The sequence below is a fragment of the Talpa occidentalis genome, unplaced genomic scaffold (assembly GCF_014898055.3).
Source record: "Talpa occidentalis isolate TD23 unplaced genomic scaffold, MPIMG_talOcc4v2.1, whole genome shotgun sequence".
NCBI lineage: Eukaryota > Metazoa > Chordata > Mammalia > Eulipotyphla > Talpidae > Talpa > Talpa occidentalis.
This window is the reverse complement of record NW_026555331.1, coordinates 60,270,777-60,342,865: the sequence shown is the minus strand read 5'-3', so window position 1 is coordinate 60,342,865 and position 72,089 is coordinate 60,270,777.

Sequence of the window (72,089 nt, the reverse complement as noted above, 5' to 3'; positions counted from 1 at the left end):
CAAAGCCTTAAGGGGTTACCTCAAAAGAAGACGAAAGGAACACAAAGTGAAAGAGTCTTGAGCTTATTTTTGCTGATCGGATGGCTGTTTCTATGGAAACCGAAATGGAGGCTGGGACAGGCTGTGGTCAGAGGCCTGGTTCCTGTCAGCATCTTGTACTTTCCATATTCCCAAATTCCATACTGTGACTCCGGGAGTTTATGACCTCAGTGGGGATCAACTACAAAGAAAAGAGCTTCACAAGCTTGAGAATTTCGGAATTTACCCCAAACAAGAAGCTCACAGAATTGAGGTTGACTCTGGCATTTGGGAGGGCTCAAACTTACTAAACCTTCTAATTTCCTTAACTACTTGAAGCATTCCAAATTTGCTGTAACATGGTAAACATTACTCCCAATATTTATTTGTGTGGTTGCTAAGGTGCTATTTTCCACACACTGCTAAAGTTCACTGCTTATTAAAGGAACTGCTTATTCTCCATCAATTATACTCTGCCATGAGTTTATAGGTAACATTCTGCTGGCTTTTAGAATGAGAGCAGGTGAGTAATTGCTGATTGAATTTGAAACAGTATATAAATATAACTCCTCAAAGTGAGAAAGAGCACAAAGTGCTATTTATTTGCCATTCAAAGGCTTTTGCCTCTTTGTTCTAATAATTACTGTTGAATTCACTGTATTTTATACTCTTCATTGGCTCATATATTCATTCAGCAAACTTCAGCAAGCACCTGCTGTGTATCAAACCTCAGGTGCTGGATTGTGGGATTCCAGACAGAAGACACAGTGCTCCCCTCAAGCAAGGTATAGTCTAGAGTATTTGTAGGACAAGGTAGAGATTACAATACAGTATGATAAGCAATGTGGTAGGAGATGCCCAGGGCACAGTAAGAGACAGGAGAGGAGTCATAGTCTGTGTGTATGTGTGTGTGTGTGTATGTGTATTTGTGTGTGTCACATGTATGCTCACATGCCCAATGCTCTATGGGTGTTTGGAAGTACCTAGTTGGAAAGTTGGCTTCCTGGTGGAGAAGATACCTAAAATAAATCTTGAGGGATAAATAGAAACCACACTATGAAAGGGGAAGGGGCTATATCCTAGGTCAGTGGGATAACAAGAGCAAATGGCGTTCCTAGAACTGCAGGTTATTTTGTTAATGAAACCTACAGTTACTTGGGGTTTGGTAATGGATGAATCAGGAGAAATTGGCAGTACTCTTGTGTTTCATGCTGAGAGGTTTATTTGTTGAAAGAAGGAAGGAAGAAAGGACAGAAGGAAGGAAGGAGAGGAGGAGGGAGGGAGAGAGGAAGGAAGGAAAGGATAGAAGGGCCAGAAAAAGGGAGTACTGAAGAACAGGAAAGGATCTATGATTTATTTGCTTGTGTCTGATCATTTTCATAAGCGTATTACCTCTTGTACTATTTAACATCTGAACTTAGTTTTCTCGTTTATGAAAAAGAACTATCCCTCCTTCATGCGTAAGTTGTAAGGGTCTTGTGAGATACCTGATAAGGAGCTTAGCACAGTTCCTGGCACATTATTAGCATTCAGTAAAAGGTGGTTATTACTATTAGGATGAGAGTGGTGATGGATTGCAAGGGGCGACATCTCAACAGTAAAATGGCGATCATGAAAATTCCAGGGAGACATGATGGCAGCCTGACATGGGATGGAGAGACAGCAATTGATATGAGAGGTCTCTGGGGAAGCACAAACGTCAGGGCCGGGGGCTAACCATGTGCGGTGGTAAGAGAGAGGGGAGTAAGAGTAACTGACAGGTTGCTGGTTGGTTGCATGGTGGCCCCTACACTGGGGGCCAGGACATGGGGGAGCTGCAGGCAGTGTCCCCAAAGTGTAAGACCGTACAATGCCAAAACCCAAACCAGTCCTTGGTCTGCAGAGCTTGTTTTACAAAACTGGACTGCGATTGGGAACATATCAAGCAGTGCCTTTTGTAACAATTCCTGCTAATGACCTTTTCTCAATGTGTATGCCCACCTGCCTCCCCTCAGCCACACCTTGCCTTGCTGCGACTGTCCTGGGCCTGCTTCTCCAGCTTCCTGACCACTGGTAAGAATCAGGCCTCGCTAAACCTTCTGCCGTCAGCTCAATTTGTCACATGACCTTCCATGCAAGTGACCTTTAATCCTCCTTACACACCAGACCCAGCGTCACTGCATATAAACCTGCTGAAGGGGGGAAAAGAGTTATGAATCCTGCTTCTTTGTGTTGTAGCCAAAGCAATAAAATATATTCCCAATACTAATAGTGCAATTTAAATTTATTATCTTTGTGCTTTACAGTATCCATAGCAGTAAAATCCATTCCCAAGAGTATCATTACAATTTCCAACTACTTAAGGAATTATTTTTGTTTATGTTTTAAAGCCACAGCAATAAAATTTAATACTAACAATAACACTACAACTTTGTATGCCCTTAAAACTTGCTATAAATGATCATTGTAAAGAGAATGTCAGTAAACATGTAAATGCTTTTTCCAGGGGAAAGCAGTCTTTTTGGTTTGGCTCATGGTGAGCCCAGATTCTTAACAGTGTTGAGAAACATGTTTCTTTCCAATTAGTCAACAAATCTTGTTGATCCTGTCTCCTGAGTATTTCTTGAGTTGGCCCATTTCTGTCTGTCCGCGTGGCCCGTGAAGCCATGTGTCATTGCTGCAATCTAGGAGCTGTCCCCTCCTGCGTGTGAAGCTCTCACGGCCTCTCCTTGTCCTCTCTCCTGTCAGTCAATCAATTCCACGCAGTGCCCACGATGAACTTTGCAAAATAGAATTCATGCCAGTTTCCAGGAAAAAATGGGGGATAGAAAGCAAGTTATGATGCTCCAAAGAACCAATCAGCCAAATGCAGGATGTTGGACTCTGTGCAGGACAAATAACCTGTTTTCTCTCAAATCAATGACATATGGGAGAGGGACAAACAGAAGAGACTGCTGGAATCGAAGAGATGCAAGAACTGGAAATACAACTGCCAAATGTCACCTGTGGGCTTTGTGTGACTGCCGATTAGTAATTCCCACAAGCCAAATGTATAAAGACATTTTTTGAGAAAAACTGGGCAATATGACTATGGATTAGCTGTTAGATAATACTGAAGAAATACTTTCAATTTTGGCACATACTTATGTTTGTAATGCAAAGGCTTTATCAGTTAGAGGTGCATTCTTAGGTATTTACAAAGGAAGTGACATGATGTCTGGTCTTTGTTTTAAAACACTACAGCCCTTCTTTTCTCTAAAGTGGATGTTTTGTGGGGATAGATGAGCATCAAGTTGATGACTGGCGGAGCTAGGGGATGCATCCATGGGGGAATCTACTTTTATGAATGTCAGAAGAGTGACATGATTAAAGGTAAAAAATTCAAGAGACAGCGAAATAAGTCAGAAAGAAAAAGAAAAATACCGGATGGTCTCACTCAAAGCAGGAATCTAGAAAACTTAAATAAGGGACCAGGAAAAAGAATAACTATAAGAAAGAAAATATCAAAATCAACAAACAACTATGAACCAGAGACACTCTATGGGGGGTGGGGTGCAGGGAAAGGAAGGATTGGGGTCAAAATAAGGGGGTTGTAATTGTATGGGGAATATAAAAATAAAATTTAAATAAAAAAAAAGTTCAAGAGACTAGGCCAGATGATACATTTGTTCTTTTCAATAGTAGTTGATTTATTCAACAGATTTTTTTTCCACTATCTTCTTCAATTCAACTTCAATTTTTTCACTATCTTCTTCAATTCAAATTATAGTTGAACACCTACCTTTTGCAGAATTGAATAAGACACAGTTTCTGTTCCCCAGAAGTTTCCCATCTAGAAGGGGAGGAGAGACCTACATTTGTGAAAGGTGAATGGTAATAATAATAATGGTAATACAAAAGCTAAATTGGTAATATACAAAACAACCAAAAGCTAGGACAAAAGACTCAAAGTACAGAGCACTGTGTATATGTTAATTTTTGAATTATAAGAAGAAAAATTAGAATCTTCAGTTTTATTTGCTTGTATAGGTATAAAAAATCAGGAAGAAACATAGTTTCATAAGAAACTATGAAAGACTGCTGTTTAGGAGATGTGAACTGAAGGCCAGAAAAGATCTTTTCCTGAATACTTCTTTATACATTCTGTGCTTTGAAAACATGTGAATGTATTGCACATTGAAAATTTAATTAAATGAAAATAAGCTCGCAGCTCCATCCTTATGTCTCCATATCACTCCTCTATTTAAAGCCCTTTATGAAGTCCCTGTAGCCTTGGTTTGCAAGACACAGGTTTTTTTTTGTGGCTTTTCAGGGTCACCACAATTTGAGTTCTGTGTCCTCTTGCCTCCTGCCTGACATCTCTTGAGCTTTGAGCTTGTCATAAGGATTCTGCAGGCTTGCTCCTGGGCCAGATTGCCTGTAACAGGGATGCCAACATGCTCTCTGCTCTGTCTGGTTTGCTCTCCCTTCATTTTGACTTGGCCAGCTCCTGCTCATTCCTCAGGTTTCTTTGGAGAAGGCACTTTCTCAGGACAGCCTCCCCTCACCTCCTCACGCCCCCACCGAGGCCAGCCAGCAATGTGTGTGGGGTTCCTTTGCTGCTTGCTCATACAGAACCACATACTTCTCTTTTTTTGGAAAGGTAATGTGTCAAATTTATAAGTAATTATTTGACTTCACCTTTTTTACTCATCTCTAAACTCTATGAGAGTTTTAGATCTCATTTTCTCTTATGTTCCATCACCTATTTCCAAATTTTAGTAGGAGTTTAATATAGACTGTTTAAGTGAAGGGGGCCACAGTTACAGAAAATAGAGGATCAGTTTGCATGTGTCCCACAGACAGAATGCAGGAGAGGATAGAGTTTCCAGGAGAAGAGGCGAAGAGAAAGACTGCTAGAATGATCTGACAGGAAGTGGCATAAAAGAGCATAAAAGAAGTGAACAAAAGTGCTCTATGTGAAGCAGAGGGGTTCTTTGACTCAGTGTAATGAGGACAGACATACTTACTAGAGAGAGGAGAGCCATGGGGGGAAGTGGATAAAGGGAAATGACTTCAAGTTTATGAGGGATGAGAGGGGTTGTTAGCCAGGTGTCAGAGTCCATGTTTCTGGAGGCCTGCGAGCCTCTAGCAACTGCATGAAAACTTCATGTGTGGAAATCTTTATGTGTATTGTTTTTCCTGAGAGAACTGCATAGTTATTTTAGGATTCTAAGTCTGGAAATTGAGGATGGACTAAAGATCTCATCAGCCTTAGATAAAGCAGACTACTAAGAAGAACAGAGAAAGATATGACATCATGAGTGGGGGAAGGAGAACAGGGGAGAACCCAGAGGTGAATGTGGGAGCATTTCGCAGAAACAGCCCCTTGAGTGGGCGGGAATGGGGAGTGGAGTCAGGAAGGGTCGCTGGAGGTCATCGAAACCCTATGGAGGAACGCTGTCACTGCTTAGATTTGAAGCACATCATTTGTTTCATTTAGTCCCATTTTCACTGTTAAGGAGAAGGGTGGGTGAACTTTACAAAAATACCTTCTTGTCGACCTCATCAGGGTACAGCATCTGGAAAGTTGTGAGTTTTTTCCTTAATTTATGCAATTTCCACACAATTTTATGTAAAAGCCACCATAATCCCACTGAGTGGTGGGGGGTGCGAGGCCCTTAGCTCAGCTTGGTCCTTAGCCCCTCATTGACCTTCAGAAATTATGGAGATTTAGTGTCTTCCCAAACAGAAGAATCTTTTCCTGTCAAGTTTGTATGTGGTCACTTTGGAATGGCCTTTGCTTCTTGAATGTTCCAAGCATGGACTTCTACTCCAGGACCTTACACTCCAGAAGCAGATTTGTACTGTGGACACTCATGCTTGCCTGGGCTCATCCTGCTCTGCCTAAGACTAGTGGGTGACCCTCAGCCTACTTACCTCTGCGCCTCAGGTTTCTCATCTATAAAATGGGAGTATTAGTCCCGAGTTCTGGGGTGTTGCTGAGCATCAGGTTGTGCAACACAGGTGTAACGAGGAGAGGAGACCCTGCCCACAACAGCTGTTCAGTATTTATTTGGCTCCTCTTCTCTGGCTGCTGTGAAGTCTGGTGGAAGGGTCACTCCCTCCTCCCCTTCCCACGCCCCACCCCGAAGGGTAGGCAATAGATCAGCCTGGAGGCAGCCCCTTCCCCTTTCAGAGCCATCCGAACTGCCCCTCACTGCTCTCCCCGCTCAATATTGCTCCAGAGTGACCGGAGGGTGGCGGGTTTAAGGCAAGCCTTCTCATCTACAGGGCAGGAAACTTTTTTTTAAAGATTTATTTATTTATGCATACAGGAATTAGGGTACAGGCCAGAGATGTGGGGGGGGAGGGTGAGAGGATTCACCAGAGACAGAGTGGGGAGCAGAACAGGCAGATCCACTGAAATACACTGCTGAGGGGAGCAGTGCGTCAGAGAGGAGAGGTCTGCTGCGCCATGTGGGCAGCTCCCTGGCCTGGGATCGAACGCACGCTGCAGGGGCTGCAGCTAGCTTCATAGTGCTGTGTGCTTAACCCTTTGTGCCACCAGGGAGACCTAAGGCAGGGACATTTTTAACCAATGCTTTTCAGCTGTCAGGGGATGAGAAACTCCATTTTCTTTTCAAGGCTCTTGAGTCAAAGCCCATGTTTTTTTTTTTTATTCCTTCTCTGCCACCTCCTCATTTTGTGGTTGTGAATAAGTTACCTGCCATCACTGAGTCTTGCTTGGTGTCCTTGTTTCTAAACTGACTATCTAGGCTGCTGGGGAGGTGCACGCATCTTCTCAGGCTGCCGGACCGAGTACCACAGCCTGCAGCTTAACAGGAATTTATTTTCTCACGGCTCTGGAGCCTGGAAGTCTGAGATTCAGGTGTCAGCTGGGCTGATTCCTTCTGAGGCTTCTCTCCTTGGCTTGTAGATGGCAGCCTTCTCCCTTTGTTTTATATGGTCTTCCCTCAGTCTGGGTACCATCTGTGTCCTCACGATAGGGGCTAGGGAGGGAGAGCATACCTAGTGTAGGAATCTGCACGTACATACACAGCACGTACATACACATGCAAACACTATGCGGTTAATACTCTGTTTTCTTTGAACTAAAACTCTTGTTTTTTTTTTTTTAAGATTTACAAGAGCTGGGGTGTAGGCCAAAGGTACACGGGGTGAGAGGATTCACCAGAAACAGAGTGGGGAGCAGAACAGGTGGATCTACTGAAATACACTGCAGAGAGGAGCAGCATGTGAGACAGGAGAGGTCTGCTGTGCCTAAAACTCTTGTTTTGAACTGAGATTCCTTACCCAATGAGGCCTGAAGAAGTGTCAGACATTGATGCCATCAGGAAAATAGGATGTTTTCCCAGAGCCAGGAAAACAGGATCTGCCTGAGTCAAGATGACCAAGGAGGCAACAGCAAACTCTGGGGACATGACAAAGACCAGGGCACCAGCTGTGATAGGCTGTTGTGATGGGAGGTTCACTTATGGCTAACTCTCTTTAGTTCACTAGAAAAAGGCTAGCTCGAGATGAAATGTTAGAGCGGGCTTTTAGGTAAATAATGCCTGGTCTCTCAGATCATTGGTCTTGCGACAATAGATTCAATTCCTGTCTCTCTTCAATTGGCAGTGACAGGTAGCCTGGATCCAGCTTTTTCTGGTTACAATAATAACTTCTTCTGGATAGGACACCTATTTTTACCTAACCACCTCCTTCAAGACCTGATCTCCAAATAAGGTCACATTCTGAAATAGTGGGAGTTAGCATTTCAACAACATGAATTTGGGGGAACAGAGTCAGCCTGTAGGGGAAGGCTAAATGAGCAAGTGTGTGTTAAACTCGGCAGCCATTTGATGAGTGCTCCTTAAATATGTTGATGATGCAGGGGGCTGCGCTGTGTCTTGTGCAGACAAACCTGTGGTTCCTGAAGGGGGTAATGGGCCTGCTGCTATGACTGGCCTGAAATGGCAGTCAGGTCTCATGTTCTTCTATTTGGCAGCACGGCTTGCTTCTATCCATGCCTACCTGCCCCGTGCCACCCCCGGAATGGGGCAAATGAACGGAGAACTAGAAATCTGGTGTTTTGTGGTATTTTTTGGCTGCAATGCTATTATTGAATGGAAAATCAATGGGCTATATCTCCTTGGACCACACATTGTTAGGGAGGGCTGGAGGGGTCATCTCTAGAGTATGGATTTTGCTTTTAACGGTCACTAGAGTCACGAGCTGAGAGCTGACAGTTGGTATCTCATGAATCAAGGAAAATGTCCTGAGCTATTTGGGTTGCTGGAGAGATCTTTACAAAAAAGCTTTTCAGTATTTCCACTATTAAAGTAGCAAATAGTAAGAACAACTGTAAAAATGAAAAAGGAGGGAGAAAAAAGTTCTTGGTTCTGAAGGTGAGAAAAATGAAAAGCTCTCTTTTACTACCTCAGTTCCTTGGAAATTCTATACTGGGTCCACCTGGGTCCCCAGCCACCAATACTGGGGTTTTCTTCTCTTTTTTCTCCTCATCTTTTCCTAGGTTCCTGTGTCCCAAAAATGTCAGCACCATTTATGTATTTCTTTGAGTGGTGCTCCGGTGGCTTTCTGTCACTCAAAGTGTCCTCCTGGCCAGGGTTAATGACTGTGAGCAAGGACTTGGCGTTGGCCCCGCCCCTGCTTCCGGAGGGAAGCAGACAGCCGATTTGCAGCTCTGTGCAAATGGCCGCCACCTTTGACTCTCCAAGGCCTCTACATTCTGACCTTCTCTGCTCTTTTGGTTAATGACAATTATAAATGTTCAGGAAGCACACAACTGAGGCAAGAGGCCTCAGCTAATTGGGCAAAATGATTAAATGGAGGCAGACAATTTTTTAAACTCCACTATACAGCAGTGTATGTTATGAGAGCATAAGTAAGACATTTGAGGGGGCAGGGGGAGGAAAGATAAAGCTTAATGGAGGTTTTTTAAAGAGAACAACTTAGTTATAGATTTTGGGGGAAATTTTCTGTTCGCAATTTTGGGCTTCTTGATGGATGGATTTGCTTCAGGTGGGGGTCTTCAAAGACTCAGGTGTGAGTGGCAGGGTGAGGGCAGATTGCAGCTGCAGTACTGAGAGGCCAGATGGCTTGCAAGGAAGAAGCGAAAACTCAGGGAATTCTAATCATGAGGAGCCCTCGAAGAGCTTTCAGAAAGCGGGCAGGCATGCTGGGAATCCTGGGAGCCGTCGAAATTAACATCTAGCAATGATTCTGGGACATCCTTGTGTACAATACAGTGCAAAATGGTCTCAGTGTCTGGGGTGAATGTTCATAACAAACACACAAACTATCTAGCATATGGGTATGCCAATATGTACACATTATATATATATATATATATGAAATATATTATTTATATATGTAAGTATGTATCTATATTAGTCTATTCATCTATCTTATACATTTGTTAAATCTATGCCAATTATAATAAAGTCAAATGGTGGGGGAAGGGTGACCTACCACAAATTCCCCGTCCTCAATCCCTTGTCTACTTTCCATGTTGCTACTGGAAACAAATCCCTGGCTGCCCATCTGGGAAGGGACAAATTTCCTGAAAGAATGGACAATGCCCAGCCCAGCCCAGGCTGAGCACACTCTTTACTTTCCACGGAAGCTGTGCCACCAATGAAAGTTGAGGTTGTTACCTTACTCGAGTTGTAGCCATGCTCACTCTTCTTGAGCTCAGAGATGCTCATGACTTTGTCTCTTAAACAGTAGAGGATCACTCTAGCTAGCCAGGTGTCACTGCCACATGAAGAGGTTCTAATATCAACGCAGAGTTCATGAAAAGGAACATCAGTCTTGGGATTCTTATTAGCCCTCAGGGTGCTTCTGTGTGTGTGAGTGTGTGTGTGTAGAGATTGATGGGAAGGTTGGAAAAAGGTTGAAAGGCAAGCATCATCTTCATCTTTTTAAAGAAAACTGTGCTGCTGAGAGTTTGTGACTTCCTGATAGTCTCCCTTAAGAAAAAACCCACGTAGTAGATTGTTAATTGAGCATTCTCTTGGGGAGGAGAGAAGACCCCAGGAGAAAGGCTGGTCCTACCTCTTTGTTGATGATGCTCAGGGCTTTCTTTTGTCAGCAGTGATTTGAGAGGACAGGCAGAGGGAGCTTTTAGAGGCATCCTATCATGTGGGGAGGGATGGTTACTAGCCCAAGACACTACCTACTTCTTCCTGCCTATTGGTGTATCATCTTTAAGCTTGAACCTCCTCAGCCTTCTTTGACCTTGATTTCATAGCTGCTGAAGTTTCCTATGAAGACGTGAGCTCTTTCCTCTGGTGGTGGTGGTCCCTGCTGGGAGAGACCAGGGCAGGCATCACTTCATCTCAGTGGCACTTCTTGCCTATCTGGTTTGGCCACAGTCACACTGAGTGTCATAGATATGGATTAGGGGACAAAAGGAATTCCTGCCAGGGGGCTGTAGCAATTACATTCACTGCCCCAGGCCTTTGGCTAATTTGTATGTTTTAGAGCATTTGTACATTCCTGCCCTTGGGGTCTATTCTTGGTCTTGGAGGGGAATAAGTAAAAATGACCCTAAACGTTTTAGCTTAGAAAGAAAATATCCACAGCCAAGTAGGTTTTTTTTTTCTTTTTTCTTCTTTTTGTCCAGCTTTATTGTTACCTGAAGGGCAGATTTGTTGAGTGTCTCACAAGATGGCAGCTGAATTGGCACAGGTATTCTCTTGTGCTACCAGAGATTCTGCCTGCTGGGTTTTTCTTTCTTCCCTCACTCCCCCCACTTCCCCGTATCTACTTGCTCCCAGAGAGTGCTACAAAACACAGTGAGAATAGGAAGAAAACAGAGCTGATACTCCAGGACTTTATAGCACATGGTGAATTTTTGAACATAGGGGACATTGGTGTGACGGGCGAGTGTGAGATTGAGGGGACAGACAGGATATAGAGCAGAATGGGGGACAACTGATGACAGTATCCTACTCTAAAGAGAATGTGGACAGAAGATGACACGTGACTTCTAGCTGACTTTTAGCTCTGGGTGACATATGACTTCTAGCTGGCTTGTTCCTCAGCGCGGGGTCAAGTGCTTCTGGCTGTCAGTTACTGCGCAAAAGGAGCATGAAGAGAGGATGACGAGTAGGTGAAACACAGGGGCCCAATGAGATATATGAGAAGCCAGAAATCAGAAATGAGAATGTGAAGTAGCAGTTGATGAGGAAGTGAAATAGTGGGGCATGGTGGAAAGGTGATGTGATTTAGAGGCAGAAGACCCTGGTCTCGCCTGCCCTGTATGATCAGGGAAGTCTGAAGAAAGGGACTTACCTTCTTCAAGTATCCATTTGATCATCTCTAAAATGGAGTCAATGACAATCCCCACCCTCTCAACCTCACAATGAATATTGTGAGAATTAAAGGAAAACATTAAAATCTTGTAAGCAAAAACCCATGCTAATACACTACTTGACTGACTGTGACTAACAAATTTAAATGAATGAATAAATAAATAAATAGACAGAACATATAGGGGAGATAATTAATCAAAGTAAGTGGAAGCTAGCTAGGTGGAGATCTAAGAAAGTACCAAGTGGGGATGTTGGCAAAGGCATCAGGGTTCCTCAAAAATGCAAAATGTGTATACTCCAATGAAGGAGCAGCAATCCTCATGCTTGCATCAGCGACTGCTGCCGAATTGGAGCAGAGGCAGTGGAAGGGGCAGCAGCGAAGAAACCACAGGGTGGAGGCAGGTGAGCAAAATCAAACAACAGTGTCAGGCAAACTCAAGTTGGAAGTTGCCCTGATAAGTCAGATGCAGTACGCTGGTGTAGGCCAGAGCTCAAAGTGACCTCATGGCTTGAAATTTGGGGTCTACAAGATCTTTATTTAAATTTGCCATCTAAGAAAGGGACTTTTTTTTTTGTGGGAAAGTCTGTATTTATTTGCTTCAAATTCAACTACATGTAGGAAGGGAGTCCCATCTCTAGCTGAAGAGGAAGCAAGTCAAGCTTCTGTAATTCTGTGTCAGAAGAGGTAAAGGAAGGGTTTCTGGAAGGAGGAGACAACATTGTCTAGCCATTCAGGAAAGGAGCCAGTGAAAATGGAATGATTGTAGTTGATTTAAGGGGTGAAAGTTGAGCGGCAAAAGCCAAGGAAGGTTGAAAGAGCTTCTCTGGGCAGTCCTTTTGTTCATGGGCCAGACGGTGCTGCTGATGGGCTCAAGGAGAGTGGGAGGGTGCGGGGCCAGTGGAGGGATGATGGATTGCCAAGGAGCCTATGAAGAATGAGGCAAAGCAGCATGAAACCATTTGTTTGGGCTTTATAGATTTTCTAATAAAAACGTCAAGGTTTTTTCACACCATTTTGAAAATGTCATCACATGCAAAACAGTTCTCCTTGTGCCAGTGACAAAGGCTGCATTTCCAATGGTAAATTCCAGCCCAAGATGCAATAATAAACTTTGTCAGCTTTTCCTCCAAGTCAAACCAGGGGGCAGGTTTGGCCCAGGACTCTTCAGGATCACCCCATAACAGCAACGGTTGCCTCCCAAGAGAACCCGAACTTTCCTGATGGGGAAGTGTTTCGAGAGTATTAAGGACTAGTGTTAGCTTAGTGGGAACACCCCTAAGAGAAGGAAGTCCACTTCTGAGCCATGTTGGGTTACTGAAATGTGTGTCTTTGGGTATCTGAATCAAGCAAATTATTTCTGATGAGGCCATTAAAAATCTTCAATGGACTTTCTTGTCTCTAGACTATGTCTTTTGTTGTTTGCCTCACCCATTTATTATTACTACATTATTTTTACTACCACTACTGCTGCTGCTGCTATTATTTTGGGGGTAACTTTGTATGACAGACCAGTTCAGAAATAGCCTTTTCGGTTTTCATTTCCATAATATTTCTGTTTAGCCCAAGAAATTAAAAAAATTATCATTACAAAGGGAAACCCACATCAAAATGCTGATTATGATACTGTTAGGAGGAAAAGGATGTCCCAAAGCAAATTCCATATAGGCTTTGTGGACTCCACCCCCACCCCAGGTAAAAGCCAAAGACACTGGGAACTCCACATCCCATCACCACCAAAGGGAAGGTGGCTGGGACCTGAGGGTGGGGTTAAGCAGCCAGGTGGATACAAAAGGCAGACACGTGGGCTTTGGGGGCTCTCTCCATTTTTGGGCTCTCGGCCAGCTTGCAGCGTCCGGCCAGCTCTGAGAGTGACTTTGGGTTTCCAGGTCGTCGGATCGGGTAGGACGCATTAAAGACTTTATTTCCCTATTTTCTCCCTGAGTTGTACATTTTCCTTATTTCTTTTTCTCTTGTAAATAAACCTTTTATTAACCCTTTTGTGTGTGTCTGTAGTAGAGTATTCATAAGTCCCTTTAAAGCACGCGGGTGAGGACCCACAGCCAGGAACCCGTTAAATATCGGGGTTGCTCTATAACAATACCACCTATCCTTTCTTCAACTGAACTTCAAAATCCAGTGTGTGTGTATCACTGTTACCGCATACCTCAACTTGGGAGTTAAGTTTTATCAGATACATGTAATCTGTATTTAGTTTTCAAAAGATTAGCAGTTGTGAGAAAACATTCGCAAATCAAGCCATCCAGATGTGCTGTAAAATTTTCTAGTAACTGAATCAAATATCACTCTTTGGGCTGCATTTATACTAGATAAATTTGAATAAAATCCCATCCTTCCTACTATAGGGATGTGGGTCTAGAATACTCACTCCCTTTTGCCCTTTAAAGTAACTGCAAACTCCTCTGTCTGGCCCTCTGGACCCCTTATCTTCTGTTATCCCTTGGTAGGTACAAAAATGCAAAAATGCAAAATGTGGACTCTCCAATGAAGGAGCAGCAACCCTCACACTTGTGTCGGCAATAACCTATACACCAGTCAAACTCACCCACCCTTTGCCCACACTCCCGAACCTCCTTATTCTCTATTCCCTACACAATGCTCCTCCCTCAATTGCATTTTTCCTTCTTTACCTCTTTACCTCCTGACATCCTGCTGTTTCTTTTTATCTCAGAAGCCTCTTCTTTGATGAAATCTTTCCTGATTTTCTCAAATGTGATTCTTTACTGTAATCTCTCCTTTCTTTTTATCCTTCAAAGCATGTTGGTGTCTCTAATCAATCCACTATTATGTGTGTTCTAGTTTAATCCAAAATGCCACGCCGAAGTCGAAGTTGAAGACTATGTCTCACGCATTCTAGAGCCACCTAAGACCCAACTTCTGTGAACCTCGATTTCCATGATTTACAGTAAGACTGATCCTGCCTACCTGACAAGGTGCTTGGGTAGCCTCCCCTGCAGTGTATATTTAAAGACTTGGCCTGTGGTGGGAACTGGCCTCAGGCGGTGTCATCAGTGATAGTGGTGGCCCCCCAGGCAGCCTGGTTTAGCAGGTTGGGTGTGTCTCCTACTCCTTCCAGGACCCTTTCATCCTTCCATCTCTCTGGGTCTCTTTTTCAATCCCGAGAATTGGGGAAACAACCTTGTCCACTCCTGGAAGGGATGCAGAAGAGCAGGTGCAGTAGCAAAGGCAAAAGTGCTTTAAACCAGCTCTTTGGATAAAAGTCTCTAGAGAATCAGAGCAGGCGTGAGAGACAAAGACTCTAGGACCAGAGGGGGCTTTAAAAACGTGGGTTTTAGCTGAGATGGAGGGAGACAGATTTGCCAGCACAGGAGAGGGCTGGGAAGAGAGCCAGTCCCAGGGTGGAGGCTCAGCAGAAGGGAGGGCTCCAGGTGACCGCCAGGAAGCAACAAAGCGGCAACACAAGCAGGAAGCGAGACCGCTGGTGACAGGATGGAGCTCCGTGAGGCGGGAAGAGCCGGCCAGCACCTGGGTGGGGAGGGAAGGCTCGCGGCGCAGGGATCAGAAGTGAGACTGAAAACCACGCTTCAATACCCAATAATGCTCCCTCTTTCCGGTTTCTTAAAAATAGAACAGAAAGCTGCCTATTTTGTAACCCCTTCCCCCCAGCCCTGTTGGGAAGGGGTTTTTCAACTTCCCTCCTATCCACTTACACCCACCACATAATTAGTGAAATAGCACCTCATCCCCAGGCCTGCAGTTACCCTCTGCTGATTCCAGAGGCCTGGGAGGCAGTGCCTGCCTTATTATTTAGAAAACTGCCGGTGGGGCATCTCGCAGATGATTGACTCCCAATGAGAACAGGATCTGCATCTAAAATAATAGGAGGAGGTTGCAGATTGATTCATGGGGCCGAGCACCAAGCAGCCCAAACTCTATTCTTTCTTCCTAGTTCCATCTCTGATCTCCTGTCAGGCTCAAAATTGATAGAACAGCCTGAAGCTATTGAACAGAGTTATGTTGGCAATCACCTTTCTAATTCTTGCATATAGGTACCAATATGTCAAGAGGATCCAGGCAAGGGGACAACAGTGTGGCTTTATTTAGCGAGATGACAAGCAAACACTTGAATACCAAGAAGCTCACGAGCTTTACAGCAGCAAGAAAAAAAAAAAAATTTTTTTAAAAGCCCCTGCTTGTCTTGCACTCCAGTGGCCCCGTACGGTGCAGAAAGGAGATTGCTAACAAAAAGGTTATTCAGCGGTTCCCGGAATAAACCCATAGGTAACAAGTATGGACGGAGCAGATGTCAGGAGACTGAGCGCTATTTTGGAAAACTGCCGAGATATTTAGAAATAGCGCTTTCTTATTAACCCAAGCATAATGCAGAAAGTCCTTTAAAATAAAACTTCCCAGATGCCACCTGCATCTGACATGGCAATAGGATGAATGCCAGTGTGTCCACCGATACTGGAAATGCTCTTAAGAAACAGCCTCGAATGATTGTTCCAGCACAAACAAATCAGAAACTAATTTATGTATTCCTGCAGCTGCACCCCAGCCGAGGCAGTGAGGAGTCGACCAATTCACAGTTGACTAGTGCTGCTTCATTCTTTGCAGATTTTGGCATTTAACTGTAATTAAGATTTATTGTTCACTCGCTTGCAGGTCAGGGCAAGCATGACAATGTGGGTAACTTTTCTGTTTACTAGTAAAATGTCTGGTAGGAGGAAGCCTCAGACCTTCCACGCAGAACCTGACAGAAATAAATAGCACCTCTTCACTCCAGGACCAGCACATTACAGATTTTAATCAGACGCAAGGGTTCTCTTTAAGGGAGGGCCGGGAGAAATCGGAAAGAGCTAGTGAACTGTGCTGTTGCTTTTGCACCAGAAGGTTATGGGCTGGAAGCCAAATCAATTATTGCTGATCTTCTGGATTTGGGAAAGGGCTGTCTGCTTGTTGTGGGAGGGATGAGACCTTGATGCCCACAAAGGTTCTGTGGAGACAGGGACCTGCGGGTCTTCAGGGCCCCTCCTGGCGACTGAGAGGAGAATCATCCCTCATCTCTTTCCACCTTGAAGGATGCCCTTGGACCAGATCAGAACGCCCAAGGAGGAGGGAGGCTGGGTTCAGCAGTCATGGCCACTCACCTGCTTTTCCAGGCAGTCTGCTCAAGTCCCGTGCAGGTGACCCACGACACAGTGGGTGTGAATGAACAAACGTTCTCGAAGCAGACAGATGAAGAAGGGCATCTTGTCCCCGCTGCTTCTTTAGAAGGCAGAAATGCTGAAGCTTAAAGTCCTTCAATTTTCTAGCATCTATAATTTATTATATGTTATTGTTTGTTCTCCTTGAGGTATATAGAGAGTTGCCGATGTAAAATAAGAACGTATGGCCCACATGGTCCAGAGATCTGGACACCGAACTTACTCCCTTTCTCTTGTTCCCTTCCAGAGAGGGAGAAAGAAAAAGAAATCCTTTGCTTTTTAGTCGCACCATTGACTACAGAATATGTTTTTATATGATATTCTAGAAGTATCTTTATATGCCACCCTACACTGTGAAACATTCAAATTGTGACTTACAAAAATCCATACAACATTTTAGAAAAAAGATTAAGTCTAAGTGAGTGAGAGAATTGTGTGATTCCTGACAGTCTCCTGTTTCCTATTAATATTCGAGCTGCCCGTTCGCAGAAGTTGAAGAGGGTGGGTTCATTCTACGATCCGGTACTTCCCAATTGCCTTCACTTGAGCCCATTTTTTTTCTTTTTACCAGAAAAGGATCTCAAGATTCTACAGAGTATAAGGGAACCTCTGTTTTGATATTTAGAGGAGGCCATCAAAGCAAGTGTCTCTCTCAAAGGTAAAAGGAAGAAAATGGGTGTGAAATTAATTTTTAATGGTGAATAGAGACAAAATCTGAAAAGGGATTTAAAAGAAAATCTCCTACCTATTTTACCACAGGAAGGTGTTTCATAGTCCTAGATACCAGATGTCTTGTGTTATGGGATCCAGTTCCATAGATGTGACAGTGAGCCACAAATGAGGAAAATATAGTTGCAGGAAGGTAGATTTTAATATTTAGAATTATTTGTTAGTGGTATTTTTAACCGGTGAAAAGAAAGCCAGTCTCTGTCATCAGTTTAATTTTCATAATCTTCAGTTTAAGTCAGCATTCCTGTAGCCCAAAGACACTTGGGACAGGCACCGAAAGTTTCATAGGGCACCAACTTGACCCAGCGTGGGAGGCCAGTTTACCAAGACCCGGAAGTTTGATCCATGGTGAGTTCTGCAAGGTGATCTCTGGGGAACAACAAACATCACTCTACAGCCTTCCTGCGTAGCTGATGCTAGCACAGCGCCTTTATAAACTGGGGCCTCGGTCATCATGGATACAGATGGGCATCAAAAAGGATGTCGGGACACCGTAGCTGCTTAGAGGAGAGGACACTGAGCTCACTGCTACGGGGACAGACAATGGCAGGAGGAGGCAGGGAGCGGCAGTGGCAGGGCCACGCTCAGAACAGGTGGGAAGCTGAAGAAAATCACTTTGCTCTCAGCTGGGGAGGGCTTTGTGCAGGAAGCAGGGCCTCAGGAGCTGTGAGAATGATTGCAGGAGACAGCTTGATGAGATGGGATGGGGCAGGGTTCCAGGCGCAGCCACTCCTGCCCAGGAGCTAAGGAAACTTGAAGGAGGGAATATGGTGCCTCGTGGAAGGGGCAGTGGGAATAATTCCAAGGCAGGAAGAGAAGGAACAGGCCAGATATTAGCAGGGCTACTCGGATGCCCAGGATGTGGGTATCTTCGTCTGCTCAGACACAATCAGGATTTCTCCATTTTTGCTGAAAACATAATTATGTTCCTATAGTCTTCTCTACTTAAGCCTTGTTTTCATAGATTAATAATGTGTCCCTGTCGGTCACCACCTCCTTAGTGGGATATTAAAAAATGAGAGAGGATTCACCCAAGGCAGCGCAGGATAAAGATAAAATGGATCAAAACACAGGGAAAATGAATCCACTGTTTGAACATTTAAACATAGGTTTTTAAAATGAGAAATGTAGCAATTATTTCTGAAGACCATTAAGAATTGGGAATTCCGGGCCTCCCCGGTGGCGCAGCGGTTGAGCGCTGGGTTGCGAAGCTGCCCGCGGCCTCTGCGGCGCCGGTTCGATCCCCGGCTGCTCCCCGGCCACCGGAGGAGGATCCCACATGGTGCGCAGACCTCTCCTGCCACCCGCTGCTCCCCTCAGCAGTGTACTTCGGTCCTTCTGCCTGCTCTGCTCCCCGCTCTGGCTCTGGTGAATTCTCTCACCCTCCCGCGCTTCTGACTGTACCCAGTGCATGTATAAACAAAACAAACAAATATAATAAATAAAAAAAAAAAAAAAAAAAAAATGCCTCTATTAAAAAAAAAAAAAAAAAAAAAAGAATTGGGAATTCCTTTTTACAGAAGGAGGGGAAAGTGCAGTTTTCTATCTTCAAGGGAGAAACAGAGACGTCAGAGATTTCAGGTGCTCTAAGTACCTGTTACTGAATTATATTTTAAATTGTCTTAGGAATATTTATGCTGACCAGTGGTTTGTGAGAGACTGGCTATTTCCCAGTATCTGTCCCAGGAATTGCAGTTATCTGTACTATGGCAAGTACTGGTATTTTTTTTTTTTTTAAGATTTATTTATTTATTTGTTTATACAAGCACTGGGTACAGTCAGAAGCGCGGGAGGGTGAGAGAATTCACCAGAGCCAGAGCGGGGAGCAGAGCTGGCAGAAGGACCGAAGTACACTGCTGAGGGGAGCAGCGGGCGGCAGGAGAGGTCTGCGCGCCATGTGGGACCCTCCTCTGGTGGCCCGGGAGCAGCCGGGGATCGAACCGGTGCTACACAGGCTGCGGGCAGCTTCGCAACCCGGCGCTCAACCGCTGCGCCACCGGGGAGGCCCACTGGTATTTTGTTTTATCTTGGCCTTCTCTCACTGTCAGACTGAACATCTAAATCTAATTGCCAATCTAAATAGAAATTGAGATCTATGCCTGATCTGTCTTGACCACTTGCATCTCTTCTGTGAATTGCCTCTTCAAACCCTTTGCCCGTATTTCTATTTGGCTTTTTGTTTACTGTTTGCAGAAGATCTTTGTAGATTAGGGATGCACCATTGAGGCCACAGAGTGGTGATTCTAGTGCACCTTGAACATCAGTTAGGAGAAATGATTTTTTAAAATAATTTTTCATTGAAGTAGCATTGCATTATAACATTATGTAAGTTTTAGGTGTACATCATTATAAATCAGCATCTGTATAGATTGTGTTAAGTTCACCACTACAAGCTCAATTCTATCAGAATTGATTTTCTTAATTTGAAAATTTGACAGTCTAAAATGGATGTTTTGATGTTTTTGGTTATATTTGCTTGCTTCCTAAGAAGTTTGAATGTTTTCCCATATGTTTCTTAGAAATTTCTATTTCTTTTGCAAATAGCTCTTTGCCCATTTTTGGATAGTGTTTTTCTTACTTTCTAATTTTTTTTATGACTAATGTGCTTGTGGGACATCTTTGTAGGATATGAGCCCAGGGTCTGTTGTTTGTGGTATATAATTTGTCATGCAAATTTTAGGCACTTTGGGTATTTTTGAGCTAATAGTGCACTTATCTGCTTGGTTTGCTGGGAAATTTCTGGCTCTATGGACAGAGTGGGGAGAAAGTATATATTTAAACTCTGGTTTAGATACCCCTAAAATTTGGAAATTGAACATAATTCATAATTATGAGGGTTAATTTCCTTTTAAAAAACACCCAGTTTGGTCTACCTACCAATGGTCTCTCCTCTTGGCCATTATCATGTAACATAGCAATCTTGACATTATTGTGCTTAAAGGTATATGTGGTTGACTTTCTTTCTATTGAACTGATGAATTAAATAAAATACCTTGCTTTCTTCTCTGGTACAGGAGCAAGCAGCTAGGGTGGAGGCTGACAAGAGGTAGGGATCAGCAGGTAGAGAGCACAATAATCCAGCTGTTGAAGGGGAGGAAAGAGACTTGAATCTGGCTCAGATGCAATCAGCACTCTTGCTCCATTTTTTTCCACTTCTTGCTGATTTCTGCCTTCATCTGATTCTCTTCTTTGGTAGGTTGGTTTTCTTCAGGGGGCAGGAAATATTTTGTGCCTTAAGCCCTGGGGAAAGGCAGACATGGTTCTCACTGAATTCTATCATATAGAAAGCACTTTCTCGGAGACACAGGGGTAGTGTTAGGGGTGGGGTTGCTAGATAAAATACAGGATACCCAGGTAGATTAGAATTTCAGAGAAACCACTCATGATTTTTTAGTTATAAGTATTGCTCCAGAGTTGCATGGGATATACTTACACTAAAATGTTATTGATTTTTCTGACATTAAAATGGACATCCTGCATCTAATTTGTTGGCAGCCCTAATCAGGGGACTGCATCTAGATCAATTAGCCTAGATCAAGGGAATTGGGTTCTGTCCATCTTCACATCTGTTAACAGTGCCCAGCGGACTAGATCAGGCTCTCACTGCTGCCCACTTGCTGATCATGGGGGGTGAGTGTGTGTCATGCTGTGCAGACAACCCTCTGGGAGCCCACCACACCCTGCCAACTTAGGCTAAATGTTTCCTCTGCCTGGCACAGATTTTCTGCCGGCATTTTCTGTGGCTGCGATCTCCCGATCATACCACTTACTATCTCCACAGAGCTCTGAGATTCACTGCTACTGTTAATTCTCTTGGTAACTGCGAATTATATACTGTGCTGTGTAAAAGCTACACAAGGAGCAGGGACTGGCCAGGGGAAATTCTCCATTGCCTCATGACCTTTCATGAAGGGTCCGGACACATTAGGTGCCAGTAACTACCTGGCCAGAAGGAATTCCTCTCAAGGTGCCCATGTCAGCCACATGGTTTTCCTTCTACATCTGTTCCCCAGACACTAGACTTACAGAAGAGTCAGCACTTCCTCTTTGGACATAAAACATACTCCTAAGGAGACATGTAAGCCTGTGCTGCTTCACAGCTTCAGTTTGCATGAACATGTATTTACCTTTGCGCCTCCCATCTGGGTCTTTCTGGTCTCCCAAGCCTCACAAGCACACAGTGGGGCGGCTCTGGGTGTGGGTAGCCGGCATGTCAAGGTGACCCTACCAGCAAGGGGCGGAGGCAGTGCACATGACACTGGGTCAAGATCACAGGAGATTGGGATGAACCGATCTAGGGAAGCTGGACCCAGACACCCTGGGGTGGCTTGCTAACAGATGGCTCCAGAAGGACAAAGGCATCCAGATCTTCCCCCTCCTCCTCTCCTTCCCTCCCCTCTGCTTGCCCACACACACACACACATACATTCTTCCTTTCCACTTAAAGAGAGCTTACTAATGCAGGACATTTTACCTACTCCCTCCTGCCCCCATTTTATCATTTTAACAAAGCAGGTAGTATAACAAATTATATTTAAAAATGAAAACATTAGGAAATGAGAAATCTTATGGAACCCCAGTCAGAGAGTGACAGGGGTGGATGTTGAACCCATATCTTCTGACCACAAAGTCAGCGATTATAAGCACCATGTCATATTACCATTTAGCCCGCTGCAGATGGAATGTCAGTTTGCATGGCATGGATGTGGGTGGTAGGGGTGGGTGTGGAGGTAGGGAAGATACTGGGGACAGGTGTCCTGCTCAGAACTTCATAAGGCTCTAGCAACTTGATCTGTCACCAGACTTGGTACAGAGGGAAGAAATCTCTTCCCCCTTTCCATTGTGCCAGCCCCCAGCCCACCCTGGCACTCCAGCCTCACCCATCCTCATCTGCTTCTTTGTTTTTCTTTTTTTTAAAGATTTATTTATTTATTTATACAAGAACCCGGGTGAGCCTCCCCTGGTGGCGCAAGCGGTTGAGCGCCATGCTGTGAAGCTGCCCGCAGACTCTGCAGCACCGGTTCCATCCCGGCCGGCCAGCGAGGGTCCCACATGGCTCAGCGGATCTCTCATGTCGCATCCGCTGCTCCCCTCAGCAGTGTATTTCGTCAGTCTGCCTGTTCTGTTCCCCACTCTGTCTCTGGTGAATCCTCTCACTCTCCTGTGCATCTGACCTGTACCCCGGTTCTTGTATAAATAAATAAATAAATAAATAAAATCTTAAAAAAATAACAACAAAAAACAAGAACCGGAGTATACGCCAGAGGTGTGTGGGGGGTGGTGAGAGGATTCACCAGAGACAGAGTGGGGAACAGAACAGGCAGATGTACTGAAATACACTGCTGAGGAGAACAGCAGGTGCGACAGGAAAGGTCTGCTGTGCCCTGTGGGTAGTTCCCTGGCCAGTCGGGGATCGAACTCTAGCTGCAGTGGCTGCGGTTAGCTTTGTAGGTTGCGTCTTAACCCCTTGAGCTGCCAGGGAGGGCCCTGTTTTTCATTTCTTACCCTGTAGGCTAGTTGCCTCCTCCCCACATCTAGGGAGGCATTATTGCTTTGCAAACAAAACATGTCTTGCTTGTCCTGGAAAATGGGTTGTCTGGAGAGATTTCCTGAAGTTGCCGTGCTCCTGGTGGCTTGAGAGCCTTGTGAACTGAAGCCACACCGAGTAATACTTCCTGTGAGAGAGGAGCCTCACCCTCTCTCTGACTTCTGTCTGTATCCCTTGTTCTCTATCTGGAAATCCCACTCCCATTTGAGGGTCTTGAGCTGCCAACCTCATGATGCCCAAGGCAGGAAGAAAACTATGCTGTTTGGAAGTGGCAGGGGCATCAGACACAGCAAAATGGGAAGTGTCCCTGCCTCATTGGCCACTGGCCAGCCCACAGGCTGACCCCCTGTCCCCCCAGGATCACCTAAAGCCAAGGCTTGCAAAATTCCTGGGCTCCACTGTGGTCAATTCTGTCAGCAAATCAATACAGGTAGAGAGAGCAGGGGTTCCTCCACCCCCCTTTATAGAACCTTCTTCGAATGCCATTCTAATCCCCACTGCAGCTGAGACTGTGTTTCCAGGGCCAGCTACATCTCCATGCCCAAAACTGCAATTGCTTCTGACCTGGGGATCTCTGTCCTCTCTCTCTCTCTCTTCCTCTCCCATTCTTGCCTCTATGTTTTGGTCATTCTTTTTCCAGGTTTTGGGAAGCAAATCCACACCCTGATTTTTGAGTGGAGAAGCCTTTCACATGAAGGAAGAAAAGAACATACATTAATAGCTCGGAAAACAATGGTAATATTTAATTAACCTTTTGAAATGGCTGATCTGCAAATCTGCACGTGTCAGCTCATCTTCAGAACAGAGGGACTGTGTGTGTCGATGCCAAAATCAACATGCTGGGTTCGTGCATTTCTTCTGTGGGGATTTCACAGGGGGGAAAAGTAAGACCCTCCCCCCATCAGTTGTTTTACTTTAAAAATTCATGTGATCCAGCTGCCCTCGTCAGGGCTGGACGTAGCCTGTTGTGCTACACATCTGAGGACCCCAAGTTGAAGCTTGGCTCCGTTCCCTGTCATTGTAGCAGACAGGCCGCGGGCCTCCTGGGGGACGGAGGGTCAATTCTGATGACAGCAAAAATCAGCTCAAAGCATTGGAGCCCTCCCAGCCCAGTGCATGTCACAGGACAAAGGGAATTAGACTCATCTGCAAGTGTCAACTCTCTGGTTTTTTTTGTGATTTTTTTTTTCTTTTAAAGGTGGTGTGCTCTCTTAGTTTGAGAAGTCTTGTCACCCAGGGAGCATTGGGTTGGCTCATTAAAATATCACCTGGTTAAAGTAAATCAGTGTTGATAGAACTGTTTAAGGTATTTCCTGCCATGGAGCTGGCTGATGTTACTTCCATTATAGGCCACATGGAGAACCCTCCTTTCTTCTCTGCACCCCATACCTGCTTTAATGTGCAAGTCTCACAATGTAATCAGAAGCCCAAGTCAATGGGTGCTGACTGATGAATTATAATTAGGGAGGGTAATATTTTGTTCATTGGGACTTCCAGGAGTGTGGGCATCAAAAAGATGAAAATGAACGATTGATTTGTACTTTTAAACTGTATGTACACATCAATCAAGCAATAAACACTTTAAAATGTTTCAAAAGATTGCTGTCACTTGTAAAAAGTCATTTGTTGTTGCTTTTGTGTGTTTTGAATCATAAAGGAAAATAACTTGGGGCTTTTAAGGAATATGATAAATCTGCTGAGACTTGGGTAGGAAAGAATAAGGCATAAAAACACTTGATCGAGGTGGGAAGATACACAGTTGATGGAACAAAAGAATTACTTGATTGGTGAGCTTTATTGGAAGGACATAACACTATGATAGAACAGTTGCAAAAAAAATCTTTCTTTCTAGCAAATTTGAGATAAAGGGATCAAGAAATTAGGCTAGAATATTTAAGACCTTCCCTGAAATGACCAGGACGTGTCATCTCATGCAGAAGAAAAAATACTCATCAGTGAGGGCCACATGTCCCAGGAGCAAACCTGATCATCAGTGATTCAACTCACACACGGTCAAGTACATCAGACTGTCGTGACTGGGAAGGCTTATAAATACCAAATCTACCAGTGGCAGTTGTTTGATTGGGAGCAAGGACTTCTCAGTCCCAAATGCATGGAAGGTACTAGGCAGTAGAAGGAAAAGTCACCATTTGGTTATGAGCCTACACTTGGAGACGACTTACCACACGCCAAGCTCAGCGATTTACAAGCCTTATCACTTTCACTTGACTTAAGAAACTTATGAAGTATTTACAAGTATTAAACCCATTTCCATAGGTGAGGAATCTGAGGCACAGAGAGGCTAAGTGACTTGCCCAAGGTCGCACAGTATTCTGAGTAATGAAAGAGTTGCTTTGCAATGGTTTGTGTTTTTTGAATGGGTTATCTCTGTTTTTTTCTGGTATTCATTGCGTTTGGTAATTGACTTCAGATGCTCAACCAGCCTGTCAGAGACGATGGTAGCCATAGGAGTTCCCAATATCAGGCTCTCCTGAGAAACTGATCTTAACTCTCAGATCTTAGATTTAGGGAGAGCACATCCATCCTGAACACTCTGAATGACAAAAGGCAGCCAACTGGAAGATGAGAGTAATAGAGGGGGAGCTCTGCATGCATGGATAATATTCTTTCCCCTACATCCCAACCACGCTGTAAAGGAAAGTTCCATTTCAGGAGGGAATTAGAAAAGGAAGTAGACTGGCCTGCCAAAGGAGATCCTTATTTGTAGAATGACAAGGACAGTTTCCATACCAGACTTCCACCCATGTGGTCCAATGCTCACCCCTAGACTGAAGACCATGTGAAGTAGTTCCTGAGAACACTGAACCTCAGAGCTGGGAAGACTTCAACTGTGGTCTGGATGAAGTATCTGATTTCTCGTCCAGGCATGTTAAAATTGCTCAGGATTTCTACGACCTGATAAGCTGGGTAATTTCTCAATAAGGAAATGGCACACGCATGAATATTATGGAGTTCTGCGATCCCAAGTGTCTTACCCATGGGCTAGAACACAAAGAGGCTTATTCTAGCTCCTACAAGGTGTATCTGGGACCAGGACACAGCCTCTTTGTAAGGATTCCCTTTGACACTGAAAACTAAAGGCCACCAAAAAGGCTATGTGAGTAACAATGTCACTGATGACTACTAATGTTGCAAATATCACCAAGCCGAGGGACTTCTTTGAATCCCATGTATTCATGCCTGTCTAATTCCCTGAGCTGCAAAACTATCACATTTAGTGATTAGCTCTCTCGGAAAATCTAAGTTGACTCCCAGGAGGGAGGAGGAGACAACTGTATGTGCATACAGAAGAGTGGAGGCTGTATAATTGTGTGTGCGCGCGTGCACGTGTGTGCATTTGTGCATGCAAGTTGTGAGAAGCTGAGGGTCTGAGCAGTTTTCTGAGATTCCCCAGAATAAGGAAGGCTTGCGGTACATATGGGAGAACTGACAAGTATACCAGAAGGTGAGGAAATGGCTGGAAGCAACACTAATGCCACTCCATCTGGAAAGAAGGGTACTGTTTAGTACGTCTGGAAAGCATTATTTCTGCAAATAGCTCAACCTCTATCAACTTTCAGGCAGGGATCCCGATCTGCTGCCAAAATGAGATCTCCCTGATGGCTATGTGGTGGGAGAGGCTGAGCAAATGAACTAATAGCAGAAAGCAGGAAATCTGCAGAGATGGCAGCCGCCAGGGTACCACACAGCAAGCACCTGCCTCTCTCCAAAAAGACAGCCGGGGTTTCACATCACATTAGGCCAGGGCTGTGCTTGGGGAGGGCTGAACCTGGTGAGATTTTGGGCTCTGCAGTCATCTCCAACAATTTCTCACAATTTTTGGACTCAGAAAAGCCCCCAATATAGTTAGCCAAATGGCTTTCCTGCATTGATTTTTATACCCGTGGGTATTTTGAAGGAAATTAAATCCATGTGTTTCTGATTCAGTTGCCATTAGCACATGAAAACGCTGTTTTGTGAGAGTTATGGTATGCCGTGGGTGCCGTGGTGCCATGCTGCTAAATGCCATAAAATCGTCTAGCTAGACACGAAGGTGCAAGAAGCGGGTGCTTTCTGCTTTACGCCATTTCCCTGCCTCTCCAGAAGGCAACATGTTTTTGTCATTTGCATCCTTTCTGAATGTAGCACAACACGTTTTCTCATGCCTGTTAACCATCTATCACTTCCAATTTGAATTAAGCTATATTAGTGTGGATGATGAGAAATTGCCCTTAACCACCAATAGCTGGACACGATTCATATTAAAGCAGCTACCAAAAGTGGTAGTGGTTTCCAGATCCAGGGGGAAAAAAGAGCCAGTGGAAATATGTCTGTAGAAAGGCTCTAGTCTGCAATACTAAAGTAGTCAGCAAGTGCTCCAGGGAGGACTAGCAGACGAGTCCTGGCCTGGGAGCAGGGAGCAGGGGAGCAGAGGAGCAGAGGCCTGCCACTTTCCATGTCTCTGAGCTTCCGTAATGATCAAATGGTCAACTGTTCAGGGGCTTTTTAGGGTCCTTTCTAGGCCCTTTCTGTGCCTGTTGCTTTATGATTAAAAACTGGGTCCTATTTGTCATTAGTTATCACATTTGTTACTTCATTACATGTACTAAATCCCTAGCGTGCTCAAGGTTTTGTGCTCAACATGGAGGACGAAATGATGAAAGCATACTTCTGCCTTTGAAGACTCCTGATGATGCAAATATCCACCAGGTCTAGGATCCAGCACCAAGGCAGGGATCCTTTGGAGGGAGGAGAAGTTGGAGGGGGCCAATTTATGAGGCTTGGCTGTGAGTCAGGTCCAGTGCTAGAGGCTTTGCTTGCCAATCTCATGTCATCTATACAGGGATATTTGAAAATAGGCATTAATATCCCTGTTTTATAGATGGAATTGCTGTAAGGATCAGGACGATTGGATAATTTTTCAAGGACACAGAGCGCATAAATGGAAAAGAGGTTTTGTGGGGTCTCATCTCTGACTCCAAAGCTCCTGTTCTTTTCCCTCCTCTTCACTGCTTCTTACAGTTGGATGTGATCATGTTCAATAGATACGAATAATATGGAATATTTTCTATCTGGAATTACAGAGACAGCTGCCTAATTCTGTTTGCCAACATGAGCCACTGTGTTGAATATTGAAGGACGAACAGGAGTTGATAAGCAGAGACGGAAGGTAGGTTGGGGAGGGGCAGAGGGAATCCTGTGTGCCAAGTGACCGGATGAAAAGTAGAGCCAGCTGTTTCAGGAACTGAAAACACAGCGCTCACCTCTCCCTGCAGCACTGCCAGCCTCTTCAACTGCTGAGAGTGCTCAGACCACGTTTCTCCCATGGACACATTTATATCTTGATTGTGCACTTTGTTTTTTTAATATTTTATTTTATATAATTCTTACATCATTTTTCATTTTTGCACAACGTATGCATTTTCATTTTGGTTATAGTCCCCATACAATTGCACCCCCCCCCTTATTTTGACCCTAATCCTTCCTCTCCCCGCCCCTCCCTCCCCTCACCCCGAAGTGGGTTGCACACTTTCTTATCAGAAGAAAAGATCTCCAGTCTTGTTTGATCTTCAGTCCAGCTTCACTCTTCCTATCAGTTGGACTATGTTAAAGGGTGTCATTTTTGAGAAAAGATAGCATCTCCTCAAGTGGCGTGGTTACTTTGACCTTGGTCAACCTTGACTAAGTCTAGTGGAAACAGGGTTCCCTAAATTTTCCTCCATCCACATTATCATCAAAGATATTTTGCTCTTCCCTTGCAATGCAGAAAGAAAGCTGAAAGCACAGCTGGTGGCAATTTTGCTTTGAATTTGGAGGTTGTGGAGCAAACAGGAAATTTCATGCTGCAGCCGTGGTGGAGGCCAAGCAAGCTTTAGTAACTTACACGGTGTGTCCACAACCTGCTTCCCATGAAATTGCCTATAAGGGCTGACAACCTGGGAAGCCACAGCACAATTTCTTCTCTCGAATGCTCTCTGGATCTCATGACTAGACTCTTGCCAGTAATTAATAAAACTGCGTTTTTCTATGCCTTGGATTGTCTGAACTTGTCCAGTACCCTATTTCTGCAGTCAGTTTACTCTCTAAAGCAGTGTAATAGGCTGTCTACTAGGAGCGGTCTTATCCCAGCATAAGGATTTCAGGAAGTCTCCTGACTCCTGGCCAGAGTGAGCTGTGCTCCTGGCTGAACAAACTTACCTGGGTCTAGAAATTAATCTGTGACTAAAGTGCCGTTGGTGACTTGTCTGTGCTTTTAATAACATCTAAAAGAATCCTGGAGCTGGTGTCAGCCTAGGGGGAGGCTGCAGCACTCCCCTTAGACATTGGGCACCTTTTTCTAGCCCAGAATCTTTCCCTAAAAAACAAATTTCATCAACTGCCAAGCAAAGAGAACAGACTAGATAATCGCCAAGGACCCATCTGGCTCTAAAATTTTCTGATTTCTCAATGTCTGTTGTTTCAGTCATGCAGGAAGTTGAGAACTGCTGTTTACTCACTTTCAAATCTCACTTTCCCAGTATCATTCCAAAGGCTGTTATAGTCCCACACCCCCGTTCTAACTTTCTGGCTTCACTCAATTAAAACAAACCCCAATTTATCTGACCTATTCTCAGGGGACAATTTTCTCAAACTACTATCATCCATGTGGTTGTGAATTTTTTGAGTCTCTCTCCAAGGAGTCCAGATTATGTCCCAGTTACACCTTCTAAACAAATGCTGATATGGAGTTGACGGCATTGGGGTATGGACTAGTCAGGTCCTGTCTTCCTAAACCTTTCTTCTCTGAGAGCTAAACCGTCTGGGGGAGTTTGCCGCCTGCTCTGCTTTTTTCCAGTTGGGGACCTTTAGATTACAGGCACCATTAAATGGGTTATAAACATGGCGGCCAACGGTGAATGTCCTGGACCCACTCACCTCTTGGCTTGTGCAGAGATAGGCTAGTCAGGTAGCAAGGAGACATTTTTTGGCAGGAACCATCACTTCTTCTATTTGGGAATGAAGAACCATAAATGGTAGCTGCCTTTCAAACTGCCAATAAATAAGTAAATATAGAGAGTGTCGGCACTGGTCTCCCTGCCAAATGTCAGGCTGCTTCTGTCCTCATCTTAGGGGGAGATGAAAGTGAGAAGGGCTACTGAATAGGCTGTTGAAGTCACATCAGTTCTGCTTGGAATCTCTCCTTCTGGAAACCTTTCAATCGGCTTTCTGGCCCTTCTTAGAGAGTGACACAATTCTGTCAAACATGAGATTGTGTTAGCTTATTCATAATAATTATCAGCAATTGGATTAAATTGAGCCATTTCTAAGGAGGAACTGTTGTCAGCTGATAGTTAGCCTGCAGTTTGGAATAACCGATGAACCCCAAGAGGGTGCATATTTGGGGTGCTGTCATGGGGGAGTTGGTAAGACGCATACTACCAGGAACACTCAGCTTTGGGTTTATTTTCTTCTCAATCCTCAGACTCTTTAAGTTTTTAACTTATGCTTTTTGAGAGGATTTTGTCTATTGACCAAGATTCAAGTCAGACAAAAGGGTGGCCGAGTTCTAAATAAGACAGGCATTGAGAAGAGACATCTGATTTACTTTTGCGTGCTGGAGCTTAACGCGGTGTCTGACACAGCAGAGACAGCCAATAAATATTTGTGGAATGAATGAATTGATTTGGAGATGCTTTGTTTCCTCTTTGCTGTGAGCCACAATCTCAGGCTGTTCCTGGATTTTGGATTACTCCAGAGTCACACTTTAAGATGTTTTAAGCTTAAGACTGCACTCTCCCTTATGCCACGCTGTCATGTCCAACTTTCTTCTCCTAAGATCCTCACCTTCACATGATGCAGGACTACCCACGCAGACAGTTCTAACCCAAGCACACTCTCACCCTACCCTGTTCTGATGCAGTGCCTACAAAACCCCATGCACTTGCCCCCTTCCTTTAAAAAATTATTTCACTGCTTTCTCATTCTTTTTTTCCTTTCCCTTGAAAAATTTCAAGACCCTCCAATACAAATGACACAAAATCTAACTGAGAAACTGAAGAAAGAGAAGGCAAAGGGCTAATGGAGTGAATAGCACAATAACTTCTCTTTTCTTGAGACCCAATGGGGTTTTCTCCCTTGATGGCTGGTCTCCTGGGCAGAGACTCTCGCTTTAAAGGCCCAGGCACACTTCAATTTTCCACTATTGTTTTGACAGCTGAAGTGCAAAGGAATTAACCCTTTTGAGTCAAAGTCTTCCACAGTTTGTTTGGTTACTGCTTTTCTTCTAAGTGTGATTTATTATCTACCCATTAAAGCATGGTGTGAAGGCACAGTCACATGTACCCAATGGTGGGTATTATTGTGTTTTTGACTAGTTTAGAAATCTTTTTTTTCCTTACACAGTCTCTTGGGCATGGGAAAGAACCAAGAGTTCTTGTTAATGGTTTTGAGACAAGACTTCCAGGTAATTAGGGAGAATCAGTTTTCCAAGAAAGGCTCATCTCTTCAGAACTAACTCTATTTCCAAAGAATTGTGGATATTGGTGTGGACAGTGAACAGCCTTCCACTTGGGAGTTGGTAGATTTTAATGGGCAACGCGTAGGTCAGACCATAAGCATGAAATTACATAAACGTGTCACTTACGTGCCCTGATACAACTTTAAGAGTATAATAAGTGTGTTTGTGTACAAAGTGACATAATCCTGCATGATTGTAATTTGTTCTTAGGTTCTTAATATGCTTTCATTATTTATATTTTTAATTGTGTGAAAGTACCCAGAGGCTGAGTGGCTAAGGAAGATTGTTGTAAAAATGGATTAAATAAATAATTTTTAAAAATCTGAGTTAGTGATGTCTGACTTCCTCTATTCAGGCTATTGCTACTCTTGTTGCTTTTTGGTTTTTGTTTTGCTTCTTGACTGTTGTTGTTTTCCACTAAAGCTGTCATTTATCGTGAGAACAAGAGCAGCCATGTGTTGATTTTTCTGGATTCTTTTTGGATACCATCCCAGTGCTAATGAAGGCCCTTCCAAAGTGCTAAAGAGCTGGTGCCAAACTCAGTTATGCTGAAAACAATAGAGGAGAGTGGGGCACAGCTAGCTCAGATATCCCCATCGATGTAGATATGCTCATGGATATTTGAATGAATATACGTGAGTGCAACTCCCTGCGTTTATACAGTCAAGCGCGTTAGTAGGGACACAGGATGTATGTACTTGAGCTACACACAGGAGAATGCAGGGCTATGTTTTTTATAAAACGTGCTTTTTACATCTGCTTGCAGAACAGCTTCATTGCTCAAAGAATGGACTTTGCTCTGCTCCAATATGTCAGTTGGGAAACTGTTAAAAATGGAATTCACCATCTAAATTAAAAACTTAGATATGTATATGAGCATTATATGTGTATTTTTATAGATCTTACTAGTCTTATTAAGAGGTGAGGATTTTACTTCAAAAAGCACCTGGAAAGCATGTAAGTCGGCTGAGCTATTGTGCCTTTTGTTAATAAAGACTTTAAGATTCGTCTTTGCATACTTTTGAGGTAGTTTATTACCTGAAATGTGGGGGAAATTTTGCAACTGGGGCGCTCACTCTCCTCTCAATAAATTCTCCTTGCCTTTCTCCCAGTGTGTAATTATTCTCTCCTCAATTTGTTTACACAGCTTGGAGATGGGGACAGAGTTCTCTGGCGACCGTGCAACCGAGTGCAATCACCCTAAAGAGAAGCATTTAGAAGCCATAAAACCTGAACGCCCTGCCATGCACCATTACATCCCACAGTTATTCAAATTTAGTAAATTAAATTAAATAATCTCAAATAACTTGATTTCGGGGCTTTAAAAATTCATCTCAATGGTGCCCAGTAGTCAATTTCCTTTATTATTATTGTTCATCAAGTAGAATTTATGCTTTTTATGAATCAAAATCCTTGCCCGCCTCGCCTTGCCGTCCTAGCAGCTCGCGGCTGAGTCGGTAGCTTGGTGCGCCATCTACCGGCGGAGTCGGGCACGGCCGCCGGCCCAGCGCAAAGCCAGCTTGGCCGCGATGCACAAGTCGCTGTAAGAATCCTAGACAGGACGGTGCTCTTAGCTAGTGTGCTAACTGCCCTCGTGGGCTTTGTCGTTGTGGGTCCACTTTAAGTCGCGGGGACAACCCGGGGAGATTTGCATTTGAGGCTGGAGATGAGTTTTCTGTGCTGGCTGCAAAACCAACATATTGGGGCTGGCTGTGTTCTGCTTCTTTATTAAAGCCCAGATGATCTAATTGGACTGCTGTTAGTCCGACATATCTGGACAGCGATTCCTTCATTCCTCTAAGTCGTGCTCTGCTCATGCCGGTTAGTGACTGGAGTACATTTGATGTTCAGAGACAGTGGCTGTGGAAGCCAAAATGTTCCTCAGATAAAGACAATGCTGGATTTTGCCCTGTGCTGTGGTTTTAAAAGTATTTTATTTCCAGGGAAATGGTTTTTCCTAAAGATTTCTGAGACGGAATCCAATTCTGGTGTGTTAGGGGCACCAGCACGCCATGACTTTTTTAATGATTAGTTTAAATTTACATCCAATTTAATGTTAGTTTAGCAAATAAAAGCCATGGAATACATAAGCGTGTGTTTCCAAAGGGAAATCACTCAAAATATTTCTTATTTCAAACCTCTCTGACACCCTTGTCTAATCTGTCTTACTTCCGTGAAGTTACATAAATGTGCCACTTACATGCTTTCACACATTTTTTTAAGACTAAAATAATCCAAGCATCCCAAACAGGCATCCATGAAGTTCCTTTTCTTCTCTAGACTCCTAAGCAGAGGGCTCGCTGTGGCTATTTTTGTGTCTAAGAGTGCTTTCCAATTTGTCAGCCACCTCCTCTTTCTCTCCCAGTCAAATGTTTCAACATAGCAACAGATGGTGTTTTAGGCATTTTGCTGAGTTTGGATGGTCTATTTTGTGCTTTCTCAGGAAGATTGTGATGATAAATCCACTTTGTTATTAATAAGTTCAAATGAGATGCTGGAACTATCTCTTAATAATCAAGCTCCTTTCATTAAGCCCTATGGTTCAAACATTGTTAATATGCTTTTCTCATCCTCAAAAGGATAAGAAGTCAGTAGCAAAACAAAACAAAACAAGAAACCCCCAAACCACAAATTCCTGCCAAAAACAAAAACAAGTAATCTGATTAAAGATGGGTAGACTATCTGAATAGATATCTTTCCAGCGAAGATATACAGATGGTCAAGAGGTACATGAAAAGATACTCAACATCACTAATCACCAGGGAAATGCAAATTAAAACCACAACAAGTACCACCTCACACCTGTTATGATGACATTTCAAAAAACAAAACAAAACAAAATAAGAAATAACAAATGTTGGTGAGGATGTAGAGAAAAGGGAACTCTTGTGCACCGTTAGTGGAAATGGAAATTGGTGCAGCCACTATGGAAAGCAGCAGGGAGGTTCCTCAAAAGTTAAAAATAGAACTACCTATCAGAAAACCCAGAAACAACATGAGTTGGCAGGGGTAAGGAGAAAAAGAAACCCTCATACACTGTTGGTGGGAATGTAGACTGCTCCACCCCCTCTAGAAAACAGTATGGCGTTTCTTAAAATATTAAAAGTAGACATACCATATGTCCCAGAAATTCCCATAGGCATTTACTCAAAGAATACAAAAACATGAATTTGAGGAGATATATACTCCTATGTTCATTGCAGCATGTTATACAATAGCCAACTTATGGAAACAACTTAAATGCCCAGTAACAGAAGAGTGGATTGAGAAGAGTGGTATATATAAACAATGGAGTACTACTCGGTGATAAAAAAGATGAATCTTGCAATTTGCAATGGATCTGAGGAGATTATGCTAAGTGAAATAAGTCAGAAGTAGAAAGACAATGACTTGGGTATTTGTGGAATATACATAAATAAGACAAAGGAAAGGTCAAAACTAAACTAAAACAACCCCTAGAAATATGTCTGCAGAAATGAGACTACTAGAGGGAGATGGGAGGGTGGGACTGGGAACAAAGGGAGAAAGGGGGCCCAATGGTCTATGGTAAAGGACTACAGGTGCTTTGGTGGTGGGTGTGGCATGGTGACATACATCTGAGGAGGTGTAAACCTATCCCCCTAAATCATATACAGTGTTGTGAACTTCAATAAAAATGGTAGGACTACTGTATGATCCGGCAATTCCTCTTCTGTGTGTGTATGTATTCACAAAAAATGAAAACACTAACTCAAAAAGATATGTGCACCCCTATATTCACTGCAGCATTATTTACAATACAATAGCTAAGACACGGAAACACCCTTTGTGGGAGAAAGATAGATACTGTATGATCTCACTTGTTCGTGGAATCTAAACTTACCCCCCATGCCCACTCCCTTAAAATCCAAGCTCATTGATACACGGAACAGAATGGTAGTTGCCAACAGCAGGGGATAGGTGAAATGGCTGACGGGATTCCAAAGGTACAAACTTCCAGTTACAAAATCACTAAGGCTTGGGGATCTAATTTACAACTTGGTAGCTCTGGTTAATAACACTGTATTGTTTATTTGAAAATTGTTAAGAGAGTAGATCTTAAAACTTCTCATAAAAACAGGAAGTCTCCTCTCTCTTTGAGAGGAAATCTTCCTTCCTAATTTATAGCACCATTCCCTATATTTTCTATTTTTACAGATGTTTGTATAGAAAAGAAGTACAAGCAAGAAGATTGGGAACAAAAGGCCATGACTTACAGTTCTTTTGCATGTGTAGGTTACAAATCTTCAGAGATTTTGAGAACTTTTCATCTTGCAGGCAAAAGTTAAAATTGAGTAACATCCTTCACTTGGTTGAAAAAAACAAATTGAATGTAGGGACTCCCTGATGGCACAAGGGGTTAATCACAGCACTGAAACTATCCACAGCCTCTGCAGCATGAGTTTGATCCCTGGCCAGCCAGGGAGCCACCCATATGGCGCGGCAGACCTCTCCTGACTCTCCCGCTGCTCCCCTCAGCAGTGTATTTCAGTCAGTCTGCCTGTTCTGTTCCCCACTCTGTCTCTGGTGAATCCTCTCACCCCCCACAACTCTGGCCTGTATTCCAGTTCCTGTATGCATAAATAAATACACCTTAAAACAAACAAACAAGCAAACAAACAAACAGAATGTTGCTGGATGGTCTTCTTACTGAGCTTGCATCAATGCAGACAATCTGATTCTTCAAGGACTGCCTGAGAGCCTTTCTGCCTTTCTCCTTGCAAAGCCTCTTTTGTCAAATTGTTAACATTTAAGGTGGAACTATTTTCCTTCACTTGGTCACCGAGAGTAGGCTCTTTCACATGCCCTGGACTTGCACCTCACATGTTGCAAGGCTGCAAGTGTTATGATTAGAATCACTTTCATTCATTTCACTCACTGTGGGAATGCTCTTGCATTTGGTCCGTGTTCTGTTGGCCTCCCCAGTCCACTGGCATCCCAATCCAGGGGTCATGTCCTCTAGTTACTCAACTGCATCCTAGTCTGTTCCCCTTACTACCATGGCTTTCTAACTCCAATTTTGTTCAACAACTTGGTGATTTATTATCCCCATTGTGTTGAAAGGAATTGGCAAAGAAATGCAAGCATAAACTCTCTCCCCTGAAGTCAGTCCTTAACTGGTTTGTCTTATTCTACTTTGGAGAAAACCAGAAGCAGAGTGACTAAAAGATTGTGTTGTCACCAAAGTACTTCTAAGAAGGTGTTCTGAATTAGATGATGTCCCCCAACCCAATTGGAACTGTTGAAATCCTAATCCCTAGTACCTCAGAGTGTGTTCTTATTCGAGACAGGAGCTTTTCAGAGGTAATGAGGTTAAAATGAGAGCGATTAGTGTGGCCTTAGTCCAATATGACAGGTGTCCTTTTAAGAAGAGGAGATTAAGATCCAGGCACACACACACTGTGAAGACCACGTGAGGACACAGGAGAAGACATATCAAGGAGGGAAGTCCTTCCCCAGGACCCTTGGAGAGAACCAAGTCTGCCACCTCTTCATCTTGGACTTTTTGTCTCTAGAACTGTGAGACAAAATATATCTGTTGTTTATGTTACCCAATTTGGGGCATTTGTTACAGTAGCCACAGCAAACTAATATAGCAAGTGGGAAAAGTAATTCAGTCATGTGTGCATTTTATTATTCCAAAATGACTTTCAATATTTTGAAGAACCTGAGGTTCATCTTTCTCAGCAGGCAAATTGGTGCAATTTTTTGGGGGGGCGGTAGTGTGAGTGGGGAGTGGGTGGTACATGATGACCATGAACTATATGAGACCCCCGGAGGTCTCAACCTGAATTCCTAATTTAACTACTGACTCCAGGGTAAGTAAGAGTGTGGCAGTGAAGCCTGTGGGGCATTATCATCAAGAACAGACCATGGTTCATAATAACCATCTTCTATTTAACTTCATATAGATGCACATTACAAGTACTTTTATGCTGATAAATAGGCATCTCCTTTGCAAACCCTTCACATGATTTTGAACAGAGTTAAACTCTGTGGACCTGTAAATCCCAGATCCTGCTTACCTGTCCATGTCACCTAGGTGGGAGGCCCGGGTGAGAACTTTTTGCTTGTGCAGTGGAAGTTGAGGCTTTAGCAATGAATGGTCTTTAAGGATTGCCTAACTTGTGCAGCTGTTTTCCCAGGGAGCATCTGGTCAAATGCTTATGTCTTTGCTGGATGCTAGGGACATTGGTTATCCTACATGAAGTTAACAGTAACCACCCAGAAGCTAAACTCATTTGATACCTGGAGAACAAAATAAATACTATGACTACTCTGTTCCGTGGAAGGATATGTTTGAGGAGAAAAGAAGAAACAACTCCAGCTTTCAGCTGGATTTCATTTTTATTCCCACACAGGTCAATCAACATTGCAAAACCGAGTCACATCATGAGAATTCAATCTCATTTAAAAAATAAATCTCATTTATTTTTATTTTCTGTAGTGTACCTGACTATGTAAACTTGACTTACTCAAGAAGTCCTGAAATCTTTTCTGTGGAAAAGTGGATAAAACTCAGAATGAATGGGAAGAGAGTGGAGAAGTAGAACAAAGAAACCCTTTTTTTTTTTTTTAACATGGGCTTTTATTAAACTCAGTAGGATATTTGACAAATCAGGTGTTGTTATTAGTGTCCCGTCAGGACCCGTGAGGTTACTAATGGCTGCAGGTCCTGGTGACAGCTGTAAGGAAACCTTCCATAATAAGCAAATCATGTTGAGATTTCATAAGATTACCATCATCTCTTGCCTGTTCCAGTAGACACATGAGGAAATTGAGCATGATCCGTCATATGCGTCATACTGTCATGCCCATGAGTGAGACAATATCTCAGGGAGATGCACACTGTCTTTCTGATAAAAGCCAACAAGATGCTTATTAATGTGGATCCTTAACTTTATAGTAAACTATTCATTGTCCTGTATTTTACCCACATAAGCACATGTGTGTCCATGCACAGTGTATTAAAAAAGAATTCAGTAGACATTAGGCTTTTGCTCTTGGGATTTGGGTATTAAATACTAAGAGGTTAATCAAATGTCAAAACTTGGAGTGGAATTAATAAAATAAATGGTCTAACTCAAAATGATATATGTATATCACCTTTGCTTTTAGTATGTATCTCAAAACCCTTCATCAATGAAACTTAGAGTTTGACCTGTTTAAAAATGACTCTCTTTGCTGGTCAGGTCTTTAAGGTCAAGTTCAAGTGTCAACACTACAGTGATTTACCATTTTGTATTTCTTTTCTGAATTCCTTTCCCTAGCATTGCTGTATTTTTCCCCCTCCCACTCCCATTTGCACCAGAGAAATGATGGGCTGTGTATTTACACGATCCAGGGTCTGTTTGGAATAGGACAAAGATACGCATTGTTTTTCATTTTTCATTTGTCAACAGGATATTTGAGGTGACATACTAAAATATGCTCATATGAAGTCACATGACTTTAAATATCATTCTCTTCAAAGTAATCTGATTCCAGTGTTCACATTTAAAAATATGATTTTGTTTATTGGTGAATCAACCACCCTGTGATATTGCATGTTAAACAATCAAGAAAATATTTTGGGGTTTAACAGAAAAGATCCTGATGCTTTTTCTTTCTGGATGGTCCTCGAGATGAATGTGGTATAAAAATATGATACATTTCACTGCTATAGAAGCTACTCAGAAATCTTTATGTGTAATGATGGGTTAACAGCTGCAAACACAAGGTGACATCTTTAAAGATAAGGACATCGAGGTATTGATTAGACAAATCTCTTTGGCAAGGCAGCAGTGATGTATAGATAGGGGAAGTTTGTGTTGGGAAAAAGCTGTGAATGCACTTACTTGAAAATTCCTTACACAGTTCATAAATAATAATTACAGTAAAGTTTCTGTTAGTGGCTTAAGGATCCAAGTGAATGTTAACATTTCATTTTAAAGATAGATTAAGGATAGATTAATTAATGCTGAATCATATGGTAATTCTTATGAAAGTATTCTACATATGACATTGAAATTCATACCAAATGAATTCATTACAAGTGGAATAATTACAATGAATACCCAGTAAATTAATAAAGACAAGACATTTAGAATTCTAGACACTAAAGTATTGCTGGTAGCAAGTCCCTGGTCACTGTGGAGTGTCAGGGCACATGATACGCGAGTCTAGAGGTTCCTAGCCTTTCAATGTGAGCTTCCCTGAAGACCACATTTGAGATTTCTCTGCTGGCCTTTTGATCTCTGCTAGTCCAGAAATGCAGAGAATGGTATCAAGGTCACTTGCTCTTCTAAGGATGCTGGTTGCTCAACAAATTTCCTAAGCAAACTTTTTCCAAAGAAGTACTGATTCACTGAAGCAAAACACTAGGGCAGTTTCCCAAACTGTGTCTCTGCTGTTTGTTGATCTTTCTTGCCCGCCCTGCCCCCCCACCCCCGTCTGTGACTGGGTTGATGGCATTCAGAAGCTTGTTCCAGCCTCAAGAGGATCTAGTAGAGGCCTTTCATTTTGTGTAAGTTCATGTAAAGACTCAGAAACAGAGGGACTCCCCCAGCACCAGAGAAATGATGGGTTCTTCTTTCTGGCCTCCAGTAGAACACCTTGACCATGCTGGGAGCTGTAGCCAAAGAAAGGAAAATGCAAAGGTGTCTACCACCCCAGCGACTCCCTCCATATGAGAAACCAGTAAACAGAGATACATTTAAGAAGGAGTTAATTTCCTACCCTTGGAGAAGGGCTCTTCTAGAGTATTAAAGTTCTGGGCCCTTTTAGCCAGTTTAAATAATTCAGAACCACTCCTACTTTGCAAAAATCAAAGACCTGAGGCCTCTTGGAGCTGGCTGTTTGGTCATGTATTTGATGATTTACGATTTCATGAAGTCGAAATATCAAATAGCTTTTCCTTCTCCCAATATCTAAACAGAACCCTTCTGGAGAAGCCAGGAGGGGTCCAATTACTTTGCATGAGAAAAGACCAGGAGTGGAGAAAACTTCTAGAAAGAAGCAGGTGAGAAGGAGAGGGCTTTTGAGTTGCTACACTGAAGAATGCAACTTTGTGGGGAGGGAAACCCTAAAGAGGATTTTTTGGAAACCTGCTGTGCTTCATGAAGGCTGATTGGCACCTCCTGGGGGGAATGATGACTGAAGACTTGCATCATTGGAGAAGGCTTTTGGAAGCAGTCTTGCGCTGATCATAACCCTGTAGACAGTCTGGTTGCAAGGTGACCAAGCTTCATGGAGGTCAGCTTTTATATTCACACACTGTGATGGGATCTAGGGGACACAAAGGGATTGAGACCCCATTTCTACCCTCACAACTGGGGTGAAGGGAAAGCAACCTGGGCTTGCATAATTCTCTATTTGATTAATATCTATTTCTCCCATCAAGCTGGAAACTTTATGAAGACAAAGCCCAATCTGTTTTGTATTTAATACCTGGATTCTAGTAGGTGTGCAATAATATTTGTGAAATACTAGAGTGTTGGGTTAGTTTCCTAGGGCTGCTGTAACAAAATGCATAAACTGTGTGGTTCAAAGCAACAGAAATTTATTCTTTTTTTTATTTTAATTTTTAAAATTTTATTTATTTTTTTTAAGATTTATTTATTTCTTTTATACAAGAACCGCTGTACAGGCCAGATGTGCGGGAGGGTGAGATTCACCAGAGACAGAGCGGGAAACAGAACAGGCAGACTGACAAAATACACTGCTGAGGAGAGCAGCGGGCGTCACAGGAGAGGTCCGCCATGCCATGTGGGACCCTCACCAGCTGGCCGGTGCAGAGGCTGTGGACAGCTTCACAGCGCAGCGCTCAACAACCTGTGCCACCGGGGGAGGCCCCTATTCTTTTTTTTTTTTAAAGATTTATTTATTTATGCATAAAAAAGCTGGGGCACAGGCAAGAGATGCGGGGGGTGAGAGGTTACACCAGAGACCCAGTGGGGAGCAGAACAGGCAGACTGACGGAAATACACTGCTGAGGGGAGCAAAAGGCGAGTCAGGAGAGGTCTGCTGCACCTTGTGTGTTGCTCCCTGGCCAGGCAGGGATCGAACTCGTGCTGCAGTTCAATTCAAACTGGATTCGAACTCAAATCCACAGAGGCTGCGGATTGCTTCATAGTGCGGTGCTTAACCCCTTGTGCCACCAGGGAGGCCCAAAATTTTATTATTTATGGTTTCGCAGACCAGAAGACCAAAATGAAAGTGTCAGCAACGTTGGTTCCTTCTGGGGATGCAGAGCAAGACCACACAAGTCTCCACCCCTAACTCATGGTGGTGACCGACAGTCCTTGGTGTTCTTGCATCTGCAACGTGACACTGCCATGCTGCTCCCGTGGCCACACGGGACCCTACTTCCAAATAAGATTTCCAAACATTCACAAGGGCTTTCAAAGGAAAGGGAAAAAGGGAATGGGGAAGGGAAAAAAGAATGGGAAATTACTGAGAAAATTTGTTAAAGGAAGGGAGCAAATGCATGGGTTTTGTAGGCACTGCTTCAGCAGGGTGTGCGTGTGTGTGTGTGTCTGGGTGCGTGTTGGGGGAACACAGCTCAACTTAGCACAAGTGGTGGGTTCCTGATATTGGTGGGCTGCTAAGAGGAGTACTTGTGTAAATCATCACTCAATCCAGTTTGGACAGAACAATCTCCAAGTCCCATATCCTTATCGACAGAGATGTGGATCAGAATCTGACTGGAAGGATCCTAGGGTGTCCCCCAAGCCCACACTTCTGTCTCCTCCCTAGTGCTCCTCACTCAGACACCCAACTAATCCCCATTTGCTTCCCTGTCTCTCCCTTCACCCTCCCTCTGCTCGCTGCCTCTGCTCAGCTAATATCCTCTCTGCTCCCCCGCCATGGCCCTCCCTTTGCTGTGTCTGTTTCTGCTTCCATTCCCTTGGCAGTGTCTGCTCAGAAGAGGGTAGGAGAGACCAAGGGTGTCCACTCCTCCCCCTCAGTCTAATGAGCATCGTGCAGATGGTTCCAGTGGTTGTGAGCAAATGCCACGGGGTTGGGACCTCACTCTGGCCCACACAGTGTGACTAGGAGACCGCCATGAACATAAGGGCTAACAGTTATTAGGAATACTACACACGCCAAATGTTGTGCTAAATGCTTTCTGTGTATCTTGAAACGACCCTTTGGGTCACGAGTTAAGTGACTTGCTCAAGGCTGCCTAGCATATGAGAGGTGCTTGGCACTTTAACCTGCATTTATTTGTGACCGGAATCTGACTCCAAGCCCCAGGCTCTCAGGCAGCTGCAGGTTCCACCTGGCATCCAGGGTGTGATCTGGCTGAGTGTCTGATGTGCTGTGGGGGCCCTGCAGCCACCCCAGGAAATCAGGTCAACTGTGAGGGAAGGACAGAAGGAGGTGGGGCAGAGATGGCTGTCTCTGGAAGGGGAGGGGAGGTGAAACGTGTCACTTCTGGGCTGAAGCGCCTGAGAATCAGGGACGGCTCTACTGCTCTCTTTCCTCCTATATGCCAGGAGATGGTGGTACCATGAGATAAAAGAGATCTGCCAACAGGGAGCCCTAGTGTTGACTGTTATCTGGGAGAGAAATAAATTTTGATTGTGTTAAGCCAAAAATACGTTGGCACTAATTTGTTCCCTTGACTAATAGAGGGTGCAAAACAAGGTCAAGGGCATGTTTAGTTCCCACTGGGCTCTGTCAGTGTGATTGTTTAACTCTGCAAATCACAGTGGGATCTCTGAAAGTTTCTGGGGGAGAAAAGTTCTTCCTACACTTATCCCCTCTGTTGAAAGGTGTACTTGCATGGAAGGTCTCCTTGAAATTATTCTAGAAACTGCTGGGTTCCCCAGGGAAGCCCTGACCGAGCTAGGCTCTGGACCCTCAGTGGTAGCAGATCAAGGTGAATGCCAAGGCAGGGCTGCCCTATGCCAGCTCGGGTCCCCGACTCTACCCAGAGCAGAGCACTTTACAGTAACAGGATCAGAGTTTGAAAACATTCTATTCAGAAAAAAGTCTGTCTTACAGACTGCCCCTTTCCCTAGAACTGATATCACCCCTGGGAAGAAGGAAATGAGAAGGCACAGGGAACAAAGTTTCAAATGACTACTTACCCGAATGGGGGAGAAGAAAGGGCAATCTAGAATTAGCTAAATCATGAATTAGCCAAGATAAAGTTTGCAACTTTGGTGGGAATAGGGAGCTGCAGACCTGGCTAAATTGGGTTACGGAGAAATAAAGGTGACGATGTGTTTGCACCTTTAGGTGCACTTTACATTTATCCTCCTACATGTGTAGTCATTAGTTAATGCTGGGCAAAGTCTCAGTGTTCTCCTGGGCTTTTAATCTTGACAAAGCAACTTTGGGACAGGTTTCTGTCAGTGATGGAGAAGGTGGCTGTCATCCAGGCATTCCTTTGTTTATTCAACAGATATTAATCGAGCACTTACTATGGATTAGGCTCCAGGCTTTTCAAACTGTTGAGAAGGCCCCTGCCAAAATGGATGTCTCCTTTGCTACCTGTGAGAAGGGTAGTGTGAGTAATAGAATGAGTAGAAGCTCATTTTTCTGAGCTGCACTGCCACTCCACTATGATGATACCTAGAAGGAGGAGTACAGAGAAGTAGCAAGAGTCAGGCTACCTGGGTCCGAATCTCTGCTGGGTTGGTACCTTTGGGCAAGTTACAAACCCTGAAGGTTTCAGTTTCTTCACTTGTAAAAGGAAGATAATAACACCTGCTTCATTGCAGAATGAAATGAGATCATTTATGTAAGCTTCAAAATACATTAAGTTCTATAAAGTCTATAAAGTTCTGGGCAACTGAGTAAATTGTAGCTATTATAGTCCATGAAAAGGAATTTTTGTGAGATGAAGGAAAGAATGCTTGTGTGAGAACAGAGTTTCATGGGCTACCAGGGCAGGGCGTGTGGGCAGTGTGCCCTCCGGCTGAAGATGCTGGGCTCAGGAGGACTACCCTGGGACAGGGTCACAGGGAGGGAGGCCATGACACTCACTTTGTCACCCTTGACATGTTGCCTGGCACGGGTCCCTGGCATGGCGTGGGTGTGGGGTGGCGTGCCACACTTTTGCTGGGCCCTTAGCATGAGCTTACTGGTGCTATTTTCCCAGAGCTACAAACCTTCAGGGTTTGTAACTTGCCCAAAGGTACCAACCCAGCAGAGATTCGGACCCAGGTAGCCTGACTCTTGCTACTTCTCTGTACTCCTCCTTCTAGGTATCATCATAGTGGAGTGGCAGTGCAGCTCAGAAAAATGAGCTTCTACTCATTCTATTACTCACACCTGTGGGGTGACCCATCTCCACCCACCCCCACCATCAGCTCTTTCCATCTCCCACTAGGATTTTCCAGAGCAAAATGCTCAAAGGGCAACTTCAGTGGTGCTTGAGAAGTCAAAAGTTCCAGATTCACAATGTCCCATTTTTTCTGTGTGCCTTTTAAGAAATTTTTAAAAGTCCTTTGGGTTTCACATTGTTGCTTCCTCCTTAATCTCTGTTTGGAGTAGTGAGTGAACACAGAACTGCATGGCAGAAGAAATAGGCCAAACAAATTACAAAGTTCCCGGTGACTGATAGCTTGAAATCTAACAGTGTGAGCAGCACGCCGATCTCAGTACAGATGGAGGCAAGGTCATCAGCGACTTTTCCAGACAAAATCCTTTGTAGACAGGTGGGTTTCAGAAAGTGCTAAATGCAATTGAATCAAGAAAACACAACTGGCATATGTTCTATATGAAAGGAGAAAATAAGGGGTAGATGGAAAATTAAGATTATATGACAGAGCAGATAGGGGACTTTGAACATTTTGGATTTGTGTAGAAGGACTCAATGGGAAAAGTAAGATAAATATTGGGGGCAAAATAATAGGGAATGGTTTTGGTTTTCAGACTTCATATAGGTTCAAAGATACTGTGTGGGGAGCAGGCTGTGTGACTCAGCCAGATATAGCTGTCCAGGAAGTCAAGTTTGGGTCCAGTGTGTGACACAGTATCAAGGACAACACAACCCTGCATTTGGTGAGACTGAAGGCAGAGTGACGGGGCAGGGGTGTTGTGGGGGGTGATAGGGGTAAGTGAGGGGGGGCAGGAAGGGCATCAAAGGTGACAGAACAGGTAGGAGGCTGAGTCGAATGTTAACACAGTCCTGCCCCAGGGGTCTCCATTATTTTGGCACATAATGCTCTACTTTCTCAGACCAAGTCTAGGTGAGAAGGGAGAGAAAACTACATGGGGTTGAGTTGCACCTGCCACTGGGGACTTGCGACCTCATCTTCAATAACCTTTGTGTGTCATTCTCTTCCTGAAGCATCATCCTGTCACCCTACATGGGTAATGTGTACCCTGCAGCCTAAAGGTAAGGTGGTGCTGGTCCAAGTGCCGATGACTGTCAACAGGTCATGTCAATTACCGATTTCAGTTTACCTTGAACAACTTTGAGGTAAGGGTGCAGACACCCACACAGTTGAAGGTCAACATAGAACTTTTGAATTCTTCAAAATTTCATTACTAATAGCCTGACCAGAAGCCTTACTGATAAAACAATTCATCATTTAATATGTATTTTGTGTGCTATATGTATCATACTAAAGTAAGCTAGAAAGAAGAAAATGTTATTAAGAAAATCAAGGAAGAGAAAACATATTTCTGCATCTATCGACACTGTAAGTTTATATCATCCGTTCATAAGAAAATTTGTAAGTGAACCTGTCAACTGACCCTTGAACCTGTCAAGAGTCAACTGTAGTCCTGGGGGCCTTCAGGAACCTATGCAGACCTCGAAAAGCTGTGGAGAAAAACAGAACATTGAAGGAAGCCAGGGGATTGCTTCTCTGTGTGTGAAAACCTCCTTTATATGAGGGTTCTGCATGTGAGATTCAGGAAGGGGGGGGCTACAGAGGAAGGGCCTGCTGTCAGCAAAAGGCTGTCTTTTTTTCTAGTACCTTCTGGGTCCAGAGCCTCCTTTTTATTAAGTGAAATTTCAAGGCAGTAAGACAAAACAGACCTGGAAGGAAAAATCCAATTGGATGTATCAGTAGCCTGGTGCCTCAAAATCCTGTCTAATAATGTTTCCCCTAACTCAGGAACATAAAACAACAGCCTTTATTAGTTCCTACAAGTTTGAGGGATTGGCTCCCCCTGGAAATGGCTCTGGCCCTGGTGTCTCCCATGCTCCTCCTGGGACAGCGGGCTAGTCCCAACTTGTCTTGTGAAGGTGGCAGAAGTGCAGGAGAGTCAGCATCACAAAGCCTTGCTTGCATTATGCCTGCTCTTGTCTCACTGCCCAGAGCAAGTCACCTGGCTGAGCCCAGTGTGGGGAGGTAGGAAAGACACCTGCTCACAGTGTGGGGTACTGCAAAGTTACAAGACCGAGGGTGGGAAGCAAAGCCCCAGAGCAATCATCTGGCACCAGCCGTGGGTGTTCTGTCTCTGAAAGCAACAGTAAGAGCTCTGTCTGGCTCCTTTTCATGGAAACCTGGGGTTGACCAAGTGAGAATGCAGTTCCTAGAGGTCAGGGGCTACAAGAGAGGCCTAGGCGAGAACACAGAGCAGAGGGGGTGCCCCAGAGGGGTAATCTGTACTACCCAGAGGGGGGAAATCTGTGAGAAGGTTCCTCAGGCAGGGGAGTGTGGGTCTGATTCTTCCTCATTCCGTCTGCCCCCGGGGGCTTGTGAAACTTCTGGGGAGCTGTGCTTACTAAGGTCATGGCCTGAAACAGTTTACTGGCAGAAAGTTCAGGGGAGATTACTCAGTTGTGCTGTCACATCTGCCCCCATTGGGGTCTGTACTCCCAGATACTGCTCAAACAAGGAGCTCCCTCATGTTGGAGAAAGAGAGTCACATTTTCTGCTATAAGTTAGGCTTGGCCTGACCTTGACAGACAAACTAACTCACAGAACAAATGACCTTTATGTTGATATGCAAGTGACACCAACGCTTAACCTTAAGAATGAGTAGTGACACCCTCCAAAGAACTGCCAACTTCAGGACTCCGGTAGGTCCATGAAAGCAAGTGCAGGCCTTGGCCTGGTTCTCCAGCTGGTCAGCTCTGCCAGGCCTTCTTGATCATTCCAAAGTTCAAGGGAGAGGTGAGAGCCAGGGTTTTGCCAGGCTTCCTCTGTCTCTTCAGCTCTAGATGTCAGAAACCAGTGATTCTTACTCAGAGACTGAGGAGACAGAAATGACTTTTCCACACCTGGGACACCCAAGAGTCATTGCTTAAGAAGTTTTATTAATTCTCTAACCATTTTTCCCTGCCATTTAGTAAGCATTCTGGACATCCAGGACTATTGCCACAGTCAGGTATAACTTTGAGTAAAATGTTGAGCATGATTTTAGTTTTCTTGCAATTGTTCTCTGTGAAAGTTGTATTCAGTCATTTCTGAGGGAAAACAATACAGAAGTTTCAAAAATGAAGCACGAAGCAGAGGACTTGAAAAAACAGAGGTACATTTAGAAGGTCTTAAACCTCAGGACACAGTGCATAAAAGTACAATAAAAAGATGACTGAGTTTCCAGATGTTTTAGATAGCAGATGTGGGTGACTTTTTCAGACTAATCATGAGACCTAATGTAAGTTCAGGGATCCCTCATCTGAAGAGGAGTCTGGAAGCTGAAGAAAAGCATCCAGCATGTTATTAGAATAGGTGGATTTTTTTTTAAATAGTCTATTGTTATGTTTTTGGACCATTCAAACACCTGAAATTTGTTTGTATGAATAGAAGATTGAAAATAGGGATATCAATTACATCAAGTAAAAATAAAACTCTGGAACTTCTGAGTCTTCAGCTTTTTTCTTTTGAGGCTTCTTTAGGTTTTTTACGCTGCTCTCAACACAATTAAAGGACAGGGGGAGTAGTGGGGCATCTGAAATTCCTCCTTTGTAAAGCTGCACTAGTCTTGAGAGCTCAGAAATCAGTGTCCCCATCATTTCCTCCCATTGTTTGCATTTTCCAGTCTGAAGGCCTATTTTTCTGGGGGGTCTTATTCTTTCCAAAGTGGACTGATAAAATAAGGGCAAGACACTAGACTAATTTTAAGATTTCTCAGCCTCACCGGCCAGGAAGAGATTGCCAACACTTAGAATCTGAGCCTGAAGAGCAGCTCTTGTGTCTTCCCGGCGTCAACCCCATCTCACTGTCACGTGTCCATGTTGTCCAGGCATGGCTGGGACACAGAAGAGGCACCAGGAAGAGGTCAGTGCACTCCAGACACGAGCACAGAGCTACAGGTGTCTGCCTAGAGGCCCACATGAGCAGGGAAACTTCCTCAGGCCTGTGGAAAGAATAAACACCCAGCGGTGATGATAAATTACTTCTCAAAGTGAGTAGAATGGTTGTGAACACAGACGCCACTGCCCTTAACGCCTTTCTTTTTTCTTTTTAGTCACTGTTTATAAATGTAACCCCTACATATATACTGTTAGAACTTGATGTCAATAATAATAAAAACATATTTATTGGGATACATACTAATTTCATGATGCTTCTGGATGCACCTGATGAGTTTTTTTTTTTACAGGTAAATTAGTATTGTGTAGACATAGTTGCCAAGAACTTTCTTTCATGTAGTAGCTTCTCTCTCCATCTCTTCTCTCCCTATTCCTGCTCCTCCCTGCTACCTCCCTCTACTCCTCCACACCTAGTTGTCTTCCTGTAGTGTTAAAGCTTCTGCCTAAGAGGCTATTGGTGTCTTGCCACTTTAAGTATGTTTTGTAAGGTTCCTCAGGAGATTGTGAACTAGAGCAAAGGAGCATGGAAGAGTTGACTTTATTCCCCCACCTACCAGGAAAGGGAAAGAATAGCTATAGGAAATGAGGTCTTTGAAACTCCAAAATGGGGACTTGAGAACAATGTGACCTTCTGGAAACTCTGGAGTGTCAAAGGAAGTTATCCCCTGTCACAGGAAGAGTGAGTGAGGCCTTGTGTGTTGTGGGGCCTCTGGCCACCCTCTCAGGGCAGCTGCTGAGGGGCGGCAAACTGGGAAACAAGAGAAGACTTCTCGTGGAAAGACTCAGGCCCAACCTGGAGGGAGACCCAGAATCCTCACTTGGAGCTCTTTGTATTCAGATGGGAGCATTAAAAGTGACCAAATAGATGGATGTGACTTGATTTTTGAATTTTGAAGAAACTGGTTAGAAGTTTCTTTTTCTTTCTCTTTCCTTCCAACTTCCCCTCCCACCCCCCCATCTTTTTTTTTTCTGAATAAAATATTTATTATTATTGTTTTTTTTAGGATTTAAATGAGATGTTTACTTTTTAAAAAAAATTTTATTTTATACCAGATGGTATAAAATACCAGAAAACCTAAATAAGGAACCAGGAAAAAGACTAATTATAATAAAGCAAAAAATCAAAATCAACGGGCAACTATAAACCGGAGACACACTACAAGGGCGGAGGAGAGAGTAGGACCTCCCTGCTTCCTTTCCTCCCTCCCGTCTTTTCCTCCCTCCAGTTATCTTTTCTATAAAATGTTGGTAATCCTAATGGCTAATTCATAAATATTTACTATTAAGATTATGATTAAAATTTTTGCTAATCTTTGGGAATAACATACTTTTTTCAGAAACAGTGTAATGCAATTTAAAACTCTGCCTTTCTTGTTTTTCTTCAAATTTGATTGTTTAAAATATTTTCATCATTTAAATACCTTTTGCTAAAACAGGAATGAAGTGATATGAGGAAATAAAGTATCTTAACTACCAAAATCTAGGATCTAAAAGCTAGTTTTCATTATATACTTTTGGATGACTTCTTTCATCATAGATATTCTTTTATTTATCTATCCACCTGTCCTCATTTGGAGTTTCAAAAGACCTCATTTCCTGGAGCTATTCTTTCCAACTCCCCTTGCTGTACCCCCAGCCACTCACTCAATGTATATTTCTGAACACCTGCCATGTGTTTACACAGGGCTACACACTGGCCTCTCCAACTAGTTAAGAAGGGAGGTGAAAGTTTCCCCAAATTCACAGCCAGAATACGAAACTTTCATTCAGTATGTGATCAACATTTTCAGTATTTTTATATTAACATTTATGTAAAATAAGCTCCATATTGCCCTAAAACCAAAAAGCACACATTTAACATTTTAAAATACAATTAAGAATTTTATTTTAAAAAATTGTGGTAAATATACATAATGTAAAATTACCATCTTATCATTTTAAAGTATGCACGTCAGTGGCATTAAGTAAATTCACACTGCTGTACAACCATCACCTTCTATCTCCGAACTGCTTCATTACCCCACTCTGAAGTCTGTCCCCATTAAATGCTAACTCTTCACTCCTCTCTCCCTCAGCTTCTGGCAACCTCCATTCTATTTTCTGCTTCCATAAGTTTGATTATTCTAGTTACTTCATATAAGTAGAATGACATAGTATTTGTCTTTTTGGCTTATTTCATTTAGCATGATGTTCTTTTTTATATATACCACAAATATTTATTTATTTATTCATTTATCATTTATTTATTTATTATGTATATATACCACAATTGTTTATTTTTTATTTATTTTTAAATTTTTAAATATTTTATTTAATTTTAAATTTATTTTTTTATTTATTATTTACCACAATTATTTTTTTATTTATTTTTAAATTTTTTAATATTTTATTTTATATAATTCTTACATCATTTTTCATTTTTGCACAATGTATGCATTTTCATTTTGGTTATATTCCCCATACTATTGCACCCCCCTTATTTTGACCCTAATCCTTCCTCTCTCTGCCCCTCCTCCCTCCCCTGCAATGTGTCTCTGGTCCATAGTTGCTTGTTGATTTTGATTTTTACTTTGTATTAATTAGTCTTTTTCCTGGTCCCTTATTTAGGTTTTCTAAATTCCTGCTATGAGTGAGACCATCCAGTATTTTTCTTTTTCTTTCTGACTTATTTCGCTGAGCATGATCCTTCTAACTCCATCTATGTGGCTGCAAACTGCATGTGTTTATCTTTTTTGATTGCTGAGTAATATTCCATTGTGTATATGTACCACATCTTCTTGATCCAGTCATCTATTTTTGGGCATTTGGGTTGTTTCCATAGCTTAGCTATTGTAAATAGTCCTCCTATAAACATAGGGGTGCAGGTGCCCTTTGGAATTAGTGTTTCTGTGTCATTTGGGTAAATACCTAGGAATGGAATTGCTGGATCATATGGAAGCTCTATGTTTAGTAGGTCAAGAAATCTCCACACAGCTCTCCATAGTGGTTGGACCAGTTTGCGCTCCCACCAGCAATAGCATAATGTTCTTAAGGCTCATCCAAGTGGAAGCAAGTGTCAGAATTTTCTTTATTTTTAAGGCTAAATAATATTCCACTGTAGGTCCTTGCCATGTTTTGTTTATGTGCTCTTCAGTCAATGGACACCTGGGCTGCTTCCACCTTTTTGGCTATTGTGAATAATGTTGCTCTGAACAGGAATGTATATAAACCATATTTGGAAGCAACAATTATCTCTTCAAAGTATGATCACAAAACAATACCTAATGGTAAGTAACAGGTAATAGAACTTTGATTTCATAAAGAGAATTTATTTACTCCTTCAACAGATGTTTATTCTCCAGGTGCCAGGGAATAAGGCAGTGTACTGGGTGTCCACATTGAATGTGCAGGTTATCACAGAGCTTCCGGTTACCTGGGGAGGCCTCATTAAGCACTGAACATATCTAACGATGTAAAATTATTCACTGCTGTCAGTGCTGTGAAGGAAAAGGGAGGGATGCTTGGAGAGAGCATTGATTGGGGAACTTGCTCAGGTTGGGTGGTCAGGGAGGAGATTTCTGAGAAGATGACATTTGTACTGAGGTCTGAGGATGAGAAGCCAGGTCAGTGCAGAGTGAGAAGGAAGAAACTTCTAGGTGAGGACAAAGCATAGGTAATTTCTGGGCAAATCATGAACTGTTTTCCAACTCCCCCGTTGCAAATCTGTTCTGGCTGTGTTTCTGGTTACTCATGTCACCTGTCTTCTTAACATTCCAGCAGCTAAGAGTTTGGATTGTGAATCAAGCATTAAACTGCTTGCTATTGAAATGCTTTGTGACTTTGGAACTGTACCACCTCAGGGGTGAAGAGAAGCATGAATAATCTTTTTCTCCAGTCTGCACACACAATCCAGCCCTACTTTGGGGAGTCCCTAACAAAGATCCTTTCTGGTATTTCCCATGTGGGAAGCAGTGATAAGAGGGTGAATTTCTGGGAGGGCTTGTGAAGGAAAGATCTGTCTTAATATGAAGTGAGACTTACATTGAGTCCTTTCCAAGTAAAAATATGGTGGAAAACTATGTATTTCCTCTTTTCCATTTTGCACTTTTTTTTTTTTTTTGACCCATTGTGGAAAAATTCTCAAGTCAGGAGATTTTACACTGTGGAGTTGATTTCTAAGGAAGAAATCTTGGATTTCTAGGTGGGCAGCAAAAGTAGCAAACCAAAATGGTGTCAACTGGTATGGCAAAATAACATTTGCAAGCCGGAGAATACATTTATCTAAATAGCACTGGCAAGCATTTCAAGTCCACATTGTTAAGGTGTGGCTTTCCACCAGGACAGTGTATAAAGGTTATTTGTTCAGACCCATTTTATGGAGGAGTGAATGATCATCACGAGTGTGAGGTGGGGGAAGCAGGTGCTTTTGTGACATGAAGTTACTCTAGACACTTGTAAATACTTGTCTGTACTAGATGACCCTGAGAGAAGGTCACAGTCACTAAAAGTCTAAAAGCTTTTTTGTTATTATTTTGTTACCTACTTGACTTTTTCATAAATATGACCCTTAAAGATACATAAACATGTGGAATCATGGCATTCTCTATAACATACCTGTATGTTAGTCATTCGCTTTTCTCTGTACATTATGCTAATTTTGTGCTTCTTTGTGCCTTACTTTGAGGCTGTTTTGCTTTGTTGGTTAAAATCTTTTTATATATGTCCTATGCAGTCATTTTTAATTTTTTTTTAAAGATTTATTTATTTATAAATAAATATAGGTATAGGCCAGATGTACGGGAGGGTGAGAGGATTCACCCGAGCCAGAGCGGGGAACAGAACAGGCAGACTGGGGGCCTCCCCTGGTGGTGCAGTGGTTGAGCGCTGGGCTGAGAAGCTGCCCGCAGCCTCCGCAGTGCTGGTTTGATCCCCAGATGCCGGCGAGAGTCCCACATGGCATGACAGACCTCTCCTGCCGTGCCCGCTGCTCCCCTTAGCAGTGTATTTCTTCATCAGCCTGCCTGTTCTGTTCCCCACTCTGTCTCTGGTGAATTCTCTCACCCTCCCGGGCATCTGACTGTACCTAGTACTTGTATAAATAAATAAATAAATCTTTAAAAAAAAAAAAAAAAAAAAAGAACAGGCAGACTGACTGAAATACACTACTGAGGGGAGCAGCAGGTGAGATGGGAGAGGCCTGCTGCACCAAATGGGATTCTCGCCGGCCGGCCAGAATTGAACCTGCGCTGCAGAGGCTGCGGACAGCTTCACAGCACTGCGCTCAACCGCCTTTGCCACCAGGGAGGCCCCATTTTCAAATTTTTTGATGATAGCCCATAGGAAAAAAATGTATTTTACTTTATCCAAAGTAACAAAATTCCACAAAACATTATTTTTTTTCTTCCTGCAAGAGATGAGATTTTTTATTATGTATTCAATGTTATTCTCTATGTTCTATTTCATTTTTTAAATTTCTAATTAAAGCCTGCTAGGTTTGGTGAGTATTCACTAGTAAGTTGAGACCTACAATTTGAGAACTACTATACGACCTGGCCATTGGTGATCCATTATCTATACAGTTCATACAAGTAAATCTCACTTGTGAGCTCATCATGGACTTGTGAGCTCTTCAGCTCAGTAAATTTCCTCCCTCCTCCCACTCCCCAGGATTCAGTACATGACAGGTGTTTCTAAAGGATAATTGTTAAAATAGTTGACTTACTTTCTTGAGTTTTGAACTCCCTGTCATTTCCAGGTTGAAATGAATCATAAGCAAAAAGAGTCTTTCAATTAGGTACTCTTTGCTTGTGAATTAAGTGTTCTGGAGAAGTTGGCTCCTCTGGTCAAAGTTCCAGCCAGCTTGACTCTTGAATCCCTTTTTTTGCTTTTGATCTCTGTCATATTCATTTGGTCATAAACAACTTTAGGGAGATAAGTTAAGACTTGACCATTTCTGTAAGTATGAGTTTGCCCTCCCCCCCCCAAAAAAAAACCCTTTTTAGGTTTGAGGATTAAGTAAAATCATATAGATAAAGCACTTAGAACACATGGTAATCCCTCAGTACTAACCATTGCTATTTTTGTCATTTTTTACTTTCAAGTGTGTTTGCTGCTAAGAACCCATAGCATTCTCCAACTTCATATTCTGTTATTTCAACTCGTAGTGTTCAAAGAAGATGATAAAGAGAATGAAGAGGAAAAAAATTCAGGGAATCAGAGGATATATCTTTTTACCTGTTTAACTCCAATATCCATTATGCATAAAATTTTTCTCTTAACTTGATAAATATAACTTGATAAGGGAACAGAAAGTCATGGTCCCCATTGAAGCTCATAAGAGCTAAACCAACTCTCAGCTGTCTACTGATTTGTGTTCAAGTCTTAATAAGGATGAATTCTGTACCACTGAGGTAAGTGTCTAAGCAGTGACTCAAGGTTGTTGGTTATAGGTCTGGTTGAGTTGACATTGATTCCTGGGACCCCAAGGCACCATCATTATGTCCCTGTAAGAAGATGAGCAAATAACACATAAAGTCTTGACACTGGTCCATTTCATGATGAGTCCAATATGTTAATAGACAAGCAGGTAGTCATTGCTCCAGCTCCTGAACATATAAGAACATACCTAGTTTGACAGAATAGTCATACTTTTTTTTTGACTTTTGGAGTAAGAACTTTTGCAGTAGGAACCAAGTGGAAGTTCCTTCTCAAACCAGAGTAGTAAATCAAAAGAAGCACTATATCCTGGAAAGAATGACAGGAATGAATACGACACAAAAATTACATAAATGTAGCAAAGGTAGAGGCTTTCATCATAATAACCAGTCTAGATTTTGCAAAACCAGGTGGATCATGGCAAATGATATGTAACCAGCTAGTGTCTTCAACAGTTGCTTTGTCAAATGTGCTAATGTGTCAAGTGTGTCTTTTTTTTTATAAAGATTTTATTTTTATTTATGCATACAAGAATAGGGGTGTAGACCAGAGGTGCAGGGGGTGAGAGGATTCACTAGAGACAGAGTAGGGGACATAACAGGTGGATCTACTGAAATACACTGTTGAGGGGGAGCAGCAGGCAAGACAGGAGAAGTCTGCTGTGCCACGAGGATTAGCTCCCTGACTGGGGATTGAACTCATGCAATGGTGGCTGGTAATAGCTTGATAGTGCTGAGACTTTAACCTCTGCAGAACCAAGGAGGCCCTCAAGTGTGCTTTATGAGATCATCATAGACTCAAGTATGGAGGATACAACTATTGATATGACTAGTGAATTTTTTCATACTTAGGAGGAACAGAAGCCATTATTCCTATAGGATGGACAACAGTGTACAGTAAAGATATAATACAAGAGATATGTTGATATTCTTGCATTCCGGTATAGTCTGAAAAGATCTATATTGTCTGAACATTTTTCAAGGCATTGATCCTTTATGGCAGGAATTCTAGGTGCCTTAGTAAGATGAATGCTCCACAGATATATACTCCACATCAGTGAAGGTTATAGGTGCTCAGTGGTGTGACGTATGCAGATTATACTTTAAAAAAGAATAAGAACTTTGTACTCAGTAATGAAAAAAGTAAGGAACAAGTGGTACCTTGCATCTATTACTACTAAGAAAGAAGCATGAAAATTGTGGGTTTTGAAGTCAATATAGTCTATATTGCCTTGAGAATATTTCCCTCACTCATTTATTAAGTGACATGGAAAATTGTTAGTTTGCATTGTCCCCAGAAAACTTCTTGTAAGTAAAAGCAGTCCTGCTCCTTAGGCTATATGATTCAGCAGATTTCATGGCCCTACTGGTATCTAGGCAGAAAGAGATGCTGAAGAGAGCCTCCAGTAAGTCCCCAAAGGAGAATTCTAGCAGAGAACTCTGAGGTCCTGGAGTAAGGCCACATTGTCTACAGGAGAGTACTATATGTCAAGAGATATTTTTAAAATATCTCTTGACATATTATTGGGCGCTGTAGAGACAAACCATCTAAACATAGCATATCAACTGACCCCATGCCAGACTGCCTGTCATGAGTTGATTAATATGAACCCCATCAAGATGCAAGTCAAATAGGCCCAGCAACATATCATTGTAGGACAGAATTAATACATCCTGGATGGGGCTTAAACAGGTCCAGAGGACACAAATAAACTGGTGGCCCACACCGCCATGTCACTTACTACTGTTCACTCATGTTTATTCTCAGCTCACATCTCTTTTTTTTTTTTTTTTAAGATTTTTGTTTATACAAGCAGTGGGTACAGTCAGAAATGCAGGAGGGTGAGAGAATTCACCAGAGCCAGAGTGGGGAGCAGAGCAGGCAGACTGAAGTACACTGCTTAGGGGAGCAGCGGGCAGCAGGAGAGGTCTGCGCGCCATGTGGGACCCTCCTTCGTTGGCCGGGGAGCAGCTGGGGATTGAACTGGTGCTGCAGAGGCTGTGGGCAGCTTCGCAACCCAGGTTCAACTGCTGCGCCACCAGGGAGGCCCTCAGCTCACATCTCTTGCCATGAAGGGGGTGTCTTATGGCCAGGTTATAGAAGAAGTTCACAGATGGATGAACTAGACATATTGAAGAAATTTCAGAGTGTCATTTGGGGCCCTAAAAGTTGGTGGTGAGAAAGATACTCACCAGAAGCAGAACTTGGCACTCGTACTACATCTGATCATGTCCAGAAGTGCCTCCAGCTAAAACTATACATAGGCTCTGGGGAAGTGATAAGTGACTTGGTTAGTTTTTAAAGAGAATGTAAGGAGAAGAGAAAGATTTCTTGGGGCGAGGTATGTGAATGGACTGATGAGAGTGGTCATAGAGTGTGAAGATCATTGTATTGAATATGAACACACCAAGAGTCACTGAAGCAGAAGTATTAAACTACCAAGCAGGTGGGATAACTTAGCTAGTTGATGTCAGCCTCTGGCCTTGGCTTCCCAAGTTCACGAGCAATGGGTCTGTGAATGGAGCAAATCCTGAAGGTAAAAGTGGAGGCTGTGCATGGATCCAACAGTGTGAACTTCATCTCACCAACGCTAATGTAGCTACTGCTGTTGCTGCAAGTCAGATCTATTAGTCCAAAGACACTGAGTGCCTTAAGCAGACCAGAAATGTACTTATGGCAAGTCTATTATGTAAGTCCCCTCCCATTCTGGATAGAACAGTGATTCATATTCATTGAGATTACCACATATTCTGGAAAGCAATTTGTCATTTTTGCCCATAAGATTTTGGCTATGATGCTATCCAAGGGCTTAGAGAGTGTCTGATAGATTGATGTGGCATCACACCTAGCAGCTCCTTAGAGCAAAGACTTATTTGCAAAGGAGGTGTGACAGCAGGCACATGACATAGCATCACTGATTCTTCCCTATGTCACACCATTCGGAGGTTGCCGTAGAAAAGTGGAAACATCTTTTAAAGAAGCTGCTGATTCACCAACTTGAATGTGACACTTGAGTGGAAGAGGTGTTACTTCAGACATGGCAGACTTTTAGATTAATGCTGTTTTGTGTGCTGTATTCCTAAGAAGTAGAAAAATCGGATCCAGGAAGTAGATATGGCTGTGTTCATCATCATTTCCATCTTCATGATTGCCTTGGGAAACAAGGCAAACAGGTAATGTCGTGCCCTGTTCACTTCTACTTTCCTGGGCTTGAGTGCCAGAGATGCCATATTGTCAGCTGATTATCAGTCATCTCCTTCTTCAAAACATTTCCCTCAACTGAGAGAATAGCCTGCTTAAGAAAATTCACATTGTCCTCCAGGTTAGGGATTCACAGGCGATGGCCAACTGATAAGGGGGTGTCAAAGACAGGATATTTTGCATCCTGGCGGGAAAGGGGGAGAACGCTGAAGTTCTGTTTATGCTCTAGAGTTCTCTTTACCTCTCACTGTGAATCAGACCAAGACTGGATTTCAACTGAGACAAAAGCTTGCTCAGCTCATTCTTCCCTCCACTCTCCCAGCCCCCACTGTACTCTCTCCTTCCTTTACCTGTTTTGTCCTGGGAGATAGTCCCTAAAAAAATCTTGAGCTCCTGAATCTCTGACTCAGGCTCTGTTCTCCCTTTTTTGGTCCTTGGGCCTGGGATAAGGCCATCCATTCATTATCCCAGGAATAAAAATTAGAACCTTGGTGAATAAAGTCACAAGATGGCAGAATTTTAAGAACTGAAGGGTCCCAGAAAGGGTCACCTCTTATTTTGACATATTTTTTTTTTTTTTACATCAAAGCATAATGCTTGTGCACAAAAGCACACTGAAATAATACAGCTTGTTGAATTTTCACAAGAACATTGCAGAAGGGAAACAGAAAGAGTGGAAGCATTGCACACTCTTCAATAACCCAGCCCAGAAACCACCAAAGCATTTAACTCTTGTTTCGTAGGCTAGAACTCACATGGTCCACCAAAACCAGGAGGGGAGAATGAGGAAGGGGCCAGATTAGGAATCTCTACACCAATAAACACAATCCAGAAAGTCATTTTTCTCCTCACTGAGTCTTTATGTATATTAAGTTCTTTTCTTTTCCCAAGTTGTGGTGGCTGCCTCAAACCACCCCAGCCCAAGTACAGAAAAGGAGGGATTTTGCCTTTAATGTGTTTATTCCAGTGATAAATTCTGAAGTACTCGATTGATTTGATTTGGGCTAAATACCATTAAATATAGCAAAGTCACCTTGACTACAATTCGAGGTTCAATTTGAAACAAAATGGTAACTAATAAACATTCTGTTAGGCACACCTCCTGCAATTTTTAAGAACTTGCAATGAAATTTTGCATATGGATAGAGGTTACAAGGACACATGATTATACAGGGAGAGGTGCACAATTTAGACTCACTGATGATACCAGGAAAAATGTAAAAATAATTACAGATCCTTTGATATTGATGCACATTGTCATAATAACTGCCATTACTGACTTTGGGACTGCATTCCATAATGAGTCTTTTTTGGGACTCAGTGTTACAAAGAAGTGCCAGAGATATCGTTTCTGTTAATGAATGTGTAGTTCTGAGTAGTAACGATGGCAATACTGTATTATTCTGTGAACAAAATTCTGCTGAATTCACAGACAGGTGACATTGTGTGGGCACTAATGTATATGGAGCTCTCTGTTGTAATAAGATTGCTATTATCTTTAACACAATAATGCTGAGTGTGCCCTGGACTTATCAGTAGGTGCTATTAGCTAAGACTCGACTTAACTCTTTGGGGTCTGATTTAAGCAGCTCTTCCTATCAGTGATTTTCAACCTCAGAAATAAGTACTCTTATTTTGATTTGATTTGATTTGATCTTAATTTATTATTTTTCACAGTTTCCACTCTTCCTTTCCCTTTTTCCTTGTGTTTTTTCCCAAGATTTATGCATGCAACAACTGGGGTATAGGCCAGAGGTGTGGGGGTTGAGAGGATTCACCAGAGACAGAGTGGGGAGCAGAACAGGCAGATTGACTGAAATACACTGCTGAAGGGAGGAGTGGGCGAGACAGGAGAGGTCTGCTGTGCCATGTTGGTTGCTCCCTTGCTAGCTGGGGATCGAACTCATGCTGCAGAGGCTGTGGATTGCTTCATAGTGCTGACGCTTAACCCCTTGTGCCACCAGGGAGGCCCCTCTTTCTGTGTTTTTATAATGACTACCGTTTCATCCAAATTCTTCCTTATGTGCAAATGTTTATTTTGCCTTTCATCTGAGGAGTGTGTTCACTTCCATCTTCATTTGTGGAGCTTGTGCTTTGCTGAATCTCGAATCTCATCCCCTGGCCTCTGAGGTCTCAATATGGCAGTATCGCTTCTTTCAAAATAATGCATTTTTTAAATACTGGTGTCTGTTCTGGGCTGAAAGGACCTTAAACATCACACTGATTAGACTTGGACACAGTATTTCAGGCCAACAGAGGACCGTGTGAGGCAGAAGAAAAGCCATGATTCTCGTTGCCTGCTCACCGGCAACACCCCAGGGCACATATGCACACAAATCAGACACTCCTCATGCACGGAGGGAGAAGGCCAACCCAGGCTCATGCAGGATCCTTGGAGCAATTTCATTCTCCTCCATTATCTGCCTGCAGATCATCCACTTTAGGGATTATCTCCAGGAGGGCAACAGCCTCTGGCCATTTGGCCTTTGCACATCATTGGCTTCCTCCCTCACTCTAGTGCCTGCATGCAGCCTGCAGCTCAGCATTTGCAGGGGAGAGAGAATCAGGAAGGAGAGTCCACCACATCCCCGGGCAGCTATTTCTGTCAACTGAAAAGGCCATTTAAGCAAAACACTTAATTACCTTTCCTCCTCCTTGCAACCCCTGGGAAAGTATGAGCCAGTCAGATAATGAGCTTAGAGAGCAAGCAGCTTGGCGAGGACAGAGATTTTCATCAGGCTGAGGAGTGACCTCATCCGATCCCATCACAGAATGGGGAGCAAGGAGATGAGCAAGAGGGTGGAATAAACAGCCTCGCTGAACGTAGCTTCATTATTTCACCTGTCACGTTGCAAATTTCTAGAATATTAGAGAGCTCCTAATTCATAGGTAAAGCAACCAGGCCTGAGATTGGCCAGTTGTCTGATAAAGATGTGACTTTCCATAAAATGGTCTTTTATAAAAGCCTGCAGCTGACCGTCTTCCCTGACCTGCCATTGCAGCCAACCCACACTGGACCTTAGATTTCTGACTGATAAAATGTGGGTCTCTGAGGTATCTTTAAATTCTAGAATGCAAAAAAAAAAAAAAAAAAAAAAAAATTACTGCTTTCTGTATAGAGAGGTTGGGAAGAGGGGGTCTCTTCCTAGGCTGTGGCCTGGCTGCCTCTGAGGGAGGCAGTGCCGCCGTGGGCCACTTTCCTGTGTGCCCCGTGAGGGTGTGGCCTAGGCTGGTGAAAGTTGCCCTCCTGAGGTTCCCAGAACCAGGTGGGGTCCTGCTTGAAGAAGTGCTCTTTATCTGCCAAAAAAGGGATGAAGAGCTGAGCCTTTAAGGCAGAGAAGGCACTAGCAGGGAGGGGGCAGCACCTTGAAAGAGCTCGTGTGAGTCCTGACTGGACAGGCTGACAGATGGCCTGCCTCTGTGGTGGAGCTCGCTGGGCACTGTGCTTTGACTCCTACCCATTTGACCTTGGAGTGTCTCATGTGCTCTGTCCCCTTGTTTACTCTGCTGGGACCTGGCATTTACCTGTGTCAGCCTGTCACTTCACCTCAGCCAGGCAGTTTCCTGCTCTCTGCACAGAGCCCATTGCCTGGTTCTGTCCAGTAGTGGTCCACGGGGCCCCATCCCAGGACTGGAACATTGGCCTACCCACAGCTTCCCCGCCACCCTCTCACCTGCTCACCTAGGACTGCATTACCTTTCCAGGCACCATGTTACCCCCCCGGGTTGTGACTCTGTGTTGCCTCCTGGTCTCTGTGTGGAGATCATTAAGGGAGATGTGGAGAATGAGACAGGAGGAGGGTGGTTAAAGGCCACTGCATCCTGGTGGGAGCCAGATTGGAGGATTGGGAAAGTCACTTCATCCCATTCACTCATCAGATCAGCAGGGGTCTCTCACACATGCACTTGCTGCTGGAGTCACAGTATTCAACCCCCAGGTTAAACACACCTACTCTTCAGAGTCTGTGGCTGGGGACACAGGTGGGGGCTAAAATAAAAAAAAAAAATTAACGTGATTAAATAGGTTAAAATATACAAGAAGAAATGTATTAGACTGTAACTGCTACTAGGAAGAAAAAGCAATGAAGGAAGATAGGAAATGGGAGCATCAGGGAGAGGTTTGCAGATTTAGTGGATGGTCAGGAAGGTCTCCTGAGAGGGGATATTTGATTAAAAACTAGATGGAGGGCCTCCCCTGGTGGTGCAGTGGTTGAGCGCTGGGCTGTGAAGCTGCCTGCAGCCTCTGCAGTGCTGGTCCGGTCCCCGGCCACCGGCGAGGGTCCCACATGGTGAGCAGACCTCTCCTGCCGTGCCCGTTGCTCCCCTCGGCAGTGTATTTCATCAGTCTGCCTGTTCTGTTCCCTGCTCTGGCTCTGGTGAATTCTCTCACCCTCACGCACTTCTGACTATACCCCGGTTCTTTTATAAGTGAATAAATAAATCTTTAAAAAAAAAAAACAAACTAGATGGACATGAGACAGGAAGTCATGCAGATATCCAAGGAAGGAGAACTCCAGGAAGAGGAGATAGCAGGTGCAAAGGTCCTAAGGCATAATTGTGCTTGGTGGATGAGAGGAATGGTTAGGTAGCTGGTGTGACTGGCAGCCGACCATCTCATAGGGGATGAGGTGACAATAGGGACACAGGGTAGGGCTTTGCAAGCCACTATAAGAGTTTTACCCTGAGTGAATTGGGGGTCACTTCACAGTTTTGACCAGAGAAAGTCATTATCTGATATTTTCACAGGTTCATGCTAACTACAGAGATGAGAGAACACCAAAGAAGACCAAAACAGATGGACACGTGGCTAGGAAGTAACTGTGAGACATGGTATGACTTCTCCTAGAGTGGCAGTGGTGGAAGGGGTAAGGGAGAGAGTCCAGATTTATAGAAAGAGTGACCTGACTTGCTGACTGCTTGGATGTAGCATATGAGAAAAATAGGGAGACAAGCTATTTTAGAGAATTTGGCCTGAGCAACTATAGAATGGTGTTTTTTATCACTAATGACAAGGAGAAAGTGTCGGAGGAGCAGTTTAGAATGGAGTTGAGCAGGAGCTCGGTTTTGGATATGGTCATTTAAGATGCCTGTCAGTCACTCAAGTAGAGGGATTGAGTCTGGAGCTGCTTAGAAAACATTACCAGTCACATAAATATTGGTGTCCATGGCAAATAGATGGTGTTTAAGGTCATAGGATAGGGTCATAGGATAATCGCACTCCTAAGATTATCAATCAGGTGCAGACAGAAGACAGCATGTGGAGAGGTGGAGATCTGAACTTTGGGGCCTTTAGCATGAGGAGGCGAGGGAGTTAAGGAGGCAAGAAAGAAACAGGGAGAGAAAGATCGAGTTAAGAGAAAATCCAGGAGAAAGGGCTATGCTGGAAGGTAGATGAAATATTTCAAGAAGGAAGACGTCATTATCCATGTCAACAAAGATAAGGGCTAAAAGTGATAACTGGTCATAGCAAAATGGAGGCTACTGTGGACCTTGATTATTTGTTAGAAAAAAAATCCCTCATTATGCTTTGACTGCAGCTTCCCCCCCTCCCCCGCCATCCCCTAGTCATAGGGGCAGGTGAGTGGGTCCAGGTCTGGTCAGTCACAGTGAGCTCTTCCCCTGGTTGCAGCAATTGGTCCAGAGATGGGCTCCTGGCCTAGAGTAGGCCAATTAGATTTCTCTTTGGACAGTTTCTCCTGGAGCTATCAGGACAGACTGGCTCTTTCATTTTTTAGTGTTGGGATGCAAGTCTTGGCATTTAGCAACACCTGCCTGTCCAGGGGACTCACTCTTTCTAAGATTGAGAGAGAGACCTCTGACAATAGCATTTGAATCTGCTCTGGATCCAGCTCTGCCCAAAATGTGCTGCTCCTTTAGACTAAATCTCATTTCCCAGCCAAAAAATTCTCTATTTTAAGTGAGTCAGAAGCAGCCTTCTATCTCTTGCATCCCAGAGTACTCTAACCAATCCATGGAAATTTCTTTAAAGCCTACTATTCCAGAGTGGGAGAAAATGTGAAGAAGGGCAGGTGGCTCACTCACTGATCAAGCAAAGACTGACCGGATAGGGTGTGAGCCACTGAGCAAAGTTACCGGTGGCTTTTGCCCCACCGCCCTCTAAGTAAACCCTGGATTCAGGACTATTCTTAGCTGCTTGGAATTGCATGGGGGAAGCTGTTCTTGGCAGGACTAAACAGGGTCACCTCTCTACCTCCTTCTATAGCAGCCTCTGACGCAGGCCTGAAATCTGGGGCAGGTAGGGTTGCGGAGATGAGGGAAGCTGGTAAAGGCATCAGGTTCCATCTGTGACTCAAGACATGGCGTCCTGTGGGGCTGCCAGGGCTTGGTACTGGGAGTTCCATAAGAGATTTGAAAGCCAAGGGGGAAACTGCTGTGGGCTTAAAAGGGGACAGGGTCAGCATCTGGGGAATGCAGATGAAGTAATGGGAGACCAGGGCAAGGGAAGTAGTTGCTAAAACAAACTAATTCTGCTGGATGAGGTTTCTTTGGCCTGGAGCTATTTTTAAAGGGCCAGTCCACATGAATTGCAGCATTTAAAGACACCTGGAGCAGAGCACAGATCCACTCCCACAGACTTTCATCTCTGAAGATTGGGGTGATTGTCTCAGTGTGCATACAGGGAAAACAACCTGTTTTTCAGTCCCTTCTGGGCTGGTATGCCCATGGGTGGTTCAGCCTGGCTCATAGCTTTCCTATCAGGGAAGACACCTGACTCAGTCCCAGGAAGAACTCTCATCTTCTCATCTTGCACTCCAAGGAAGGTAAATGTTGCTGCAGTGATAGTCTCTGGTATTTCCATTCTGCACAGCAGTCAAGACTTTAAAGAGTGCTGCCACACCTATGCATCACAGGTCTTGGTATACATTCCTTCGATCTAGCTAAAATTGCTACCTCATTCCTTGCCTCTATTGCGGAATGTTTTTATTCTTGGAGAAGACACACCTTTCACATCAACTTTTTAATCAGCGAACCATGGCCGAGAATTCCTTCCAATCATATACTTTGCTCCCATCATGGGATAGGAAGAATATCCATTCAGTAAACCTCATCAAATGTAGTGCCACACATTCAGAATTTATAACATTCATCTGAAGCTGAAATGAAATCTACTTGTTGTTCTGATCATTACAGATAGTGCACATAACTAGACTAAACATATCTGTGGGAGGGTGAATTTCAAGCGCTTAAGAAAAAACTGTTTTAATTACCCTGAAGAACTTTAAAATGTCACATTGCTTCAAATTGTGAATGCCAGGTACACATAAATCTTCTGCATTCGCAGACACAAATCTCTGAGGATTTCTGGCAGACAGTGGTTGTTTAGCTTACATTTTATTTAGTGCAACAAAACTACATAAAAATATAAAGCCCTATCACTCACCCTTTTCACTAATTTAATTAAGTCTTTTTCACAATTGGTCTGGAAGGAGTATTTTGCTTTATGACTTTCCCCTTCAATAAGTTATATTCTTGGTGTCACAGTTGAATTCTGCTTTCTAAATCAAATGAAGAAAGTGTTTTCCAAATTCATTCTATACTTCCTGTAGGTGGGACACAATTACAAAAGAGAAAAACCCTGGGGCCTCAGAAACACATACAGGTCTTTCTTTCTGGAGAGTAGTTTTCATGTCCCAGCACAGGTGCTGTGAGACATACATAGAGAACTCTCAAGGTGAAGAGAACCCAGCATCTGATATATTGGTTGGAGGAATGCTAGAGGCTATAGCAGAAAAATCCCCACATCTTGGTATCTCACATTCTGGAAGCTTCTATCTTGATCATTAACAATCCAACGTGGGTACTTCTGTTTGGGCAGTTCTCCTACACAGTATGATTCAAAGGTCTGGGTTCGTTCCATCTTGTGACTGACTGGGTTCACCAAATGCCTCCCAACATGGCCCCAGGACTTAACTTGTTCCTGCGAGTTGGGAAGAGGAAAGCAAACAGAGGACTGGGTTTATGGTTTTTTGACCAGTCCGGGTATTAGCGCATATCCATTCTACATTTTGTACATTGACCAGAGCAGGACAGATATTGGACCGTGGCCATGCCTCCCTGCAAGGGAGGCCGGGCTGTGTAGTTTAGCTGTGACTCCAGTAATAGCCAGGCTCTCACGCCAAATGTGTTTAGGAATACTTGTTGGGGCAGGTCCCAACAGACTGAGTAAATTCTGTTATTAAATTAATTTCCTTTATTTATTGCTTAGTTTTGCTCTTCTATTTTAGTCTCATGGCTTCTGCACTGGAGTTAAACATCTTAAAGTCTTGGTCTATAATAGAATATCAAAAATACTAAAACAGGAGTGCTATCTGCAAAAGAAGTTGATTTGACCCTGTTTTCATGATCTGAAAATGACATGCCCCAAACAAAACATTCTGGTGACTGGAGTAGACAGAAATGAGATCCTTCTCTCTCTCCTTCCTTTCTCTCCTTCCTCCCTTCCCTCTCCCCTGCCTCCTTTTCTTTCTGCTCCTTTTCCTTCTCTGAAAGAAAGCCCTGGTATCAGTTATCATCGAGTACCTGACTCTCATAATGCAGAATATTAACCTTTCTGTAGACCCTTCCTGGCCCCCATGATGAATTAACTCCCACCCCCGGGCAGGTGTGAAACAAATCTCAAGTCCCCTACATTGTCACTGTGAAGTTTTGGCATCTCATTCACCCCTTTTGAGCTTAAATCATTCTGCAAATTATTCTCCTTGTTCCTTTATTCTGTGAAAACAGGGCTAATAATTCCCATCTCTGGGGACATTGTAAGGGTTCAGTTGGTTATTGAAAGAGAAATCACCTACCTCGGTGCCTGATGCGCTAGACGATGGATCACAACTCGCTTCCTTCCTGCTTTTCTGCACGCGGGGAAAGGTAAGGCGCCAGGGGCTTTGTCACGTGGCGGTGCCTCTGTCAGGGGAGCTGCCCCTCTCTCCCCACCCTGCTGACTTCATGAAGGTCCAAGTGCTGCAATGGTTCTTTGCATTTAGACAGACCTCGGAGGGTCTGAGGGCGAGGAGAGAGTAGGAGCCAGACAAAGGCACAATTACCCCCACATGACTGCCTACTAAGAATTTTGGCTGGAGAAAAGGCTTTTCTGCAGTTTGTGCTAATTCTGCTCCAAGAACCCAAGAGGTAAGGCTTTCAGTCAATAGGACAGCCGTGATCTCATTGTTCCAATGTAATTCAACTTAACTAACCTCTGGCATTTTCTTTGCTCTATCTCTTCTTTCCAATATTTCCTTGATTCAGCAGCAGTTACCTACTTCAGTTAGGATAATTTCTAATGATCAGGCTTAGCTAGTCCTAGCACATGTCTTATTCTCTCTCTCTCTCTCTCTCTCTCTCTCTTTCTCTCCATGAAAAATCTCACTTCTAACAGAGGATGGGTTGTACACTGTTTCACAGCCTGTGGCTGAGCACATGTTGGAGGAAGATGAAAATCGCTTCCCCCAGTTCTCCTGAACTAAGTTTGTGAGAATCAATTATAATCCTTAAATCTTCTCATTCTTATATAGGCTTATTTCTTACTTAGTCTCGGTATCCCACTTTGAGCCAGTCAGAGGCAAAAAAACCTTTTGCATTTGTGATACCATACAACTGAGCACCAATAAAGATGATATTCTGGGATAAATCAGCAAAAGCCTTGGCTGTTTCAGCAATAATCCTAAAGATCAACAGAAGAAATTGCTTGAAGTGGATGGATAAAATTCTTACAATAATCCTGCCCAAGCCCTCTAGAATTCTTTTATGATGCCTTTATATATTTCAGCCTTTCACCTAGGAAGCTTCCAAAGCATCACCCAAATGAATGTGCAGTGTGGCTGGGAAGGGAGCATGCCCCCGCAAAAGGGTTTATACTTGCAAACAATTTTTTTTTTAGATTTATTTATCTATGCATACAAGAACTGGGGTACAGGCCAGAGGTGTGGGGGTGAGAGGATTCACCAGAGACAGAGTGGGGAACAGAACAGGCAGACTGACTGAAGTTCACTGCTGAGGGGAGCAGCAGGAGAGACAGGAGAGGTCTGCTGCGCCATGTGGGTAGCTCGCTGGCTGGGGATCAAACTTGTGCTGCAGTGGCTGCGGATGGCTTCATAGGTTGCGTCTTAACCCCTTGCGCCACCAGGGAGGCCCAGACTTGCAAACATATTTGATGGCATATTAGGAGAAAAATTACCATTGATGCTAACTATAACAATATTTGGGGAAAATATTTTAAGCATGTTTAAACACAATGCAGATATAGTAACTTTTCTCCCTCTTTGGAAATGTCAGAAAAAGTGAAAAGACCCAGTGGGCCAGGTCAGCACCCACTTGGGGAAGCACCTGGGTGGTGGGCAGTATGGAAGCAGGGATGGTACTGCAGGGCCGAAGCGGAAGTGTGTGGGCAGACAGGACTGAAGCTGGTGCACAGTCACCGGCTCTTGGCACTTTGGTGGTGAGTTGGGGGTTTTTAGCAGGATTGTGCAGGACAGGATGTGTTCCCTGCAAGGAGAGAGGACCAGTGCAGGAATCTTGGCCAGAGCTCGAGAAACACATGCATCAGAAGCTAGGGATAGAGCTTTAGATCTTTTAAGTCCTATTTGTCAACTGGAAACTCCTTTCTCTGACCCAGAATCTCCCAGAACTCAACAGCAAAGTGATGAAAAGATTTACGAAAGCTACTTCTGATTGAACACTAAATAAAAATAAAGGGCACATGCTTTTTAAACTGAGGTAGAATTGACATAAAATAAACTGCACATTTTTAGAGTGTGCAAGTTTATTCATTTTGACGTATGTATACACCCATGAGGACATCAATAAAATCAAGATAGAGAACATATCTATCACTCCAAAAGGCTTTCTGTGCCCGTTTATATTTCCCCTCATCTCTTTTCTTCTCTGTTTCATCTCTTCCTACCCAGACAACCCTTTAACTGCTTCTGTTACAATGCATTAAATTGCATTTTCTAGAATTTTCAATAAAGGGAACCATGCATTATGTCCTCTTTTTTTGGTCTGGTTTTTTTTACTCAATGTAATTATTTTTAGATTCATCCATGGCGTTTGTGTATTTTAAGAGTTCTTTTTGATTGCTGAGTAGTATTTTATCAGTTAGATATTATACAATTGTCCTTCCACTCAGCTTTTGACAATTATTTATTGTTTCCAGGTTTAGGGTATTATAAATAAAGTTGCAATAATTATTCTGTTTATGGACATATGCTTTCCTTTTTTTAAAGGTTAATATCTGAAAATAGATAGCCTGGATAATAGAGTAGGTTACATTTAACTGTTTAAGAAACTGACAAACTCCACTTGGTTGTGCCATTTTAGCATCATACCTAGAAATGTGATATGAGCATTCTAGTCCTTCCATATTTTTACCAGCAACAGATAAGTTTCATCTTTGTAATTTTAGCCATTCGAATAGATAGGCTATGGTAACTTTTGTGTTCCTAATAGTAATGACTGATGATTTTGGGCATGTTTTATGTATTATTTTCCGTCTATCTGTTCAAATCTCTTGCTTGTTGCTCTTGATTTGTTAGTTTCTTAAAATTATTGAGTGCTAAGATTTCTTTATATATTCTGATATAAGGCCTTTATCAGATATATGCCTTGCAAATATCACATTTGTCTGTTGTATTTAATTCTCTTAACAGTGATTGTGCATATGCTCTTTAGCTTCTCTTGCCACTGGGTATGGTCTTGCATATGGCAAGTGAATAGAAGAGTGCTACTTCTGGGTTAGTCCTTAAAATAATGTGTGTGTGCTCCTCCAGGATCTCTTTATTTTTATTCCCAGGCCAATGATCCAACTAATATCATGCTGGAGAGGAGTGTTTTGGAGATTTCAGAATGAACCCCAGTAGAATCATTTTCCTTTGCACTGTTACATGGTAGAGATATTGAGTCCTGTCCTCTTTTACCCACTGAATTTTGGGGTCTCCTTTTTATCTCTTAATGACTTAGCTTCCTCCTTAACTAAAATACGATGAAAGCTACTTCTTCTTCCTCCTTTCCTTCCTACTTTGGCACTTTGCAACAAAAGTTTGCTTGGCAGGTGTGAGGATGAATTCATTTTTCTAAATAAGAGAATAAACATCTCTTGAGCAACCAATAAAAAGAGGAAGAAAACCAGTTCTTGCTCTTGAGAGTCCGTTCTTGCTCTGGTCCAGTGAAAAATTTTCAACTTAGATTTATATCTAACCAGTCTGAAAGTTATAGGGTGGTTAACATACAAAGAGCAGATTAGGGGCAAGTTTGCTCTGAGTTCAGAAGAACTGGGAAAAATGTAGAAATTTGACTTTAGATTGATGTTTTTCTCTTGATAGTTTTCAGAAAATCGCTGTGAGGTAAAGCTAACATTTGACCTGTTAAATGAGAACAAGGATTCCAAACCTAGGTACCTTCTGTATGTCTCTCCAGGTTAAGTGAAATCATGTAGATGTAATTCAACTAACTTATTTCTCCAAGAACCGAACTGATGTTTACAGATGAGTTAACAGAAAAACTAACTTGACCGAGGCCACAGAGTCACTTAAAAAGGTCAGGGTTGGTTCTGCAAGCTCTGCATCTTTCCATGGGAACAGCTTTGGATTGGATTTAGATTATTTAGAATATTGCTTCAGGCTTTTACTTTTCATGGAAGAAATAACCTCAGCTGCTCCAACAGCTCCTCAGCCCCAGGCCTGAGACCAGCATCTATTGCTCAGAAGAACTTGTGAAACTGTAGTACATTATATTCAAGCATCAGCATGTTTAACTTTTGTTTTCAATTCAGAACCTGCCCCCCCCCTTTTTTTTTTAAATAGAGCAAAAGTCCAGCTTTATTCTGAAAATGAAAGGACGGTGGATCTCTAGAAAACTACCTCAGATCCCAGCTTCCCACTTTAGCATAATTTGAAGTCTAAGTTTCTGGTTGGAGATTTCCAATACCAGCCTGACACCTCAGTAGGGCTTTCAGACATATCAAACCAGGCGAAAAGGAAAGCGACGCTGTCTTATTCTTGTTCCAGATCAGATAACATTGCTTGATTAGTTCCTCCACTGTGAATTCATACCGCATGTACCCACATGCCAGCCTTTTGCTAAAAGACCATTAGCTCTATTGCTTCCTGTACAATCATTCATATTTTGCTTCATGCTTTCCTTCTCTACCTCTGTTTCCGGCTCCTCCCCCTGAAGTAGCAAAATGCTTGCAAAGAAATGTGTCAACAGGTGAAATTTATATGAGTTTCCTGGCCCACACAGAAATGTGAACCACAGTCATCCCCAAAGGAGAGGTTTTCTTACCCAGATACTTACTCTCTTGAATATGCCCTGATTAATTCACATGTGAGTTCTCTAGAGAAACCAGTTATCTTTTTTAGGGAATAAGAGTGTGGCGCTCCTGTTTGGGGTGTTGGCTTTGAAGAATGCCACTTGGGATTATTTAGTTGCATTTACAGAAAAACCCAACCTAAACTGATTTACTCAAAAGAAGAATTTATTGACTCACAGGAGCTGAAAAGAGGTAAATAGCTCCAGGCACAACTCTATTCAGGGCTCAAGCATATCAATAGCACCTGCTGACTTTTTAAGCTTTATTTCTTTGTTTTGCCTTCTATTATGCTAACTTCAGCCTTGAGTTTTATAGGGACCAGAAAGGTCTCTGCTAACCCATTCATTGCCTCGTGTTTTAGGTCACAGGTTGAATGAGAGTCTCTTTTCCAGAAGACACAGTGAAAATGTCATGGCGACTCATTGTTTCTGACTAGGTTACCTATGGTCCATGAATATCAGTGGGGAGGGAAATGAAAAGCTGTTGGCTTGGACCTGGGTCTGCAGTCAGTTTCCAAGGGACTGCATGGAGATCAAGGACAGTCACCAGGAGGACTCTGACAATGTTTGCCGCAGAGTTTTGCTGATAAGTAATGATGTTTAAGTGTTCTAGAATGTTTTGTCTCCACTGGACAAGCCACTTTCATT